General features: G+C 30.9%; 2 protein-coding genes and 2 long non-coding RNA genes across 4 annotated transcripts; 1 reads left to right on the top strand and 3 right to left on the bottom strand.

Annotated features, from left to right (window-relative positions):
- The first annotated feature begins 24387 nt into the window (after positions 1-24387).
- LOC145955823 (uncharacterized) lies at positions 24388-30959 on the top strand. The gene is made up of 3 exons (XR_014432545.1): positions 24388-25041; positions 25956-29712; positions 30627-30959. It is a non-coding gene; the product is annotated as an uncharacterized LOC145955823 (long non-coding RNA).
- A 1669-nt stretch (positions 30960-32628) lies between these two features.
- On the bottom strand, positions 32629-36543 carry LOC145956582 (uncharacterized). The gene is made up of 4 exons (XR_014432823.1): positions 36002-36543; positions 35524-35834; positions 34776-35443; positions 32629-33189 (listed from the first exon to the last, which is right to left on the bottom strand). It is a non-coding gene; the product is annotated as an uncharacterized LOC145956582 (long non-coding RNA).
- Positions 36544-36749: 206 nt separating this feature from the next.
- Positions 36750-38525, bottom strand: LOC114916771 (uncharacterized). Its single transcript, XM_029274193.2, has 3 exons — positions 37345-38525; positions 36951-37265; positions 36750-36858 (listed from the first exon to the last, which is right to left on the bottom strand). The coding sequence occupies exons 1-3, from the start codon at positions 38523-38525 to the stop codon at positions 36750-36752; spliced, it is 1605 nt and encodes a 534-aa protein (XP_029130026.2).
- A 95-nt stretch (positions 38526-38620) lies between these two features.
- LOC145956376 (uncharacterized) lies at positions 38621-39628 on the bottom strand. Its single transcript, XM_083071964.1, has one exon. It carries the CDS (start codon positions 39626-39628, stop codon positions 38621-38623), a length of 1008 nt encoding a protein of 335 aa, XP_082928090.1.
- Positions 39629-72089: the final 32461 nt, after the last annotated feature.

Below are 72089 nucleotides of genomic sequence, written 5' to 3'. Positions count from 1 at the left end.
ATGTATTTATCCATGTTTTATTTTTTAATTATCAACCATTAATAAAATACTAACTTAAAATCTTATCTAATTATATCATAATATTTTCATATCAAATTTAAAACCAGTTCTTACATTTTCGACAAATATAAATTTGTCTGAAATATTCTATCAATAATATAACTTTTCTTACAAAAATTTTCTCATCAAAAATATAAATTTTTTGACAGATTTAATTTTGTTTTATAAAAAATCATCTTCGATTAATATAACATTTTGTAATATGATTTAAGAGTAAAAGATTTTCAATTTAACGGTTGAATTTACAAAATTCACATTTAATATAAAGTTATTGAGCGGTATAACACTTAGTAAAATTTATACCATTGTAATTATAGCTCCCCTCATGTATATATATATATATATATATATATATATATGTGTGTGTGTGTGTGTGTGTGTGTGTGTGTGTGTCTATATATATATATATGATTTAAGAGTACAAAATTTTCAATTTAACGGTTGAATTTACAAAATTCACATTTAATATAAAGTTATTGAGCGGTGTAACACTTAGTAAAATTTATACCATTGTAATTATAACCCCCCTCATATATATATATATATATATATATATATATATATATATATATATATATATATATATATATATATATATATATATATATATATATATTAAATGCGACTTTTACAATGTATTACACCGCTCAATAACTTTATATTAAATGTGAATTTGGTAAATCCAACTGTTAGATTGAAAGTTCATATCTCTTATAATAAAATATAGTATAACCTAATTTATTTTCATCTTTAATACTAATCGTAGATATAAAAAACTTGTAATAAATAATTATAATATATATTTATACCTTTAAAAGATATATAAAATTTTTAATACTACAAATATATATAAGAAATTAAAAATAATAAATTAAAAATAAGAAATTAAAAAAAGAAATTAAAAATATAAATTAAAAATAAGATTTCTGACGGAAAATTCCGTCGGAAATTTCCGACAGAAAATTCTGTCGAAAATTTCCAACAGAATAATTTCGTCAGAAATTTTCCGTTTGAAATTTACATTTTTCTTGTAGTTCACTAAGTAAACTTTGAATCCAGAACGGGCCGTTCCGATTTGGGAACGGGCCGTTCCAAATGTGAATTTTGGACATGAAGTATGAGTCCAGAACGGGCCGTTCCAGATTTGAAACGGGCCGTTTTGGTGACTACTGATGCCTATAAATAGAACGCTCTGTCACTTCAAAAGCACATTTTTCACTTTTCACCTCTTTTTCTTTTACACTCTATGAAGACCAAGGAGAAACCCAGAGGAGGAGACCAACAAGATCTAGCTTTAGTTTCAGCTCCTGCTTATCGAGGTAAGGGGGAGTGAGAAACCTCACTTTAGGTGTGAGAATATCTGTTGGGTAGTGAAATTGGCCCCCAATCCTGTGTTTGTTGTATTTTTTTTGTATGCTCATGTATGAAAGGTTTTCCCCAATTGTACCTGTTTCGCCTATTGTTTTCTTATATGTAATTAATTGTATGATCTGAAATCTCTATGGGTTCCTATAGGCAAAATATGAATTTTTCTGTTTTGCTTTCTGATTGTTCTGATGTATTCCTTATTGAATGAGATGTATACATATGTGTTTATTTTTGAAAATAGACAAGTTTTGATATGATTTTGAGTGCTCTGTAGAGGCTATGTGAATATGATGAGATGATGTGAAAAGTGATAATGAGACATGATGATGTGATATGATAATGAGACATGACAATGTTATATGAGAATGCATAGAGTCTTGATTGACATGCATCATTTGCATAAATTTTTTTAAGGGTACGATATGGAATACACCACCAGGGAAGGTCCCCTAGTGTAAAAGCTTTGGAGACTAGTCCTTGGGGATAGCTCGGTTTGTAAGTCCTAGTCTCGCCCATTGTGTGCATGGGATGTATCTTGCGTGGCTTAACTATCCCGATGAGACCCTGGTAGTATGTCCTTCTAGTGAGAGTGCACAGAGGGTGTGATCTGGCATGTACTCCTAGACTACTCTTCGTGTATTGCTAGCGGCAATATGCCATGTGATATGTTACTGGCGCCACATGCATGATAAAATATAGTCCGTGTCCATACATATGCATTTTAATGTTATATGATAAATTAATATTTTTATGTCTTGGATAAGTGAGATATAACATTAATTGTTGTTAATATATCTATGTTATATCTGTCTTGTTTGTATTTGACCAGGGACGAATACACATGTATCCTAGTGCCCCCACTAACATTTTTTTTAATATTTTATTAATTTAAATATATATATAGATATATATTATATTATATTAAGATTTAAATATATTTTTATTTCCTCAATTGTAAAATTATTATTTTTAGTTTTTATAATTTTTTAAAAATTTTATTTTAGTCTCTCAAGTCATCAATAACATATATAAAAATGACATATTAAGATAGTAATGTAGTTTCAATTGAATTTGATGTGATGTTTTTACGGATAAAGATATTAATAGATAGATTTTAGACAACAATATTTGATAGATTTCCCGACAAAATTTGAGTATAAAAATTGAAACAAGATTTTCTAAAAATTACAAGGATTAAAAAGACCAATTTATAACTTGAGGGACTAAAAACAAATTTACCTTAAATTTGGGATATTAAAAACATATTTAAGTATATTATAAATTTATAATAATGTACTCACACTTGTCATGTTAAAAACTAAGTACTCCCACTCTTTTCTATATTTTTATTTTGTTAAAAAATTCAAAGTTAATATATTAAGTTTTTGAAAAAAAAAATTAAATCTTAAAATAAGTGTCATGTTAATTTTTCAATATAATATTAATTATCTTTTTTTTTCATTTATACCCTTCATAATATTTTTTAGAAAGTGAATATTGTATTGTATTATTTATATAGTAAAGAAAATTATTTATAAGCTTTTTATTTATAGTTTGTATGAAACAATCTAAAACGATACTTATTATAAGATAAATGGAGTACTAGTTATAGTTAAATCAAGCTAATAAAGGGATTAAGGAGTGATAATTGATCTAAATTCATATTTAAAATGAAAAAAGGTCAAAATTTTGATACGAGATATAGAAAGAGATATTTTTGAAAGTGTTAAAAATGAGAAAATCATTCAATGTTTTCTTAATATGAAATCTCATAGTGAACAATTTAATGTATATTTATATTTCAAAAAAATATAAAATTATATTTAATACTATAAATTTATGTATTAATAATGCCCCCACTACTTCAAATTTCTAGATCCGTCACTGTGTTTGACTATCTGGTGTATATTTCTACACTGTGAGTTAGAGTGAGATGTTTCTCACTCCCTTTTTTCTTGTGTTGTTTTCTTTAACTCTCATACAGGTGGTTATCCGCATGAGACTGAGGATGTTGATGATGAAGTTTATGCTTTTATTTTGGGATTTTCTCTGATAGGACATATGACATCGCCACATCGGGGCATAGATAGGATTAAATTAGGATGTTGTTTCTGTTAAATTATTTTGAAAACCTTAACCTTATTTCTTTTATAATTACCACTGATTATGTTATTTGTTTAAGTTATAAATGTGGTGCTCTCTATCTGACCATGTTTGGTATTTTAAAAATGAAAGACTGTGGTATTCCAAATTTTATTATTTGTATTATGATATGCGGGGTAGAGGGTGTCACAGGGGGAATCATTATTGTGGAGTGTTCCTACATTATTCGATAGGATGATTTTGTTCCATTACTTTGAGACTATTTTGTACACTCGATGATGATGAGGAGATTGGTGCCACATGCATATAGAGTTAGAAACATATATCTCGTAAGTCTTAATGAATGTGTTATGTTTGTGATCGATGGAATGATGATGATAAATGGAATGTAACATATTAAACTGTTGTTAATATTGTACATGAGAATAAGAGAACCCACAAACCTAAAACACTTCTCTCTCTAACTTATCTCTCAAAGATTTTGAAGAACTAAACTTATGAGACTTAATTCTTAAAAGAATCTTATATATTTCCCCCTTTAGAGTCAAACTGAACCTTTATCCAGAGAAACTCTCTAAAACACTTAAAGATTCCTCAGGAATTCCTTAACTCTCAGAGTCACTTAATCAGACCTCAAAACACCATACAAAACATAATTATTGATGAAACACAATAATTTAAAAAATATACAGTGTTACAACTATATTTCAAATAAAATTACCTACTAAAAAGAATACTTGTAGAACATAAAAACAAAAATTGTTACAAAAACTAATTTTGAGATAAAAGTAATTTTAAAAAATTATTTTATTTTTTATTCAACTTTTTTCAACGGATTTACCGGTAGTTATTGGTCGTTACCACTTATATTTATGTTATGTTGTACAAAAGAAAAATCTAGAGCAAATATATTAAGTAATTTTTTTGAATTAAATATGATTTATATAGAGTGACTAAGTTTAAAATACACTACATTTTATTTTTCTGCTTTATCTTAATTGTTAGATTCATTTGGCATTTTATATTTTAAAATACTTATTTTACTCTTTTATCTTTTAAATTTGGACTAATTTGGTTCTTTTAAAACAATGACTACTTTCAATTTGGAAATATAATTTTAGATCATTTTTTGACCGCTTCAAGCCTTGAAATTCGTCTTATTAGATTCATGTATATGAAATATGTTGAACACAACTAAAGTTCAAATAAAAAATATTATAGACATGGTAAAAATTGCATAAAAATAAGTCTAAAAAGTAATTAAAAATTTAAAAATTATAATTTTACATTATTTTCTAGTTGTTTAAAAAATATATTTTTCACATAATTTTTATTATGTTTATAACCCTTATGGATTCAAATTCAATTGAATGTTATAATTTTATATTGATGTCTCGAATTAATCAAAAATTAATTTAAAATTATGTCACAAATTAAAATTTATTATTATTTAAAAATAAATTCAAATACAAAAGATAAAGAAAATCAAAATGAATATTTTAACATATAAAAGACTAAGATAAATTTAAAAATCAAAATAAAAGACAAAAATATAATTTGATATTTAAAATAAATTTAAACCAAATTATATTTAAGTTAAAACATTAAAAATAAGTTGAATTTAATGAACAATTTACCTTCAAAGTATCCTTTAAGATTAATCTAGTGATCAATGAGGATGGATTGAGATAGTTTGAAACATGTGAATATTCTAAATTTAATCCTCATTGTTATTATTATTGTAATCTTTCTTATCTTTTTTTTTTTTAAAAAAATTCTTCAAGGGTATCATTTCAGCTTGAAAATAGACAGTGACGTGTATTTGTATTGTTTAAAGCAGTTGCATGTCAAGCATTCATCACTTACAAGGCTGTTTGGCGTGTATATTGAAGCACGAGTATTCCAAACAGCAACTACACATATTTCACGTGCTACATGTTGCGTACGAATTTATGATACGGAATTAACTGGGTAGCCTGAAAAATCTATAATATACATGGGTGGTTTAAAAATTTGTATCTATATATTTTATTTAATAAACTAATCGACATTATACTTGATTTTTAAAATTTAATAATTAAAGTCTTATATTTATAAGAGTAAGTAATTTTTAATAAAATTTTTTATTTATAATTTAAAAATAAAATTATTTAAAAAATCATGTTATAAGGAGGGATCATTTTACTCCAGGGGTAAGTCTACCTAAACTTACTCCGTTCAATAACTCATGTTCTACATCAAATTTCAACGATCTAACCGTTTAATTTAAAGTTTTTAATGCATAGATCAAATCTATAAATTTTTAGAAAATTTGAAAATTATCTGATACTTCGTTTCATTAATTCGAATCAATGTATAAAATGATTTTATGATTATCCGTCAATTTGAATTAATGAAATGAAGTATCAAATGATTTTTAAATTTTTAGATTTGATCTATGCATTAATAACTTTAAATTGAACGATTGGATCGTTGAAATTTGATGTAGAACATGAGTTATTAAACGGAGTAAGTCTAGGTAGACTTACTCTTGGAGTAAAATGATCCCTCCTCTCTCTCTCTCTCTCTCTCTCTCTCTATATATATATATATATATATATATATATATATATATATATATATATATATATACACACACACACACATATAAAGGGATACTCTTTTCAGTAATTATATTAGTCTCCATATTTTATTGACCATTATATCTTTCTATTTTAAAAAAATTAGAAAAAAAATAATATTTTTAATCAAATTCAAGAACTTGAAATTAATGGACTAATTATAATACCAGTTAAACAAACATACTTTTATTACTTAATTTTTATTTTTATTTTATTTTTACTAAAGGCACAAAGTGCAACGAATCCACTAGTCTATTATAAAAAAGATATTGAGAGTATGTAATGACTTTTGGTCTCCACTTTTAAGTGGTTTATTATACCCTTCAGATAAAAAAAATTCTTATATTATCTCTTAATAACTACATGCAATCTTCTAACATTGTGTATCGACCCTCTAATAATATATAAAAGGGATATTCTATTGTGGTTTCCACTTTTCATTAGACATTTTTATCCCTCAATTTAAATTTGGATATAAAAAAAACAATTACTTTATACAATTTTGGTTTATAGTTCTTTTTACTACATATATCCACACATCTTCTAAATATTTTTTAAAATCTTCTCAATATTATTTAACATTATCTACATTTTCTCCTTCCCACAAACCAAGACAAGAAAACTTCCACCTGTTCTTTTTTCTTTCCCTTCTGATCTCAACCCTCTCATTCTCTCTCTTTAGGAACAACTTATGAGTTCTCAAATAGACTATATTGTTCTACAAATTTTTTTGTCGCATGTGTACTTGTCTAAGGGCACACTCGTAATCTTTTGGTTGTTTGAAAGTCAAACGAGAGCTCTGATCGAATATTTCGGTGGTGGAGGTACCTACAAAAGGCACTATGATGCTCAAGTCAAGACAAACACGAATATCGATAGTAATAAATGAACAGTGACTTTACCTCGAGATGTGGACTATTTATACTAACGTAAATGGGCCTTGCGTGTGGTGAGCCTCTTCTGTGTTTTGCCAAATTAGGTAATACAGTGCTTAATGACTGATCACCTCCTTAATCTCGTGTTTGTCCTTGTTGATCATGATTATTGTTCCAAGTATGGTATTGGCTCTTTTGGCCCTTGGTCGAGCCGAGAGGTGTGAGTCATCCGATGAACCTAGGCAAGTGTATCGAACAAGATCATACTTTCGAGCCTCGACCATTAGTCGGGCCAATACATTCTCATCAATAGGGATTAGTGAGACCTTTTAGCTCTCGGCTTGATTCACTCTCATCAATTAGAATCAGTTTGTTTCAGTTGTTTCGGTTGTCGCCATAGTCGAGGCCGAGGATCTTGGATGCACGAGTCTTGTAGTTTTTGGTCGTATCGGCGATCGCTATATCCAATCGTGGCCAATTACCATACATTGTCTCGACCGTTTCAAGTACCAAAATGATCAACACGTGGTGGCCACGTGTCGTGCCATGTGGTTATTCTCAATCCTCCCAATACAACATGTAACATGGACAAATGAAAATGGCTATTATTTTGTTTACCAACATTTAAATAAAGGCTAGTGTATCCAGTGTCGCTAATACTATTACTGACATTTATATACAATGCTGGTCAAGATGTAATAAATTGTCGAAAAAAATTATTTTTTTTAGTGGCAATTCTAGTAGCCATTTTAAAGGCTATTAAAAGTTATTTTTTTCAATTGTCTCCTTTACTTTAAATAATTTATTCCTATAATTTTCTTTTCTAAATTCATAACTTATATACTTTTTTTTATCTCTACTCGATGTGAGATTTGTAAGATGAGGGTTGTCTTTTATTTATATATTTTTTAATTTATTTTTTTTAATTGTCTTGTCTCTTAAGAAATGTAAGATTTATACGGTGAAAGTTTCTCTCTAATTGTTTTATAACATTATTGAATTTGGTAATAATGAGTGATTTGATACCAATTTAGAATAGTGAATTAGGAGTCAACCCTATAAAATGAACTTGTAAGGTGATAGTTATTACTCACTTATATACTATTTAATTATCTTATCTTTAATCGATATGGGACTTAAGTTTTTTCTAATAAATAATTGTCACTAATAGTAAACTTTAGTGTAATATAAATATATTTTTAGTGACTATTATATATTAGTCATTAATATTTTTATAGGCGGCAATTAAATTATTGCCATTAAATAATTTTCGTTAATAACAAATTTTGTTGTAGGGAGAGATAAGCGAACGTTTTGGAGTTATATGAAATTGTTGAGTTATATAAAATTGTTTTGGGTAATTGTATATTTGCCTATATTTGCTTCCTACTATACTTCATTATTTATGTATTATGTGCGCATGATAAATGACTCAACACTATTTCATTATATTTTCGTAATTAATATTTAACTTATTGTCTCAAATGTCTATATAATGAGTACTTACATGCTTGTTTTCATGACATACCATTGGGAATCCATGAGACCCTTTAAAGTTTATATTTGTTGTGTGGTATATATACATATCAAGTGAGAAGGAATTTATTATGAGAGATAAGAGGGTTAAGATATAACCCTTAGATATACCATTGGGAATCCATGAGACCCTTTAAAGTTTATATTTGTTGTGTGGTATATATACATATCAAGTGAGAAGGAATTTATTATGAGAGATAAGAGGGTTAAAATATAACCCTTAGATTAATTTCTTCTCACTTGATTAAAACCCAAATTTTCTCTCACTTGATTAATCTAAGGGTTATATTTTAACTCTCTCATCTCTCATAATAAATTCCCTCTCACTTGATATGCTATATATATATATATATATATATATATATATATATATATATATATATATATATATATATATATATAGAGAGAGAGAGAGAGAGAGAGAGAGAGAGAGAGAGAGCAAGAGATAGAGGAAGGTTATCATAATACCGGTATAACTTTTACTAAGTATTACATCGCTCAATAATTTAAAATTAAATATGATGAATTTTGTAAATCTAATCGTTAGATTATGTTACTCTTTGAATTACATTGGTATTATTATAACCCTCCTCAATTTGTTACTCTTTGAATACTATTTTTGTATTTTCTAGGCTTTGGATTATATTTTTCAAGTATCAAAAAGATCACACCTAGATGCAACGAAAAATATATGCAGTCAATAACAACAAATAACAGTCATAGTTCGATAGATAAACAGAAAAAAAATAGTAATTGATTGTCTTTTTCCAACAAAACTTTATAGCAGACCCAATTTATTATTTTTTTATATTGTAATTTAGTTCCAAACATCATAAGAAAATGTATTGTTTTCATTAGTCGCACATAAATTGTCTCAAAATTATTAACAACTTTATATATAGTGACAATTTAAAGAGGATGCAGTATGTTCATGCATATTTCTTTTATCAAAGTCGGAATATATTTGGATAAAATTGTATATTTATAATTATGTACGTTGGTCAAAGTTAACATCTAAATTGTTTTATCTGTTATTATATTTAATTATATGTTTGAGTTAATTCTTATCTATACAGTATTGATAGCTTATAAGTAATCTATGTGAAATTTGAATTCATTATTGAAGATAAAAGAGATTTGATGAAATTTTGCATAAAGTTGAAGTAACTGGTAAAACTATAAAGTCATGTTTTTGTGCAAAATAGCAAAAAGTAAAATAAAAATTAAATAAGGAGTTGCAAAACCTATAATTATAATCCACTAATTGAACAATGTTCTTTTTACTCGATTCATTTGTTGTTGGTGAGACTAATAACAAACCACCTCTCTTATCTTAAATATCTTATTTCTCTCTTTCTTTACATTTTTATGCTATTCAAATAAAATACATGAAAGTACATATCAATTCCATGTTTACATAAAATACATTTTAGTAATTCCTCTTTTTATTTCCATTTTTTATTAAACAGTTTTATTCTTAAATAAGATATTTTAAAAATTATTCGTTCTATAATAATAAAAAAATTAGTTATTCACTCTAATTAGTAACTACCTAGCTACTCTTGTAAAATAGAATTTCTTTTTCTGAATGAGGTGTTTTTTTTGTTTATACGAAGTGCATCAACTTCGCTAATATATATAAAAGAAATATTTTTTATTGTAATTGTTTGTCTTCACTTTATATTAAACTATTTTACTCCTTAATTAATATGAGTAAAAAAGAAAAAACTAAAAAAATCATGATTTTTTTAATCTTTTACATCACAAAGCCCTCACCTTTTATGAATCAATTATCTCTTTTTTTATTTACTTTAATTTTCAAAAAATAGAGACTCTAAATGTCACTTTTTCATTAATCTAATGTCCATAATTCATTTAACAGATAAAAGGAATATAATTGTTTAATTTTCATTTTTTTAATGATATATTTACTCTTTAATAATTGTAACTTTCTTTCATGGTTCAATACCCATACTAATCATTCCTACACTCTCATTTAATAATCAAAACTCTCATTTAAATAAAATCATTATTCATGTGTAAAAACAACAATTTAAACCAAGTCAACTCTCTTTACATTATAATTACTATAATTTAAGTATTAAATTAAGTCTCTTTTATTATTTTTTACATTTTATTTTTATGTAAATAAAATACAGAGAGACAGAAAAATATTTCGACTCTAATGGTCAAATTAATTTAATATATTATTATGTTTATTAATTGTTCCTAATATTTTTCCTGAATTTAGTTACACCTACCCAGATTCCTAGCAGCATTGGTATCGCTACGTTCCTTATGTAAACTAGTTTAGTGTTTGTATAAACTATTTTTCATAAGCACTTATAAAAAAAACAAGAAATATAAAATGAAATCAACTTCATTATAAGTTTAAATTAATTTATATATAACTTAATAAATAATTGTTTTTAAAGAAAAAAGAGCTTCTAAAATCTATTTATGCAATTTTTTTTTATGAATATGAAGTTCATACTGTAATATCCTAAATTTTAATACAATATTCTCAACTTTGTTATTATTATACAATTCTTAAAATAGTAGTATAAAATTTTAGTTATTATATTTTAAAAATAAATATAGAATAAATACAATATTTTATATAATTACAATACATTAAAAAAAATTAAACTAAAATAGAATTATATAATATTTATTTTTAGTTATCATATAAATAAATATAGATGTTTTAATTTGATACATTATGATTTTTATACTTTTAGCAAATTAAAATAGAAATATTTAATAATTAATTATTATAATTCTTTTAGTTATGATTTTTATACTTTTAGAAATATTTAATAATTCTTTTAGAAGAATATTTTAATTATTAGTATTAAAATTTTAAATGTTTAATGTAAGTCATTATAATAAATTATATATATATATATATAGATAAATAATACGAATGAGTTATGTACCTGTCTGAGGGCACACTCATAATCTTCTAGTAGGGGAAGGGCCGAACGAGAGCTTCAGATGTATACTCCAAAGGGGGGAAGTACCTACAAAAGACTCCGACGCTCAAGTCAGGACAAGCACAATTCTCGAGAGTAATAAATGAACAGTGACATACCTCGTTTCCATTGACCTATTTATACTACTTGTCATGGGTCCTGAGTGTGGTGAGCCTCTTCTGACATTTACCAAATTAGGTAATACGATGCTAATCGGCTGATTATGCCTTAATCATGTGTTTCCCCTTATTAATCATGATCACTGTCCTAACTGTTCTGACCCTATCGGCTCATGGCCAGGCCGATAGGGAATGGCCGAGATAACCTCTTCGTTCTCGGCCTTTAGCCGAGCCGACAAGAAATGGGTTGGGTTCTCAGCCCTTCGCCGAGCCGAAGTCATGTCTGGGCTGCGTCAGTATCTGATGGATCACGACGTCTCGGTCCACGTGGCCTATATGTTCATTGTGCCGATGTCCGATAAGACGTCACATGTCGGTTCACGTGGCCGATAGGACGCTTCCGGTACAAGTTATTAAAAAAATGAAGTGATAATTACTACGGATAAAATCTGTACATACCCTATCCTTCTCAAGATAAGGTTTATCACTTACTAGATATACTAAGATATAGTTTACTGGTAACTAAATACACAATATATAATTAAGTTAATGAAAATGTAATCATTACAAATGTTAGTATAAATAGCCGTAAGTGAGGGTCACATGAAACTCGAAAAAATTTTGCGAGAAAAGAAATGGTCTACGTGGAGAAAGAGTAGTAAGTGGGAAGAGACAAAAGATAAAAAAAAGAAAAAGGGGAAGAAATATACAACTTTGGAATATCTCAAAGTCATATCATTTTCCTTAAGGTAAGGGGAGGAGAACCTTAATTTTTTAAAATTTTATATGTTACTATATTTGTTTATTTATGTTATATTTTATGTGTATTTACTTAGTGAGGTGTCCCTAACCTCATGTATTTGCTTAACCTATGGTTATTTTTATCCATTATAAGGTGTTCATATTTTATATTGTTTAATTATTTTATAATGATTTTCTTTTTTTATTTATATCATTGGTACTCTTAATATATTCTTTTTACGTAAATATATTTATTGTAAATATATTTTATAATCATCTATAATATAGTTGTGATATCTTAGACTTGTCTTGTTATTATTTCTTCATGTATTTATGGAGATAAATATTGTTCTATGGCCATAGAGGATAAAGTTTGAATTATTTATAGTTGGAGGTTCGATCTTGGGGATTTAAATGAGTAATGACTTATGGTGAAATATCTTGTTTGATATTTGGTTGATATTATGATAATGCTCATTTATCCTGACTAGTCACTATTAAAATAATTCAAATTTTATTATAACAATAAAAATTTAATTTTTATGTTTACTATAGACAATCTTATTCTTTATTTAATTAATTATATTTATTTGATAAGTGTTCTCACTCCTTATTTTTTTTGTGTAAAATTAAATATATCATAAAATAGATGGATCTACCAGCCATTCCAGGTCCTTTTACAGTAGTTATCACTATCATTTTTCTTGGGAGTAATTGGAGTGTAGACGCTGTCTCCAACTCAGTCACGTTCCAAGGCATAGGACTGTCTTCGTTCGTTTTCTTTCCCAATCAAGAAAATCCCACTATTATAGATGGACCCATTATAGTGACTTTCTTTTTACCACCAGCAAATCATGCAAATCCTATTGTAAACTTATTTCCACCACCAATGTAAATACTATAGTAGTAGTAGTAGAAAAAAAATAATATGTAAGGCAAGTACTCTAAATAATAGTAGAATAATATGTAATATAAATATTGGAAATAATAATGTAAGATATGAGTAGTTTATAATTACGCATATTATTGCAAATATTTTAAGGTCATTATAAGTTAATTATATGTATGTGAGTTTGAAACTTTTCTTTTATTACTTATTTGTGTTCTCAATCTATAAATATATATAAATTATCTACAAATATATATACGTATAAAATTGGGGTTAATATTTATATTATTAGATGTTACACATACTGTGTTTAAAAGCTGAAAATTAATGACTAATTTATATTCGCGAAATATGTGATTTATTGGTCAAATATCATTTTAACATAGATGAAATTTGAATTTAGAACCATCATGTCTATCCATGTGTCTAGGGACAAGTCATACATAATTTTAGTTTACGAGCATGTTAATTTCACTTTTTTCTTCTTATTATATGTAATGTGTAAAATTAACTATGATCATTGCACTATGAATTTCTTACAATGAAAGGTTGAGCTACCATGAATAGTAGCAGATACAGAGAAAGAAATACAGAATCAGTCTTTCCATGCCCTCTCTCTTGTAATTAATTGGCTATATACTATCATACTCTCACACGTAATACCTCCAATGTGAATTTGATATTCTATTTCTCTTACTTTTCTGCACGTCCACACCTTCCATGAATTAGTTGCCACATGTCCCCTAGATGATGTGTCAGCTTCACTCTCCTTGTCCTTTCCCTTATAATTACCCTTCTCTCATTTGTAGATGTGACATTTTATTTTTTAATAATTACTTTTATATGTCCTTGGTATTCTGTAATCAGCACAGATTTTTTTTTTTTTGGAAACAATGTTTGCCACAATTAATTTTAAAAGAAAAACTGTTTGAAAATTCTATAGATATTTTTAGTTTTCAAAATTAAATATTGAAACATCCCCAAACCGTTCTATTTCTTTAAGTTTAGTTTTCATTATTAACTATTGCGTTGCCTTGTCTCTTTCCCTTCTCTTTACTCTCTACAAATTTAATTTGTGTAGCATCATTACTTCATCTGTTCTCTGATCCTGGACACAATAAGTACGACAAGCTAATAACAGACCTTCTATTCAATCAGTGGGGTTATGCCTGTGGCTGTGACAGATTTAATTGGTACAATCTTAATTTAAATAGAAACCTCACATGCACTCATCACTCTTTCTCTATCGTTCTGAAATTTGTTTCCCCACTAGAAACCTTCATCATATAGACACTTGTTTCAGTTTCGTGCATGTCTGAATTTGAATATTAAACGTTCCTGCTTGCCTGGTTATAGTTATCAAACTGGGGTTCTCGGTGGGAGATGTCATGTCATGAACCAATAATTTTCATATATTTAATTGGTCCCATGCATGAGGCTTATATGGTTATGAGTAGTTATTAGGAAATTATTATATTAGTTGGTTAGAATTACTTGCACGCATTATTTAGCAAAAGACTTTAAATTATGACTGTCCCCTAATTTAAAGTTCTATATATTTCTATGCATGCACTTAAGATGACATTTATTTTGTAGGGATAATGAAGAGACTATACGATCTCTATATATATATGAAGAATAGCCTAATTTGGTTTAGATTGTAATTATTGAGCTAAAAGCGTGTTACCCATCAAGTTGCATTGTTTAATTTGCACAACATTTTATCCTAAAACTCTAGAAATGTCATAGTGAACAGACTATACAATCTCTCTCTATATATATGAAGAATAACCTAATTAATTTGGCTTAGATTATTATTATTGAGCTAAGAGCGTGTTACCCATGAAGTTGCATTGGTTTAATTTACACAACATTTTATCCTAAAACTCTAGAAATGCCAACTATAAGAAGAGTAATAAGGGGTTGGTGAGTAGAATAAACAACAAAGGGACCAACAAACAGAAATGTCGCGTTCATGTTGGCTATTTGGCCTGCAAATGCATTAGCTTTCCTGAATCTTTCCCAGAGTACTATAATCCAGTCTGAGAAGTGTAGCTTCCTAATGTCTTTAATTTTTTTGTTACTATAAAGATATATTTTCAGAAGTATGTGATGAGTGCATTATAATTAACATTTAAGAAAATAAGATAATCAATATTAAAGATAATGATAGATCTAGAAAATTTATTTAGTGGAGAAAATAAAATATTTTATAATATTTTTTTATTATAAAGGTATAATAATTTTTTTAGAAAAAGTGTATTTTTGTGATAAAAAATTTAATATGTCTATCTTTTTCATAAATTAAAATTTTCTAATAAATAGTGACAATTTCTCCTTTTTTTTCCTGATATTATATTTAAGTGTGACTTTGTAATTTTTAGTGACTTGTTTAATATAAGAGGAATAAAATGGTATAAATTATTAAGATAAATATAATATAAATACTATTTATTTTCTTTTGTATCTGTAACATCCCGAATCTTCTACATAGTTAATTATTATTATTTTATAATTATGGAGCTTATTTAATGAAATTTTATAGAACATTTTAGAGATTTAAAAAAATTAATTTTTATATGAAATTCTATTTTTTTTAGGCCAGAACGGGCTGTTCCAAAAAGTGGAACGGGCCGTTCCAAACGATTAAAGTAAACTATTTTTGAAAGACCAGAACGAGTCGTTCCAAATTAATAAAGAGGCAAATTTGGGTTATTCCAGAACGGGTCGTTCCCAAAGTAGAACAGGCCGTTCCAAGATTCTAAAAATGCCTAAAAACCTTAGTTGGAAACGGGTCGTTCCAATTATGGTCAATGTGTGTTAAAATGAACCCCAGAACGGGCCGTTCTAATTTTGAGAATGAGTCATTTTGATTTTTGAAAACGGGCCGTTCTGATTTTAGAACGAGTCGTTCCAGTTGTAAATTTTGCATATAACGAATGGCTCTAGAACGGGTCGTTCCGGATTCAGAACGGACCATTCCGGATTCAGAACGGGTCGTTCTGGGTACCCCTGAATGCCTATAAATAGGAGGGAGGGGCTGTGAAAAATTATAACTAACCAAGTGTGAAAACTTAGAGAGAGAAAGAGAAAGAGAGAGAGAGAAAGAAAGAGAGAGAGAGAGAAAGAAAGAAAGAGAAAGAAAGAAAGAGAAAGAAAGAAAGAGAAAGAAAGAGAGAATCCAGAGAAGGAGATTAGCAAGGTTCTGCTCTATTTCAGCTCCTGCTTATCATGGTAAGGGGGGGAGTGAGAAACCTCACTTGGGAGTGTGGGAATAATTGTTGGGTAGTCGGATTGGCCCCCAATCCCTTGCCTCATGTATGCTTCTAGAAACATGAATGTGTTCTGTTTTACTTTCTGTTTGCTATACCATGTTCCTTGTTGGAAGTAATGAATGAATATGTAATTAATTTTAAAAATAAACAAGTTTTAATATGAATAAGAGTGCTCTCTGTGAATTTCTGTGCGGACCTTATGAGGAACAATTATGACATGACTATGTGAAATATGCACAAATGACATAAGACATAAGAATGGACTATTGAGATAAACTATGATTATGAGAATATGAAAAATGATGACATGATGTACTAAATGAAATTCTGTAATAAGTCAAATGTTGAGTCAATGAAATAATGAATGTATGACATGCATCATATACATATATAACTCTAGGTGTGCCGCTGAGGCCGCATACTAGTGATGTAACCAGGTGTACCTTAGGGTCACCAGTGATGTAACTAGGTGTACCTTAAGGTCACCAGTGATGTAACAAGCTAACAAGGTGTGTACCTTAGGGTCACCAGTGATGTAACAAGCTAACAAGGTATACCTTAAGGTCACCAGTGATGTAACAAGCTATGAGAAATGTGAAACTTCCGTATGGCGCCACATGCATGCATTTATGAGTCGAGTCCAAGACATAATTGCATGATAAATGAGTGTATATGTGATATTGATTATGTATGTGTATTGTTTACATGTGACTTATATTTGTTATGTGTGTGTGTGCTATCTAACTTTATTTCTGCACCTGGAACCGAGTGAGATATTTCTCACTCCCTTGTTATTCTTGTACATGTTTAAATTGTGTTGCAGGTGATCATCATCATGGGGATGTTGGTGATGAGGCTTAAGATTTCAGATGGGCATGCTCTGATAGGATATGTGACATCAGGGTATAACTAGGCTTAGTTCAGGATGTTATTGTTTTGAAAGCCTTAGTTTTCTTTTCTTTTGTAATTTTGAACGTTCTTGATAAAAGATCAAAATGTGCATCTTTATCATATTATTTTTATTACATAATTTGGAAATTATAAATTAATTCCTAAATAGGAGGCACTGCCACCTTTACTGGAATTAATCTATATTTCTTTTATTATTTTTTTTTGATTTCTTGAGTTTTGATACTTACATGTTGACTTTTTATAATTTATGAGTTACGAATGTGAATCTTCTACCTTATGATATTTGAGACATTTGTTTTATACATGAAAGATGTTATCAAAGTATGAAAGATTTTATTTACTAAAAGAAAAAAAAAATTATTGTTTACATTTATTGTGTATTAATGTTGGGGTAGAGGATGTCACAGTATCCCTTCTAAATTTTTACGATCATTTAAAGCAAAAATATTTTATGAGAACAATGCCTAATTTTTTTATAAGAGTAAATTTATTTATTTATATTAAATTTATTTAAATAATAAAAAAAAAAACTTTATGTGGCAATTACTCTTATTCCTTTTAATTTGGACCCTCTCCTACCAACACACAATGTACATATATAGAAGTAACAAAATCTTTCTGTCAAAAATAAAATATATTATAACAATAAAAATATTAAGACAATTTTGTCATAGCGTGAAAGAAATTACACAATAGAATAAAATATAAAAAAAAATATTAATTTATTTTAACATATTAGATATAAACAATAATCATTACAAGAAATGTTAGATATAGTTACATATAAAAAGTGTTACTGTAATTTATATTTATATTTTTTAACAATATATCAACATATTGTATCTATAATATATGTAAAAATAATTTTTAGTGCAAATAACATGTTTAATTCTATAAAATGTGTGTTATTACTTCAATTTTTTTGTAATTAATTAAAATATAATTAATATATATATAATAATAATATATATAAAAATGAGAAAGAGTAAAATTTTAGTGGAGCCAACTGCCCCCACTCCCAACACCATGGATCTATCCCTAATTAAAGGCATGTTTAATTTCATCGTTTTCTATTTTTATTTTTAAAGAAAATAGAAAATAAATACAAAAATGTATTTACTCTTAATTCTAGAAAATATTTATTTGAAAATATTTTCAAAAGAAACTCAAAATTAAAAATGAAAAAAAAATGTCATTTTCTATTTTCTATACTTTTGAAAACACAATGATATGTGATGATAATTATTAAAAAAATTTACAAACTTTCTTCTAAGCTTGCAACCTTGTACACATATTCAATAAACTTAATTTTTTATAATGTAATTCAATCGATTAGTCTTATATTTTCTTTTGTGTACAGAGAAATTTTGTTTGATGTTTTCATATGTATTATATATATTAATATTATAAGATTTATTAGATATAATTATTGTATAGAATTTTAACTACACATGTTGTTTATATTATTTAATTATTTTTATTAAATATGATTAATATTTATTGTGATTAAATTTTAGTTGTTATGTTTTAAGATAAATAGTATCAATTATATATATATATATATATATATATATATATATATATATATATATATTTATTGTTTATAAAGATAAAAAAAATTATTTTAATATACAATTATTTCTTGTTAAATAATAACTTGTTTATTTGGTACAAAAAAATTTAAGAGATATTTTACATGAGAGTAAAATTCACCTATTATGAAAGAAGAGTATTCAAATGAGAATAAATATAAGATAGAGTGAAAAGAATGAAATATTTATAAAATAAAATATATTTTTAATTTATATATAGAGAGTAATTTTGATTATAAATTTCATACCAAAAATATTTTATAAACTTTTATTGAAAATATTCAAACCAAAAATATTTTCTAAATTTTAAAATAAAAAAATATTTTTTTTTAAAAATGAAAATAGAAAATATTTTCCGATGTTTAGTTGTTCTTTTGCAGCTGATTATACAGACCTCTGCGCTTTTGAACTATTACAAGTTAATGAAAGGAAAAGGATATCGGACAAGTAGAAATGAAAAATTACGAACAAAAAATTAAATTGCTAAGAGAAAATGAGAATTATAATTTATTTGTTTTTTCTTATTATTTATTGATCGATAATATTTTGATTAACATTATGCATTTTGAATTTACACCGAAAACAGTTTATCATAATAGGTAGGATCGAGGACCCTGGTGAAAGAAGAGTTCGAAAAAGATGTTTATAGAGGAGAAATTTTCTTAGGTGAGAACCTCGTGGATATGTTTGCATTGAAGCAAGGCAATTCTCGGAATTCATGGTGGTTTTAGTTATAGAGAAATAAATGAGAAAGGATAAATTATTTTTTATTTCTCTATGACTAAAAATTTCATGATTGTGAATGTGATCACTTATAAGAGTTGAACTTCAAGGTGACAAATTGATTCTTTTTAATAAGACGTGTTGATACAAGAGTTTGTAATGATTGCAAGATGATTTTAAGAGAGGTCTTACTACACAACATAGGGTTTAATTTGCAAAATAATTAGAGAGCAAGGTAAAATTATTCGAGAAAGGTAATTGGAATGAAAAGATAATTCCAAACTCATTTGGAATGATCTAAAAATTGGAAGGATAATCACTTTTGTATGTTACACGTTTAATCTAGGTTAAAATGGATATTGTACGTTGATTTTCAACTTTCATGAGATATAATGTCTAAATATTTTATGGTAGGTAAATATTTGATATAAAATGTGTATTTTTTATAATTAGTGTTGACATTCATCATAGTATGAACATTAAATGAAGTGATTTAATACATTGACACTCATTTTATATGAGGGTTAAGATCACATTTATCATAAAATATGTTTTTTTTTCTCAACTTGTAAACAGAAAACAACATATTTAAGTAATTCAATATATATAGTATAAAGTTGTCCAGTTCAATATAGTCCTATGTAATACATTATATTTCTCAAATTGTATCTACAACTTATGACAAACTAAAGTAACACCCAAATAATAACAATATATGTGATAAAATATCCATCTACTAACATTATGTTAAAGTAGGCAATGTTAATAAACTAGAACCAATGTCATCAACAATTTAAACTTCATACATATAATATAAATTAAATATAGATATAAAAAGCAAGTTCACAATTAAATATAAAAAAATGTTAATTGTTCGTGTAAAATCTAAAAGGCAAGTTGTCCATCTAATGCAAATATTTTTAAACTCTTCATTAGTGAATATAGTTAAATTTTTTAATATTTACATATTGAAAATGGAGATAAATAAACATTAGTCAATGAATAAACAATGAAATGTCAATTAAAGTAAGTAAATTGATTTAGATATGTCTACCTCTCTTTATGAGTCCATAATGTTCTTGAAGATAATGGTGAACATGTATTTCATCACATAATAATCACACTCATGATTCCCCAATTGATATGAGTAATTCAAATTAAATATATACAATTATAATATATTTCAATTTGTAATTGAATCTTAGTTTGACATTTGACTTACTTTTAAGACAATATATCGAAACTTCTTTTGAGAATGTTGAGGAAGCTCTGCAAAATGTTAACATATATGTTTGCTCACAGAAAAAACGGGACAAGATACAAAACAATTATATACAAGTATATATTAGTGTCACAACAAGGAAAATAACTTAAATTTATGGATATTTTATTTTTATGGTCTCGCATACATGATGGTTGTAAATGTGTGTAAAATTTAAAATTACTTCTACTTATAAATACTTAATTTAAATAAAACTCAAATACTTATATATTTAAAATTGTTTATTATATGTAAAATCTAAAAGGTTGTTGTTATACTACTAAGATAATCGAGGGATAAATTTTTTGAGTGAATTGTTTATAAATTTTTAAATTTAAGTGATAATTTTATTTATTATTGCAAGTCAAGTTTTATGGTACTATGTAACACCAATTGAGATAAAAGGATTGAAAACAAAAACAAAAAATTGGTTAAGGTAGTTTACATACGTATTAAAAATATAACTCAAGGCACACGTGTATAGGTGTAAGTGGGTTGCTTGGGTCGAGTTTGGATGAACCAATTATCCTACTCAATTAAAATTTAATGGTTAGATTGAATTTGTGTATTTTTTTATAAAAAAAATTAATTCAACCCAACCCAATAATAAATAAGTTGGGTTGTGTTGGGTTAATATAATTAAATTTATTTATTTTTTGTAAAATTTAAATATTTCAAAAGAGATATAAATCATTTGATACATTGTTACAAATATAGTGTTACCAATCTATAAAACAAACAATGGTACAAATTAAATTCAAAAATTAATTTATTAATTTGTTACATTATTATCAACTCAAAAAATCAACATTAATTAATACAAAATAAAATTTAAAATAAATATATTATATTGTTACAATATTATCAACCAAAAACATAAAACTCGTTACTAAATAAGAGTAATAGTGAGTATTATCCCGAGTAAATGATCATTCAAATATTATTATTATTATTATTATTATTATTATTATTATTATTATTATTATTATTATTATTATATATGACCAGGTGGGATCAGATAACAAGTTGAAAACAAAAAATCTATTATCCGATTTATGTAATGTCAAATTTTGATCGGGTAGGATCACTACAAGAAAAACGCAAATTTTCGATGGACATAATTCGTTGGTAAAAAGGAATATCCGTCAGAAATAGAGAATTTCAAACGGATTTTCAACGGATGCAAATCCATAAAAAAAAAAAGGTGTCTGAAAAAAAAAATTTGTCAGAAACAATTTAATCTGTTAAAAGTTTTTGACAGCTATATTTATCAGAAATTGTTTGGAAATTTTTATGTGATTCTTATCAATAAATCCGTCGGAAAAAGTTTGTGTAATTTTAATAAATTTATTAATGTAACACTCTATCCTTACTTGCCCAATTTTTGAGAAACTTCCCAGAAAGTCACCAATCCCAATATTACTCCAAACTAAATACGTTTAACTGTAGAGTTCTGATGAGGTAAGCTATTGAAATGTAGATGTTTGTTAGTATAGGTAGTACAAATTAATTTATATAAATCATCCTCAACTATCCAATTTCATACTTGTACTATTTTTAGATCTCTCTCATTCCGGTATGTCCGAACTCTTATAAAAATATAATAATATATAATAATTATATTATCAATAATAATTATTATATTATATTTAATTAATCTTTATTTATATATATACTTACTTTTATAATTAATAATCTACTTATTTCTATTTAAAATTAATATTATGATACAATTTAAATTATTTATTATAAATTTAAAGGTTTAAATAATAATTTATATATTTTAAAATATTGTTTTTATAATTTATAATAATAATAAAATTTATAAAATTATAAATATTTATTTATTATGTAACGTAGTTAGTAGACTGGAACGAGGCGTTCCTAGATTGGAATGAGCCATTTCAAACTACTAAAACAATGGTGATTTAGTAGCCTAGAACGGGCCGTTCCAAACTATTAAATAGGCCTATGAATCTTGGACTAGAACGGGCCGTTCCAAAATGCTCATTGTGAGTTAAATTCAACTCCAGAAATTGGTTGTTCTGGTTTTAGAATGGACCGTTCAAGTTTTAGAACTGGCTGTTCTGCATGTGAATTTTACACATGATGAAGGAGCCCAGAACGAGCCGTTCCAGATTTAAAACGGGCTGCTCTGGCCACTTCAGACTTCTATAAATAGAGGTTGTACAGTTGAGGAGAAGGAAAGGTTTTTAGAGAGAAGTTTTAGAGAGAAGGACTCTGGACTAGGAAGCTTGCTTTGGGTGGATTGAAGTCCCAGGTTGAGCTTCGGAAAGAAAATTCCACTTCTTCTCAATTCTTGGCTATTTTGAGCCAATCTTCAGGTAAAGGAAGCTAGATTGTATATTGTTTGGTCATATGTGAGTTTAGGAACTCATATGGAGTAAGAATGTTGAGAATCATTGATTGATTCGAAGACTTTCTCATTTTTTGGGATTTTGGGAAACATGGAGTTTTTGATGATTTTGATGCATAGTTGATTTCATGTTGAATTTGAGGTAATTTTTTAGTTGTATGGAATTGTAAAATTACATTGAAGTGCATGATGATAATATTGTGAGTTGTGAGAAGCATGATGTGAAATGTGTAGATGTGTGTGATTTATATAGATGTTATTAATAGATTGTGTTGTTAAGTTGCTAGAGAAGAGTTGTATGTTGCTATAAAGTTTTATGTTGTGTCATGCGTTGAAAGATATTATTTTATGATGGTTGAGTTGTAAATTATGAGTTGAGCTAATAAGATGTTGAGTTGATTGTGTTGTTTAAAGTTGAAATGAGATGTTGTGTTGTTAAAATGTGTTGTTAAACAACGTTAATTAGTTGATGTGCTGATATACCATGTTGTTTAAGTTGAAAGTTGATTGAGATGATGAGTTGAAAGTTAGGTGTTTTTAAGTTGAAAGTTGATTGAGATGATGAGTTGAAAGTTGTGTGTTGTTTAAGATGTTAAGCTGAGCTGTGCTGTTGAGTTGTAAGTTGATTCAGTTGTGATGATAAGTTGTTGATCACTAGGACTAGAGGAGATGTTTTCGAAGTTACTCATCCCATTGTGCAGATTGAGATAGTTGTGGTGCTTTGAGAGCCCAATTTGTTGAAAACCCTCCTTGGGAAGTTGTCTCTTGGAGTGGACGTTGTGTTGTTCTCCTCTAGGACTTAGTTTGTCCCGTGTGTGGGCAAGGTCGAGACACACGTGTACAAAGAGACCACGGTATAGGGGCATGGTCGAGCTATACCGATTATAAAGCGACCACGGTATAGGGGGAAGGTCGAGCTATACCGATTACAAAGAGATCACAGTATAGGGGCAAGGTCGAGCTGTAACATCCCAAATTTTATTCAATGAAAAAGGGTTATTTTTATGTATTTTAAATATTTATGAAATTATTAAAGGGTTTAAAAATGTAATATCCCAAATTTTAATAAATAAAACAAGTTATTTTGATTTTAAATATTTATTGAGATTATTAGAAGGTTTGTCATATTTTTATTTAAGTATTTTACTATTTACGTATTTTACTATTCATGTATTTTACTATTCACGTATACGTTTTTCACTATTCATAAATACGTATTTACGTATTTGTAAATAGTATTTTACTGTGCATGTGCACAGTAACTGGCGGCTACAGAGGGGCTGCGGATCTGAAGTTTATAAATTTTAATAAATTTTATTATTTTAATGAATAGTGCATAGTGCATAGTAATTTATAATATTATTTTAATGAATAGTGCATAGTAATTTATAATATTATTTTAATGAATAGTGCATAGTGCATAGTATTTTCAAAATTTCTATAAATAGGGGCCTAAGGTTTTGAAAATTTAGAATTCTAGAGAGAAGGAAATTCTGGAGAAATAGAGAGAGAAAGTAAGAGAGAGAGAAGGAGAAAGAAAAGGAGGTTCTGCTCTAGTGCCTTGTTTAAGAAGAAAGAAGAGAGGAGATTCTGCCCAAATTTCTGTAAACCCAGGTAAGGGGGGAGTGGGAAACCTCGCTTGGGGGTGTGGGAATAATTGTTAAATAGTTTGTTTGTTGGATTGGCTCCCGATCCCTTGCCTGTTGTTTATTTCTTTGAATATGTATTATTGATGTGTTTTGTTTTATATCTTATTTATTTACATATTAGAATCTGTTATTTGAATGGAAGGCTAAGCCTCCTAAGTATTTATAAATTTGTCATCTATTATTTAAATGGAAGGCTGAGCCTCCTTATTATCTTATATTACCTTTTAAGCTTCCTACTTTACTTAAAAGATCTTAATATATTATTATTGAAAAATATGATACCTAAGCAACCTCTGGACTGTTGGATTGTTGGACTGTTGGACTATTGGACTGTTTGGACTGTTGGACTGTTTGGACTGTTGGACTATTGGACTATTAAATTGGATTATTGAAATAATTCTTAATTATGAAATATGAATATGATATGTGTAACATGCTAAAGGTTGAGTCTGTGAATGTATGACATGCATCATATGCACATATTACTCCAGGTGTGCCGCTGAGGCCGCATACCCACGACTAACAAGGTGTACCTTTGAGTCACCCACGATATGCTAACGAGGTGTATGAACACCAGTGATAGGTGTGCCTTCGGGACACCAGTGATGTAACATGCTAACGAGGTGTATGAACACCAGTGATAGGTGTACCTTTGGGTCACCAGTGATAAATTCTGAAACTTCTGTATGGCGCCACATGCATACATTAGTGAGTCAAGTCAAGAAAATCATTATACATAAGCATATATGTGAGATTGATTATATATGTGAATTATATTGCGTGTGTGTGTGCTATTTAACTTTTATTTCTATATCTGCAACTGAGTGAGAAGTTTCTCACTCCCTTGTCATTTTTGTGTATATTTAAATTATGATGCAGATAATTAGCATGAGGCTGAGGATGTTGGTGGTGAAGCTTAGGCTTCTGTTTGGGTTTCGCTCTGATAGGATGTGACATCGGGATTAGCTAGACTTATTGTTAAATTATTATTATTTTTCTTTTGTAATTTTTATGTTATTTATGTTGAAAGTGTGTATTTTTGTCATATTATAATTTTACTAAAAGATTATAAGTTAATTCCTAACTAGGAGGCTCTGCCACCTTTACTGGGATTAATTTATAATCTTTGTTTTATAATAACTTCTTGAGTGTAATATTTATGTGTATGTATTATGAATGTGCATCTTCTACCTTATGATACTTATTGTTTTATATCATTCTATGAATATCTATTGTAATGATATTGGGGTAGAGGGTGTCACATTTAGTGGTATCAGAGCAGGTCGATTTAATCGAACGTGTGTGTTATGTGCTTATCATGACTCTGTTGTGTACTCTGACTATGTTTTATTTGTTGTGTATTATGATGATGATGTTTGTTTTGTGTTGATATTGTTGATTTTGATATTGCTATGTAATTAGAGGAAAGATAGTCATGATAGTGTTAGCCAACTAGAGCTATTAGAACCTTGGATGTGAGTGATACATTGAGTGTACTAAGAGTTTATGATTGGTGGAGTTTTTGACATCTATAGTTGTAGCAGGTTCAATCTAAGGGTGGTTGTCTCCTTGGTGAGAGATCGAAATGATGATAATTCCCTTAAGTGTTATTATTGACAAGTTAATTATTTATGGTTTAGGTAGCATGTGAGTTATTGCGGTTGAGGATAGTATTGAGAAGCTTGAACGAGAAATTGAGGAGTGAATTTGGAAAGAGTTGAGGTACTTTGTGACATTAGATATATTGATACACTAATGTTGTTTGGTGTAGAAAATATTTTCGCTACAGTTTTGACAGTTTGAGTATCATATTGACAGAATTAGATTTTTTTTTTTTTTTTTTTTTTTTTTTTGCGGTCTTTATGAAGATTATGGCTTTGGATATTATTTTCCCAATGGAATTGGAAAAAGATAAAACAGAGGTTTGAAACTTTAGTTATGACTGCTTCGATGATCAGAAGTTTAGTTGTAAGCGCTGAATATACTTGAAGTGATTTTTGAATCTTTAGCTAAGGAGATGATCTTTTTGGAATCTTATGTCTTTCTAAGAGTTGTAGTTTAATCAATTAGTTTTCTTTGATGATAGGATAAGATCAAATGGAAGAATTGAACTCTCTATGTGTTGTTTTCTTTGATAGTTATTTAAAAAAAAAGAAATTAGGCTGTATAATAATATTTTTGGGTTAGTAGGCAATGCAATGATAAGAATTGACTTTGTTAAGATATTTGGGATGTTATCATGTGGATTAAGAGGTTGTTTAAGGTTGTATGATGCTATGTGGTAAAGGTTGTTCATGTACATACTTATGAATGGTATATAAACAGGTTTAAAGTAGGTATTCTAATATGATTTAATATGCATGCATGTTGATTTGTGGATAGATGACCTTAGGGATCAATTGGTGAATGTCGTGTAGTTAGTGAAAGTGATTTCAGGGTGTGATATGATCATATTATAGTTGAAGATGAAGATATATCTAAGATGGGTATATGTTAAATTGTCTAAGTATTACTATTATATTTATTTTATTTTATTATATGAGGTAAGTTTTCTAGTTCCTGTAAATTCCAGTTGAGGTAAATATGGATCTGTTTAGGTAGAAGTTGTGTTTAAAATGAGGAAATATCTAAGCCAGTTAGGAAGGATAAGAGTTTTATTAGGTTAGCCTATTATTATTAAAGAATTATTAAAGGAATTTCTAGGATAGTATTGCCCTTAACTACATTCACTAGGAGGAAGTATTATCTTTATGTGGAATAGTAGGTTTGAGAGTAGTTTCAACTCTTATGGAAACATTGACTAGTGATAACGTTACCGGACTTTAGTGAGTTTTATGTGGTATAGAGTGATGTTTTGAAGACAAGTTTGATGGATTATTTCCATGACCTTGAGTTAGGGGTTGTAATGTTTACACTTGAGATTTTGGAGACATTACTGGTATAATACTAAGCTTGAGGTATTTAACGATCATAAGAGCCTTAAATATCTTTTGACCGAAAGAGATAGTTGAAAATCTTTAAGGAATAAGATTTTAATTTTGAAAGTTATTGAGCCAAAGTTATTGTGGTAACCGATGTTTTGTGTAGGAAACCTTTATATTTTCCCTTATGGATCTTTGGACTCAAATTAGAAATTTAAGTCTGCCTTGTGAGATTACTCCTAGTAATGTAAAACTAGGTATGACTCGAGTAACAAGTGGATCATTGAAAGAAATTTGAGAAAATATAATTAGTTGATTCATTTTGGTGACAAGATACGAGGCTATAAGATAAGGTGATGGATAAAAATTTGAATTGGTTGTAGATGGAGTAGTAAAATTAGTGATATGATATATGTAACATATGCTTAGGAGCTTGATCTTTATAGATAATCGTAGAAGTAAAAACAATATTCTGGCAGATATTTTGATTACGATGATCACTAATTTATTATTTTGATGATTTAAGGAGTGAATTTGATTGCAGAATTTAGAAACTTATGCTTGATGTGTAAGATTATCTCTAGTAGCATTGACTTATTAATGGGTGAGATTAGAGGAACCAGGAGTTAGATCCTTTATTAGTGACCCAAGTAAGCAAGATATTAGAAAGGACACATTTGGATGCTTAGTAAACTTGAAAGGACATAAGAGTACTCTTAATATTTATTTAGGAGTTGCTAAAATGTATCAGAGTGGCGCAGCAGAAGCGTGATGGTCTAAGATGAAAGAGAAGTAGAGAAATTGAATCAAGGTATGGAGAGTGAGTTTAAATTTGGAGTGGATGAAGTTTTGAGATTTAAGGATAAGTTGTGCATTTCTAGTATGTCAGAGCTTAAAGCAATCCTAGAAGGAGGTCATAAGAGTATCCTTAGATATCTTTTGAGTTGTACATCAATAAGGTAGTAAGGTTGCATAGGATTTAAAAAGCAAGATACGTGAAGTTTATTCATTCATATTTTCAAGCAAATTTCGGGGACGAAATTTCTAAAAGGAGGGGAGTAAATGTAACATCCCAAATTTTATTCAATGAAAAAGGGTTATTTTTATGTATTTTAAATATTTATGAAATTATTAAAGGGTTTAAAAATGTAATATCCCAAATTTTAATAAATAAAACAAGTTATTTTGATTTTAAATATTTATTGAGATTATTAGAAGGTTTGTCATATTTTTATTTAAGTATTTTACTATTTACGTATTTTACTATTCATGTATTTTACTATTCACGTATACGTTTTTCACTATTCATAAATACGTATTTACGTATTTGTAAATAGTATTTTACTGTGCATGTGCACAGTAACTGGCGGCTACAGAGGGGCTGCGGATCTGAAGTTTATAAATTTTAATAAATTTTATTATTTTAATGAATAGTGCATAGTGCATAGTAATTTATAATATTATTTTAATGAATAGTGCATAGTAATTTATAATATTATTTTAATGAATAGTGCATAGTGCATAGTATTTTCAAAATTTCTATAAATAGGGGCCTAAGGTTTTGAAAATTTAGAATTCTAGAGAGAAGGAAATTCTGGAGAAATAGAGAGAGAAAGTAAGAGAGAGAGAAGGAGAAAGAAAAGGAGGTTCTGCTCTAGTGCCTTGTTTAAGAAGAAAGAAGAGAGGAGATTCTGCCCAAATTTCTGTAAACCCAGGTAAGGGGGGAGTGGGAAACCTCGCTTGGGGGTGTGGGAATAATTGTTAAATAGTTTGTTTGTTGGATTGGCTCCCGATCCCTTGCCTGTTGTTTATTTCTTTGAATATGTATTATTGATGTGTTTTGTTTTATATCTTATTTATTTACATATTAGAATCTGTTATTTGAATGGAAGGCTAAGCCTCCTAAGTATTTATAAATTTGTCATCTATTATTTAAATGGAAGGCTGAGCCTCCTTATTATCTTATATTACCTTTTAAGCTTCCTACTTTACTTAAAAGATCTTAATATATTATTATTGAAAAATATGATACCTAAGCAACCTCTGGACTGTTGGATTGTTGGACTGTTGGACTATTGGACTGTTTGGACTGTTGGACTGTTTGGACTGTTGGACTATTGGACTATTAAATTGGATTATTGAAATAATTCTTAATTATGAAATATGAATATGATATGTGTAACATGCTAAAGGTTGAGTCTGTGAATGTATGACATGCATCATATGCACATATTACTCCAGGTGTGCCGCTGAGGCCGCATACCCACGACTAACAAGGTGTACCTTTGAGTCACCCACGATATGCTAACGAGGTGTATGAACACCAGTGATAGGTGTGCCTTCGGGACACCAGTGATGTAACATGCTAACGAGGTGTATGAACACCAGTGATAGGTGTACCTTTGGGTCACCAGTGATAAATTCTGAAACTTCTGTATGACGCCACATGCATACATTAGTGAGTCAAGTCAAGAAAATCATTATACATAAGCATATATGTGAGATTGATTATATATGTGAATTATATTGCGTGTGTGTGTGCTATTTAACTTTTATTTCTATATCTGCAACTGAGTGAGAAGTTTCTCACTCCCTTGTCATTTTTGTGTATATTTAAATTATGATGCAGATAATTAGCATGAGGCTGAGGATGTTGGTGGTGAAGCTTAGGCTTCTGTTTGGGTTTCGCTCTGATAGGATGTGACATCGGGATTAGCTAGACTTATTGTTAAATTATTATTATTTTTCTTTTGTAATTTTTATGTTATTTATGTTGAAAGTGTGTATTTTTGTCATATTATAATTTTACTAAAAGATTATAAGTTAATTCCTAACTAGGAGGCTCTGCCACCTTTACTGGGATTAATTTATAATCTTTGTTTTATAATAACTTCTTGAGTGTAATATTTATGTGTATGTATTATGAATGTGCATCTTCTACCTTATGATACTTATTGTTTTATATCATTCTATGAATATCTATTGTAATGATATTGGGGTAGAGGGTGTCACACGAGCTATACAGATTAAAAAGCGACCACGGTATAGGCACAATGTTGAGCTATACCAATTACAAAGCGACCAATTTGAGTATAGTACGAAGTCGGGAACTTAGTTCCTAACCGAGTACTATACTTCCTTGTTTAAGTGGCAAAGTTTGAGAAATCGTTATCGTGTTATGCATTTCTATCCAAATTTGCAGTTTACCTAGCAAACCCAAAAAGGTTCTGTGTTGTTAGTTCGGTAGGACCTAGCCACTTAGACTACTTACCACGTTGTAGGAGATCTCCGAGTTGAAATGCGTGACGACTCATAAGTTGTTGATGAGTTGATTTTTTGTTGATAAGAGTTGTATCTATGTTGTTGTGTTGTTAAGCTGTGATTGTGTTGTATGTTGATCCTGTTGAGGATGATGATAGTGTTGTTATGTTGTAAGTTGCTTAATTGTATACAAGTTGATGATGATGCTAGTGTCGCTAGATTACTTGTGTTGTAAGTTATTTTAAACATGTGTTGTTGAGAGGTGTGTAACACATGTGTTGGTTGTTGCTATGATGAATATGATAACTATTCCAATGGTTTGTACAGTAGTTGCGTTGAAGTGTTGATACGGCGTTGATATGTGGAATCAAGTTGAAATGATGTTAAGATGTATAATATATGTGTTGTTTATCTTTTGTGTCGGATGTGAAGATGATTATATAGTTGTGTTTCATATTTGATATTTATGAGTTGTTTATTGTGTCTAGCTTACCCTTGCATGTTTCAATGTGGTTTGGACTGCGATGATCATACGTTGTATGGGAGCAGGGTAGGGATAGGTTGGGAAATAGCTGTTAGAGGCCACAAGAGGTGCTTGGAGATGGATATTTTTTTGTAGGCTATGGTTTGGCATTGGCTATATAAGAGAGAGGGCACTACAAAAAAATCAAGTTTTAGCGACCACCAAAATCGGTTGCTATTTAGGTAAAATCAGTCGCTATTTCATTCAGCGACCGAAATAGCGACCGAAAAAATCCGTCGCTAAAACCCTGGTTGCTATTTCAAATAGCGACCGAAATTTTTCCGTCGCAATTTAGCGACCGAAAAATCAGTCGCTAGCCAATAAAAATCCATCGCTAAAATTTTGGTCTCCTAACTTCTGGAGACCAATTTTGCGACCGAATTTTTTGGTAGCAATTTCCGTCGCTAATTTTTGTATTTATTTAATAAAAACATTTTATAAATCAGTCGCTAAATCGGTCGCTAAAAACTTAAATAGGTACGGATAAAATCGGTCGCTATTTCGGTCGCTAAAAAAACTAAAATAGGTACGATAAAATCAGTCGCTATTTCGGTCGCTAAAAACCTGAAATAGATACGGATAAAATCGGTCGCTATTTCGGTCGCTAAAAATTTGAAATAGCTACAAATAGTTTCGGTCGCTATTTCGGTCGCTAAAATATACCAGTATTTTTAAATTCTTTTTTAATTATAAATTTATACCTGTTAATGAATATGAAATTAACAATATATTTATTACAATTTATAATAATAAACTAGAACATACTAAAAGACAAAATCTTATCGAAGAAGATTTATATTATAGTGAAAACTTAATAAAATATAAGTATGTCAATATAGTATGCTAAAAACACAATAATAACATAAAATGTTTAAACTTGAACAAAGTAATAGTCAAGTATAATAAAATATCCTGAAACAAGTAAAATAAAGAAGCTTAATTAAGGGTCTTCTACTATGTCATCAAGAGCATCATCAACAGCATGGTCAGGATCATCTGGGGTAGTACTCGGTGCAGGAGGGGTTGGCCTTAAAGGGTCAATGTTGAGATGGCGTAGTATATACTGCATCTGCTCATCATGCTGTCGTATATGCTCTTCCAATGCTTTTTCCTTTGCTTCCTTTGCTTCCTTTGCAGCAAGCTCAGCATTTAATTTAGTTATCCTATTTTGCATTTCTTCAATCACCCCTGCAGTGACTGGTGATGGCTGTGACTTAGAAGATTGTGGAAGTGTTGAGCAAATGAAATCATCAGTCAATCCAGCAAGCCCATACAAGTTTCCCTTCGGATTCTTTTTAACCACCTGCAAATAAACTTCATTATCACTAATACAAGTAGAAGCAGAGCCCTCTATGTCATCCTGTGTAGCTTGTTGCTTGACTTCAATTAGACGCTCCTTATATTTCTCCTAAAAAAATAAAAAATATTATTTCAACAAAAATTTCAAGGAAATAATATTTTAAATAATTCCTACTTCTACAACAGTAACCACCTAGCTATTCTAACTAACTGTTAGCTACTCTCTGACGCTGTGAAAAGCATAAAGTTACCAGTAATTGGCAAATGTTCAAATCCATATATATATCCATGATTCCAAGGAGCAGCATGCATTAACAAGAGAGTTACAATTTTAAGTTGAAGGGGCTACACCATAAAAACGTAAAAAATCATTACTTCATTTATTAAAAATGGTAATGGTAGAACAATTAATCACAATTTGATTCCATTGAAATAAACTAATAAGGTTTTGTTATTGAACCCCACCACATGCTCTAACAAATAACCAGGGGCTTCCTCTAAGACAATCAATATAGTTTATGGCAGTTTTAGTGTAAACATGTCTATCACATGTCACTTTTGGTATAAAAAAAAAGAATTGCAAAAAGTATAAAATGGTTATGTGATAACAGTACAAGAGCCGAATCAAATGTTCTCAAAACAGATAAACATATTTAAAACAAAAGGGCAACAATCAAGACAAAATTCAACATAATTACACCAGGCCTACAAAATACAGCACTCTTTTTTTATGTGTTGTGCTTTATCAACAGAAATAAATAAACCAATATATTGAATTTAAAATCACCAAAAATTGGATTTATATACTTGATTGTAAAATCAACATGCTATAAATCTGACCAAAATTCTTCCCACCCAAGGAAAATAAAACTCAAAATACAGACACAAAAGGGAAAGCCAGTGAGAATCAAGAGTTCAATTTAGCCCTGAAATAGAAAGATTGTAAGTTAGGACAATCACCAGAAAAAGCCTTCAAAGACTATATTTTATATTACATTCTGTTCATTAATCAAACTGTTGTAGACATCTAGCAAGAGAGGCAAATCTTTCTTAAAATTGTCGACAAATTTCTCCAAAAAATCTTCATCAGTTATGCAAATAATGCCACTAAAGTGCACATTATTCTCAAGCAGACCTTTTGATTTCAAGATTTTGATTACCAAGAATCTAGGGATAATCCTCTTCTCCAAGTTGTACGCTACAACTAGAGGATATTCAACAATATCTTCTGATGGCCAACCCATATCCTTCCCAAGGAAACTCATTTTTTGGTAAAATTCTCCTCTAACAACTTCATAAAATTGGGAAACTTTCGAAATGCTCTAAGAACCATTTCACAGTTCCAGCCCCACCTCTCATAAATCTCAAACCTTGATTCCACCACTACTTTGCTCTTAATTAGCATTTCTTCTCTTTTTTTTTAAATAATGGATTCAAGTGAACTTGTATTAAAATGTGTAATTGTTAGAAAATAATTTTAAAAGAAGACTATAAAAAACTAATCAGATTTTTAATTATTATTGCTAGGGTGATAACTATAAAGTAAAATAAACACTACATGGCCAGTGGCATGCCTAATGTGTAACTATACAACAGTCACACACATCAACAACATCACAAGACAAAATTGATCACAAACAAAAAGGAAAGTCAACAAAAATTACAGAATAAACCAGAACATGGAGAGGAACTTACAGCAATGTTGCGGGCTTTATCACTGACCCATTCTCCAGTCTTAAGTTTTTTTGTCTTTTCCACTAATTCCCAAGCAGTAGGGGGACGATTTAGCTCCTTCGCCTATATAAATTTAAATATTACAATTCAACCAATCAATTATATGAAATTGAACTAAATATAAATAAAAAAAATGAAATAAACTTACCAATTTTTCAAAGTGGGCTTCTGCAGATATGGAGCCACCAGTGTAAGCTGTTGCTCCATTCTCTACAGCCCGATTCCCTTTAGCAGTATTACTTTTGTTTTGGAATTTTTCAGAAGCCCAATGTTGATCCAAAATAGCTCGAGCATTTTCAGGGATCCAATTTCCCTTATCGACACCTAGTCTAACCTTATGCATAGCATTTTTCAGAAGAGTTGATCCTTTATGCTCAAAAGTCTTTCTTATGGCCCGATCATGTTGTGGATCCCACTTATACTCTTTCTGCATTAAAAATGAATTAGGAAACATACTAAAAAGTACATGCAACACATTTTAAATTAAACAAAATTTAATTACCTGAAACTCACCGAACCACATGTCCCGAACTGATTCATCCACAGCCTTCTAAGTGGGCCACGCTCCCTCAAATTTTTGTTTAAAGATCCCTGAAATGACATCAGCAGGGCCTTTTGCAGGAACAAATCTATTAAAAAAGATATTGTCAAAATCACATTTAAACAATGTTATATTAGAAAAATCATCTTTAAATTAAAATGTACGTACTCTTTGCCTTTCAAGGATAGCCAAAACCTTTGGTCAGATGAATCCCCAGACTCAGGAATGGGAGGAGGTGGGTATTGTGGAGTCAATGAACATTCTTCTATTAAAGGTGTGTCCTGTCTAGAATGAGTATTAGGAATTGATTCGCCTACGAAGGTGGGAATTGGTTCTTCATGAACTATAGGGAGTGGGTCTCTTTGTGTGGGTAACAATGACTCGGAGCTCGAAATTTGAAGGCCAACACCACCATGACCTCGACCACGAGGTGCTTTACGACCACCACCTCTACTTCTACCTCTACCTCTATCTGCCATCTGAATGTAGAAATTATTACATATATCACATTTAAGAGCAAATGTTATGTTTTCATCCAATAGACTTGTAATAAACAACAAAATAGATGTTCTACACATAAAATTATATTTAAGTCATTCTACACATCAAAAGAATTATACAAATAATTATTTAATGTATAAATTACCTAAGGTTCATCTGTATCATTGAAATCACTCTCATTCTCATCATCATTATCATCCTCACTTGATATGTATTTATCTTCAATAAATTCATCCACCATGTCTGGTTGATCAAATGATTGCATATCTACTTCTTCTCCACCAACATCATTATCAACTAGAGAATCATCAATGACATCTGAGTCAATATGTAACATGACTTGAAGCCCTACAACCTCATCATCCTGGTATGGAACCTCTTGCTCAGTTTGAATTAATATATTATCATTTATTCTACTACGAGCCTTTGTCTTGATTATGGCCAGCCAATCATTATGTCCCTCAGGATATGGTGTGAAGTAAACTTGCTCAGCTTGTTGTGCAAGTATGAATGGGTCATAAGCCTTATTATACCTCCTTGATTGCCTTACCTCAACAACCCCATACTTATCATTTACTCTTGTTCCGATATTAGGAGTATTATCAAACCAATCACACTTGAAAAGAATTAGTTTCATTATTGGTAAGCCAGTATACTCCAATTGAATAATATCAGTCAATTTTCCATAAAAGTCAGATTCTAATTGACCAGTGTGGAATTTATATCCATTTATAGTGTAAATAGGCCATGATTCAACCTTTAGCTTGGGCCCCCATGCTAAATTACGCAACAGTGGATCTTGAACATTATTTTCAGAATTTAGAACCTAAAAAATGTAACAATTAATGTTATATATTAAGGGAAAATAAAATTTTATGTAGGAAAATTTGATGTTAACCTACATATTCTTTGAACCATGTAGGAAAATTTGATGAAATTTCCTGACCAACTTGAGCGTCTGAAGCAGTGGGGTTGAGTTGCCTTAAATATTTGACATAAATACTAGAATGGTAAAAAACAAATCAATCAAACTACACAATATGACAACATTAACATTTATGTGGATGTTATGTAAGGACTGAACATTGTCTTACTCTAAATATGGCTCAACCTCTTCACAATTTTGAAGAACATACAAATGAGTAGCTTTGAGGTCTAGTTGGTCCAAGAAATATTTTGTAGATTTTCCACTCGCTTTACCTGGGTAGTTAAAAACTGAAAAACAAGGAGTAGACATAGAACCTTCATCTACATCAACATTACGAGGCATTCTGGTCCTTCTTGTATCAATTTCAGAAGGATAGTAGTAGGAAGCAAAGGTTGATGTTTCCTCAACTAAGTAAGCTTCACAGATCGAAGCCTCTACCCTTGCCTTATTTTTGACTTTGTTTTTTAGGGAATGTAAAAACCTAGAAAGGTATATGGATGCATTAGTTAAAAATTTGAAAAAATAATAGGAAAACATATAATTGATTATCAATTTTATACCTCTCAAAAGGATACATCCAACGATATTGGACTGGACCACCAACCCTAGCCTCATAGGGAAGATGAATAGGAAGATGTTCCATTGAATCAAAGAAGCTTGGTGGGAATATTCGTTCCAACTTACACAACAACACAGGTATGTCATTTTCCATAACTCTTAATTGCTCAACATTTAGTGTAGTAGAAGTCAATTCCCTAAAAAAATGGCTAAGTTCAACAAGAACCTTCCAAATAGGTTTCGGTAACGAGTCGAATGCAATTGGAAGCAATCGTTGCATGAAAACATGACAATCATGACTCTTCATTCCATGTAACTTTCCCTCCTTAATAACAACACATCTACCCAAGTTAGAAGCATATCCATCAGGTAACTTTAGTTCTTTGACCCATTGACAAATAGCTACTCTTTGGGATTTAGTCAATGCGTATGTTGTCTTAGGCTTGATAAGTTTACCACGACCAACATCTTTCAACTCAAGTTCCCTTCGATTGCATATTTCTGCTAAATCCAATCGAGCATTGTTAGTATCCTTTGTCCTCCCATTAATGTCCATCACAGTGTTAAACACATTCATAAACACATTTCTCTCTGTGTGCATGACATCAATGTTATGGCGTAGAAGGTGTGTTTTCCAATATGGTAAGGTCCAAAATATACTTTGCTTTGTCCAATTATGTTTGTGTCCATAATGTGGAGGGTTTTCATCTCCTCTATCTTGGGCAAGCGGTAAATGAGCAACTTGCTTCCATATATTAGGACTAGACAAACGTGGAGGAGGGTTTGAGGTCTCAATAACCCTCTTCTTAAATGAATTTTTATTCTTCCTATATGGATGATTGTGTGGAAGAAATTGACGATGGCAATCAAAATAAGAAACCTTGCGACTATTCTTAAGGGAAAATGCCTTTGATTTATCCATGCAAATAGGACAACCAAGTCTCCCAGCAGTCAACCAACCAGACAACATTCCATAAGCTGGAAAGTCATTAATTGTCCACATCAAAGCAGCCTTCATCATGAAATTCTGCCTCAATGACACATCATAAGTTAGTGTGCCATCATTCCATAAGGTGCACAACTCATCTATAAGTGGCTGCAAGTACACATCAATCTTGTATTTTGGATTTGATGGACCTGGAATTAATATGGTCAAGAACATAAATTCTCTCTTCATGCACATCCCAGGTGGAAGATTATATGGAGTTAAGATAATTGGCCAACAAGAGTAAGTTTTTCCATATTGACCAAAAGGATTAAACCCATCTGCACATAAGCCTAATCTGACATTCCTAGGCTCTTGACTAAACTCCGAATGCACCCTATCAAAATGTTTCCGCATGCTTCTCCATCAGATGGATGACACATGATATTTGAGTCCCTTTCATTCTCACTATGCCATCTCATATGAGATGCAGTGACCATTGAGGAATATAATCTTTTTAGTCTTGGAATGAGTGGAAAGTACCACATTTTTTTAGAAGGGATCTTCTTTTCAACACCCCTCTTATTGGTTGTCTTGTATCGATCTTCCCCACAAATCTTGCAATTTGTTATATTTGAATTTTCTTTGTAATACAACATGCAACCTTTTGGGCAACAATCAATTTTCAAACAACCCAAACCCAATTTTCGCACCGATTTTTTAGCTTGATAAAAATTATTGACCATTTCATTGTCTTTTGGCATCGTTTGACCCATAAGTTCGACCATTCGATTAAAACACCCTTCTGACATATTATAATCAGATTTTAAGCTTAAAACTGCCAAAGAAGCTGATAATTTTGAATGATTCTCACATCCTTCCCATAATGGTGCTTGTGCAGTTGCAAGCATATCGAAGAATTCTTGAGCTTCAGGATTTGGATTCTCCTCCATGTAGTCTGGCCCATGTTCTATGTGTTGGCCGATTGAAGGTCCAGCATGATCCATGACCAGTTGCTCATAAGGATTCAACTCTTCCCTTTGCTCACCACTCCCATAGTAAGAACCTTCAACCACCACTTGAGGAATTTTTGGTTCCAACTCACCGTGATTTGTCCACCAATAATAATTAGGCATGAATCCTTTGTCATTAACATGCCACAAAACTTCTTTCACAGTCCTGAAATTTTTACATTTGCATTTGACACAAGGACATCTCGTGACATTGCCTTGGTTATGAAATTTCTCCTGACTAGTAACAAACTCTAGGAACTCAGCTACTCCGTTTACAAACTCAACCTTCAAACGTTTAGTAGCATCCAATCTATTATACATCCACCTTCGATTCTCGAGAATTTCCATTGATGCAAACTACCTACAACTTATCATAGGTTGAAGCTTAATAACAAAGTCAAAATAATGAGTTTAGACCCTATGTACTTGAAATTCAAGTATGCAAAGTGAATACAATCTCCACTGACTACTAAAATTGGCTAAACTAATATATAAATATTTATAAAAGCTATTGTATAATTAAGATACAAAAATGCACAATCATCACCAATGTAGCTATTGTATAATATATACAAAAATAATTGTATATATATATGATAAAAATTATCTACACATAAGAAAACATGTGTGTGCATATAAGTTTTAACATAAATAAATCATGTTATAAGAAAAACTCAATATTTACATGACAAAACTAAAATATGGCCAAATCCAGATGGAGCATCGTTGATCTTTTCCTTTGTGAAGATTGTAAAAAATAATAATATTTATTTCTATCGACTCTTTTCTTAAATAGTGAACAAATTAATTAATTCTACTTATATTTAAATCTGAAAAGTATGTTTTAAATCAAATTAATAAAATTGTTTTTAGCAACAACAATTTGTCATCTTGATATACTATCATAACTAGATTATGTCTGCATACATCTTTGGAAGCTTTCCCAAATTTGAATCAAGTGAAATCTATGACTCATGTTTAATGGATATTTCCTCTAAACGAAATCGTCAAGGTTAATATAGAATAAGTTCAATCTAGTGAAAACCCAGATTCAAATTTTATGTTTTAATGTATTGCTTTACAATGATTCATTCAAGTGTAGAATAATTGGGTAGTATATCATTGAACTCGTTATTGTTTATTTTATTGTTTGGAGCAACATTTGAGTTCTATCCAAAAAAAAAAATTATATACAGGTTAATTATGTTTTTCATTTCTTTTTAAGTGTTACAGTTATATAATTTTAATTCTTAAAAGTTTTAATAAAAAAAATTTAGTCTTTCAAGAATTATGTACGATTTTGATTTTTTAATTTTTAATTGAGTAATTTTAATCTTTTAAATTATACAATTATAATACTTAATGAATAAAATTATCAAATTAAAATTTGATATTAAAATTGTATAATTATGATATTTGAGAAATAAAAATATAAATACATTAAGTCTTATATATATATATATATATATATATATATAATCAATTTAAAATGACTTTAATTATGTATATAATCTCAAATTATTAGTCCTTGAATTTTTAATCCAAATAAGCTCTAGTTGATGAGATTTTGACAAAAGAATTGCCGAGGTATATATCTCTAAAGAGAATAAGATTAAGTTGTTTTATTTCTCAAGTTATCTGAAAGCGACTTATGAATATGTCATTTTTTTTATGAGCTATACTAAACATTTGTATAAATATTTGTCTGAAAATTATATGCTAATATTTTTATGATGGCTTCGTTAACAGAGGACCCTGATTAAACAACAGCACTTGTTTTTGTTGTGGTCTAAGTCCAACAATGGTTTCCATTACATGTAATGAGTCACTGTTACGGATAGATCTCTCCAGGTGACTCCTTAACAAACCTATAAGACAAGGCAACGCTCCAGCTTCTATAATTATTCTATACTGTATGAAAGGTATTTTGGTTGTCTGTCATAAAATATAAAAAATTGTTACCGATTTTAGATATATATTTTAAAGTTTTTATTTTATTAAATTAATTAAAAATTATTTATGTTTTATATTTTTTAATAAAATGAGTGAATGATAATGAATTAACTAAAATTTTATAATAAATTTTAATTCAAAATAATTTTTTGATCAATACGGTGGCAAAAAGTATTATAATAAATAATTAAATTAAAAAAAAATAAATCTTATTATTGTTTAATGATGAAAAATTAAATATTATAATTATTTTACAATAAATTAAAATGAAAAGACTTTTTATAATCAAAATACACTTTTTGTAAATAATTACTTTCTCAAAGTTTAACTCATGAGCTTTGTTATTATATCTATATATATAGATTAGATTCAATATTATGCTAAAGAATCAGTTTGGCATGGTGGTAGCATCGTTAGCCCACAACCTAGACGTCCAAGAATCGAGACCTGATGTTAACATTTTAATAAAAAGTACCACATCAATTGAATTTGCAATTAAAAAAAAAAATTTATGGGAAAATTTACTTTGTATATTTTAGCTACCGAAATCTAATTAGCGATTGATTTTTTCGCTACCAACCTATTCCGTCGCTAATTCGGTCGCAAAATAGCGACTGAAAAATTTCGGTCGCAAAATAGCTTATAGTAGCATACTTTGTTATATATAACTGATTGTTGTTGATTGCTTGATTAACAACTTGTGTTGTAAATATTTTATTATACTATTATAGTATATATATTCCAGTAGTGTGTAGTGTTGTTTCATAGTGTGATGGCCACGACGGGTCGTTATATATTACATACTTATAAATTAAATTTTAACATTTAAAATAAATTATTAATTAATATAATATATTTATTTATCTTAAATCTAAGATATAAAATTCAAAAAATGTATTTATTCTTGTTTTATTTTCTAATTATCAACCATTAATAAAATACTAATTTAAATTCTTATTTAATTATATCATAATATTTTCATATCAAATTTAAAACCAGATATTAGTTATACAAAAATATCAAGATCATATAGTAAATTGTCAATAAGATTCTAGTTAAATAATTTAAAATAATTAATTTTTCAACTATATTGTTGGCAAATAATTTATTCCAAAGCTAATTAATTTTTTCTATATTAATTATTAGTAAAATTTAATAACTTTTAATTTAACAATTGGATCAATGAAATTTAACATACACAATGAGTTATTGAACGGAGTAACTTTACCAATAGTTACTTTGTGAGTCATTTGATTCCTCTCTCTCTCTCTCTCTCTCTATATATATATATATATATATATATATATAAAATAGAATATATATATATATATATATATATATATTTAGATATTTTCAATTTTCGTAAACAATTCTTATATTTTCAACAAATATAAATTTTTCGAAAATATTCCATCAGTAATATAACTTTTCCTATGAATTTTTTTTCATCGAAAATATAAATTTTTCGACAGATTTGTATCCATAAAAAATTACTGACGGATATATCTGTCAAAAATATAAATTTTTCAACATATTTGTATCCGTCGAAAATTATCCATTAGTAATGTAACTTTTCCTATGATTTTTTTTTCCATCAAAAATATAAATTTTCTGAAAGATTTATCCATCGAAAATTATCTATCAGTAATTTACATTTTTCTTGTAGTTGATTGAGTCTGACCCAAATACTAAAAAATTCGATCCAAACTAATTGAGTTAATTTAGATTAGTTCTAATTCGTGAGTTATCCGTACCCACTTACACTCCTACACAATAAGGGTATATATTACATATTGTTAGTCATGTGTGAAAAGGGAGAGAGAACAAGGAAAAACGTTGAAAAAATTTGGATATTTCATAATATCTAACATTTTGAAGATTTCACCTTCAACATATCCAAATGATGATCACATATCGATCACACATAGTAGGATAAGGTTTTCATTATTATCGAATTAGAAAAGGGAGAGAGAACAAGGAAAAACGTTGAAAAAATTTGGATATTTCATAATATCTAACATTTTGAAGATTTCACCTTCAACATATCCAAATGATGATCACATATCGATCACACATAGTAGGATAAGGTTTTCATTATTATCGAATTAGTTTATCATAAAAATTGGTTAACTGTTTGAAATTTAAATGCATAAACAAGTAATTAAGTGGTAAACAAACAGTTTAAAAATTAATAATATATTTCTAACATGAACTTAATTAGAATATACCTGCATTTTTTTACCACCATTCAATCCTAAATTACTATATATAATTGATTTTTGATAATTATTTTAAAAATTATATCTACGATAATTTTTAATTAATAATATAAAAACTTTACTCTTCCAATATATATGAAAATTATACTCTAAGTGAGAAATGATTTGATAGAAAATAGAGTGAAAATTATTGGTATTTAGTTAGATGAAATTAGATAACAAATAGAGAAAAAAATTTAATATTAAACTATATTTTATAAAATAAATTATTTAGAAAATTATCTTTTTACCTTAGAACTTTATGATGTATAACCATTTACTTTTCATATTTTAAAATTTTGTAATTATTATGTATATAATATAATAAATTAAATATAATATATTTAATTTAAATATATATAATATTATTTTTCTTAATATAATATTCAAATTTTAAATTATATGTTGTCAATAAGAGAGTAGGGTACTTGTCCCGCTATTTTTTTAATCATTTATAAATTTATAAATAAAATATTTTAAATCAAAAATTATAAAAAATTTGAAATGTTGTTTAGAATAATTTTTACCTTGTGCAACACTACATAATTTTCTTCGTAAAGAATGTCATTCTGATGAACTTCTAGTTGGAGTGGTGGACATACCTTCATCTTCAACATTACTAGTTAATGTAAATCAAAATTTTGAGCCTATTATTAAAAGTCAAGAGCAAGAGCGAAAAGATGCTAATGCTTGAAGGACTAGTATAGCTATGGATATGTGGGTGAATGCTATTTAGAAAGACATGATATTACGCAAAATTATTATTATTATTATTATTTATCCAAATATTATTGTTGTTTTCACTTTTTTCTTTGACTATTGTTAAATTCGAATGTATGAAAAAAAATTTTAAACTCTTATCATATGTCAAAAATCTACGAAATTTCGCAAAGTTCACAAAGTCCTGCAGAATCCATTAAAATCCTAACTTAAAAGTCTTGTAGAATTCATTAAAATCCTGATTAAAAGTCTTGAGGAATCCTACAAAATCTTAAAAGTCATGAAAATCCTGCAAAATCTTTTAAAATTCATAGAACTTTTTTCAACTAAAAAGTCTTTTAAAATCCTAATCCATTACACCCCCTTAGTATATTATCAAATTTTATTTAAAAAAAAACTTAATAATATATATATATATATATATATATATATATATATATATATCTATATTGTTGTGAATATAATGAATTTGTTGAACAAAAATAAAACATAGTCAAGAATAAAGAAGACTAGAAATAGAATAATAATGAAAGTAGTAAAGAAAGGAAAGAAAAATACACGGAGAAGTTTACGTGGTTCACCCAAGTGCAATGGGCTACATCCATAGGTGGAAACAGATCGCTTTTGCTTTATTCGAAATTCAGAGTTGTGTAATTGTTTTTGCCCTCTAAGGATCACGCGCGCACACACACACACATACACGCATATATATATATATATATATATATATATATATATATATATATATATATATATATATATATATATATATATATATATAATCAAAAGAGGACCCAACGACCCAAACAAAGTTACAGCTAGGATAGGTACAAAAGCATAACTAACAATCCTCCACCTTGCATTTGGACCTCCTTTGTAGAGAAAACATCAAATTTTATATTAGAAAAATTTCTGTTGCCGCCTATCTTAGAGGGCTGTTTCCAACAATCAACATTGAGCAAGTCCAAACAATGAAAGAACTTGCTCTTAGGGACAATTTTTGTGAACATGTCAGCTAGGTTGTGAAGAGTGTTAATCTTCTGAATCTTGATTCTTCTTTTTGACATGATGAAGTGGTACCTTACATCTATGTATTTGGTCCTTTCATGATGTACTTTATCTTAAGCAAGACAGATAGCACTTAAGTTGTGACAAAAAATCAATGCATGCTCCTATTTAACACCTAAATCAGATATCAAACCTTTTAGCCATATCCCTTCTTTTATAGCTATAGTTAAGGCCATATATTTAGCTTCGATCGTAGATAGTGCAACTGGAGGTTGAAGAGTTTTTTTCCATCTTACTAGACAGCTTCAAAGTGTGAAAGAATATCTAGTGATAGATTTTCTACCATCTAAATCAGTTGCATATTCTGCATTAAAGTATCCTACTAGGCAACAATTTGTGTTTGGTCCATACATTTGACCTATATCAGATGTCCCTCCTAGATACCTGAATATCCTTTTGACTGCTTACCAATGCTCCTTTTGAGGTTGATTCAAGTATCTACTTACAACACTAACTGCATAAGCAAGATCAGGCCTAGTACATACCATAGTATACATTAGGCTTCCAACAACACTGACATAGGGAACTTGTAACGCATTGTTCTGTTCAGTTTAGCTTAGAGACTAAGCAATATTTTTCAATTTTTCTTTGGCTGACATAAGTGCACTCAATGACTTTGCATTATGTATCCCAAACCTATGCAAGATCTTTTGAATATAATCTTTCTAACAAAGAAAGAGTTTCTTCTAAGATCTGTCTCTATAGATTTCCATTCCTAAGATCTTTTTGGTAGAACCTAAATTCTTCATGTCAAATTCTCCACTCAAGAGAACCTTTAGATTTTGAATTGCAGATTTGTTCATAGTAGTTATGAGTATATCATCTACATATAATAGAAGATAAATCATAGAGCCATCCTCCACCTTCTTGTGGTAAACACATAAGTCATAGGGACTTCTTTTGAACCCTTGATTGATCATGAAATTGTCAAATCTCTTGTACCATTTCCTTGGTGATTGTTTCAGTCCATAAAGTGACTTTTGTAGTTGGCACACATAGTCTTCTTTTCCTAATTTCACAAAACCTTCTAGTTGCTTGATTAAGATATCATTTTCTAGTCTTCCATGTAAGAAGGTTGTCTTTACATCCAATTGATCAAGTTCTAAGTCTTGACAAGCTGCAAGGGCTAGTCGACCCCTTTATAGAAGTGTGTCCCACAACCGGTGAGAAGATTTCATTAAAATCCACACCTTCCTTCTAACTAAACCCCTTTGCAACTAAACATGCTTTGTATCTTAAGGGTTCAACTCCAGGGATTCCAAGTTTCCTCTTGAAGATCCATTTGCATCCTACTACATGTCTTGCTTTTGGAAATTTTACTAACTTCCAAGATCGATTTTTCTAAAGTGATTCCATTTCTTCCTTTATGGCAAGGATCCATTTATCTGCTTCTGCATGATTCATGGCTTCCTTGTATGTGGTTGGTTCAGATGTATCAACTTCTTCTACTACATATAATGCATAAGTACTAATCATGTTTTCAAAACCATACTTGACAGAAGGCTTAGATATTCTTTTAGGCTTTTGATTGGCTTTTGTATAAAGTTGATGTTGGGATGCAAGCAAAGTCCCACATTGTTCAAACAAGAGGATGCACATGGGTTTATATACACACCATTGTCTCCATTGGTTGAGAGGCCTTTTGGGTGATGTCCAAAAGAAAAACTGTGAGGGCTTGGCCTAAAGCGGACAATATCTCACCAATGTGGAGACATGTGTATGTGTGTGGTAACCCCGATGCACTATAAGTGGTATCAGAGTCAATGATCTGATCAGGTGACCGGCTCGACGAGTATGATGGCTGGCAGGTGGATCCAAGTTTGGGATCCCTTGTGTCAAAAGTCTTCCTAAACGGTGGAGGGTTAGGAGACATGTCCCGCTGTCATGAAGGAGGTCATAATGGAGCAGCGGTGCAAGCACTCAGAGCGTGAGTGAGCTTTGTGGGCCACCGCTACAACGGACGGGGTAAAAACCGTGGTCCTTTGTTTGAGGGGAGGATTGTTGGGATTCAAGCAAAGTCCCACATCGTTCAAACAAGAGGATGGTCATGGGTTTATATACACACAATTGTCTCCATTGGTTGAGAGGCCTTTTGGGTGATGTCTAAAAGCAAAACCGTGAGGGCTTGGGCCTAAAGAGGACAATATCTCACCAATGTAGAGATATGTGTATATGTGTGGTAACCCCCTCTGTGCTCAACAAGTGGTATCAGAGCCGATGGTCTGATCAAGGTGACTGGGTCGACGAGTATGATGGCTGGCAGGTGGATCCAAGTTTGGGATCCCTTGTGTCGAAAGTCTTCCTAACGGTGGGTCCATGTGGAAGAGAGGCTTCCCAGTAACATGGAGGGTTAAGAGGCATGTCTCGCTGTCTTAAGGGAGGTCATGATGGAGCGACGATGTAAGCACTCTGAGCATGAGTGAGCTCTGTGGGGCCACGTGGTCCATTGTTTGAGGGGAGGATTGTTGGGATGCAATTAAAGTCCCACATCGTTCAAACAAAAGGATGCACATGGGTTTATATACACACAATTGTCTCCATTGGTTGAGAGGCCTTTTGGGTGATGTCCAAAAGAAAAACCGTGAGGGTTTGGCCTAAAGCAGACAATATCTCACCAATGTGGATACATGTGTATGTGTGTGGTAAACCCCGATGCACTACAGTTGAGTTTGAGGGCTTGATCCTTGAAGATTAGGAGGATCACTATTATCACCTTCAAATTGTTTTTATTGTGACTCTTCATTATGATCTTCTGTTTGGTCCTTATCTTGAGTGGTTCCTGAAGCGTCATCAACCTCCACCTGTTTAAGAACTTTCTGATTTTTACTTGGAACAATAAACTCCAATCTCGTGTGAAACATGTGGGATTCATCAAATATAACATCCCTACTCAGAATAACCTTCCTTTTAGAAGGTGACCAGATTTTATACCCTTTAGCTCCATCACCATATCCCATAAACAGACCCTTCTTAGATCTAGGTTTTCACTTATCCTTATTAACATGATAGTATGCATCACAACCAAAGACTCTAAGTAAGGAATAGTTTGCAGGTTTATTTGACCATACCTCAATAGGTGTTTTACAATCTATAGTAGTGGATGGTTATCTATTTATCAAGTAACAAGTTGTGTTTACTACTTCAGCCCTAAAGCTTCTACTTAATCCAGCATTTGATAGAAGACATCTAGCTCTCTCCAACAAGGTTCTATTCATTCTCTCGACAAATCCATTTTTTGTTGTGAAGTGTTTCTCACAGTGTATTGTCTAGCAATACCTTCAACTTTGTAGAAGTCATTGAACTCTTTTGAGCAGAATTCTGGACCATTATCAGTTCTTAGCCTCTTGACCTTCTTACTTGTTTGTTTCTCCACAAAATATTTCATTCCTTAAAGAATTTGAATGCTTGATTCTTGTGCTTCATAATGAATATCCAAGTCATCCTTAAGTAGTCATCATTCCCCTTTCACTCATGTGACCAAGTCTGAGTGTAATCCAAAGAAGATTTGGTTGAGTGTTGAGCTTCTGGAAACTTGTTTTTGTGTTGTTTACAAAAATACAATGCTCATAGAATTTGAGTTTTTTGACAGTATGATTTCCAAGCAACTGTTGCTTGCTTAGAATCATCATTCCCCTTTCACTCATGTGACCAAGTCTCATGTGCCACAGGTAGGTGAGATCAGGTATGTTCTTTTCAGCAGCAGAAATAGATTATGATATAAAACTAGTTGATCCTTGAAGCATATAGAGATTTCCCTTCTTAAAACCTCTCATCACAACTATAAACCCCATCTTTATCTCCATTACTTCATTTTAACATTGCACTTAAAGCCTTTAGAATCTAGAACTCCAATAGAGATAAGATTCTTTTTCAGATCTGGCACATGTCTCACTACTAGAAAAATTAAAATTAGAGAGGGAACAAATCCGTCACTAATCCTTATAAAATCCGTCAAAAATAAATTAGTGACGAAATTTGTGACGGAAATGATTCCGTCACAAAAATTGGCGTCACAAAATATTTAGTGACGGATAATTTCGTCCGTCACAATTAGTGACGGAATTCAGGCATCACAAACAATATATTTTCCGTCACTAATTTGTAACAATAAATGTTTATAAATTAATAAAAATCCGTCGCAATTTGTGAGGTATGTGTGTCCGTCACAAACTGTGATGACTAGTATCCGTCACAAACTGTGATGACTAGTATCCGTCACAATTTGAGACGCCAAAAATCCATCACAAACTGTGATGACTAGTGTGATGACCAGAATTGACTAGAATCCGTCACAATTTGAGACGCCAAAAATCCGTCACAAACTATGATGACTAGTATCCGTCACAATTTGCGATGGGTAAAATCCGTCACTAACTGTGATGACCCAAATCCGTCACAAACTGGGATGAATAAATCCGTCACAAACTGGGCATCTTTGATGACTAGAATCTCTCACAATTTGTGATGAATAATTGCGAAATCTGTCACAAACTATTGTGCTGAATGAAATCCATCGAAGATAAATAAAATCTGTCACAAATTGCAAATTATTTTTTCGTAAATTTGTAAAGAATATATTTTTCTCCTGTAATTGTGATATAATAATTTAATTATGAATATAACAAATAATTTATTAATTAATCAAAAAAGTTGAATTTATTGTCTATTTATTTAAAAAATTAACAAAATAAATAATTAAGAAAAATTTCTCAATTCTATAAAAGCATGTAACTAAACACGAATATAAGAAAGTCAAGCATACCATAGATACAAATAACACCAAATATAACAAAGTTTATGACTTTAGTTGATCCCTAATGTATGATAAGTACTATAGTAAAACTTAAACATAACAAATTATAAGTTTAAAGCATAGTAAACATAATAGTAAAAGATAATGCATCCCTAAACATGTATATCATGATCATCATCTAACTCATTATCATCAGATTGTACAGTGTTAGCATCATGTGTAGGAGGAGGTTGGGGAGGACGAGAAGATTGAGAAAACATTTCCATAAATTGTTTCAGCTGCTCACGAACCAACTGAGACTCTTCCTGTGAAGCACGAATCAAATCTGCATGGCTTTGCAATTGTTCTTTCAATGATTTGTTTTCTTCAGACAAATTTGAAACAAGATTTTTCATTTGTTCATACTCAGGAGTTGAGATACCATCTAAGAATGTAGAAGAAGAAGGTTTATACTTCCCAGCCTCTGAACCTAAACCAAATATTCTTCCTTTATCGTTCACACCACCAACAACATCATAGAAAATACTATTTTCAGATTGCACTCTAGAGGCAGCATGATCTCCCGATAATTGTTGTGACTCTCTTTCAGATAACCGTCTTTGATACTCATTCTATATAAAAAGAAAAGTAAGAAACAAAAGTATATAAACATTAATGAAAATAGAAGATCTCATGAATGTCATGAATGATGCAAAGAATCATGCAAGAAGAACACACAAAAATACTTAGTAAAAAGTCTAAGATGTAACTTATGAGCAACACATCACTAGATAAGTATGAATTCCAATGAAATTAGTAACTTGTAAACCTAGATGCAACACCACATACACATGAATCTCATTGAATTTAGCAATTAATAAACTAAGATGTAGAGATGGTAGCACTTCACATTACATGAAACTAAAATTGAGCACAACCAATAAGGTGAAATGATTCTATGTTTACATAATTCAGTAAAAAATTCAAATCATATAAAAAATTACATACTATAAATCGTATGGCTTGCAATTCTGATCACTCTATCATGCATTATGAGTTGGATTGTACCTATACCAATTATTTTTTGCAAGGCATACCATTTCCCATGAAAACTCTTCTTCCTAATCTCTCTTCATATGTGAGAAACTAGCTTTTATTAGAACACATGATAAAAGCAACTTGAATGAAGTACCCATTGGTCAATTGAATGTTGGTGATTGTCAACAATCGAGAGTACAAGCTCATTATATGATGAGGTAGTAGATTTTTGGACCGTTGCAACAATTGGTTTTTTATTTTTCTTACTTGGACAGTCATTCTTCTAATGACCAGGTTCTTTATAGTAATTGCATATATCTTTTGGGTTTATGTGATTACCCTTTGACTTCTTCTTGCCTTTGTCTTTCTTTTTCTTGCCATTCTTTGAAGAGTTAGTAACAACAAGTTCTATGCCATTTGGTTCCTTAGTACTTGCAAAAGCTTTGTGTTGTAGGTCCCTCAAGTGTAAACTTGATTTCACTTCCTCTAAAGTGATGAAATCCTTTCCAACACTTAGAGAGTTCACAAAACTCTCATATGAAGGTGGTAGCAAAGCTAGAAGGATCATTGTAGAATCTTCATCTTCAATCTTGACATCAATATCTCTAAGTTCCATCAAAATTGAATTGAATTCATCTAAATGTTCCTTTAGTGGAGTACTTTCCTTCATGTGCAAGCCAAACAAGCGACGCTTCAATAGTAGCTTGTTACAGGTGGATTTTGTCATGTAGAGCTTTTTTAGCTTTAACCATAGGCCACAAGCTATTTCTTGATCTACAACTTCATAGAGCACTTCATTTGATAAAGAAAGTAGAATCAAGGAATGAGCTTTCTCTTCTTGTTATGCAAGATTCTCCTTCTTTATGGAGGTTGACTTGTCAAATGATTCAATTTTGCTCTCTTTCTTCACGGAGGTGGTAGCTAAAGGACCCCAAACTCTCTGTTCTTTTAGCAACGCACGCATCTTGATACAACAGAGATTAAAATTGTTCTTTCCATTAATATTTTCGATCCTGATTGTGTTCGAAATGGTTCTTGATCATTTTCTTTTTCACAGCAGCAATGAAAGCCAGAAAGTAATAGATCAGAGTTACATTTGAAAACGAGATTTATTCCCTTCTTGATCACAATCTGTGCTCTAGTGCCAATTTGTTGTGACTATGATGAATTTGTTGAACAAAAATAAAACACAATCAAGAAAAAGAAGAGCAAAATAGAGTAATGAAAACAATAAAGAAAGGAAAGAAAAACACACAGAAAATTTTACGTGGTTCACCCAAGTGCAATGGACTATGTTCACGGGTGGCAACAAATCCCTTTTGCTTTATTCGAAATTCGAAGTTGTATAATTATTTTTGCCCTCTAAAAATCACACATACACACACATATATATATAATTACATAATTGTATATAATAGAGATTGCATAATGGATTATGTTATAACATAGTCTATAAACATAATTGATTGTGTAATCTATGTGTATATAATATATAATATATGTAAAAGGTATTGCATTTAAAAAAAAGGATATTGTAGCTCCTTTAGTTTGAAATTATTAGAAATTATGTTTCTTGGTTATATTGAGTGGCATAATCGATTATGATTATTAATCAACGATACTATAATCAATTATGATTTTGTGCTAATAAAATTAATTATAAGAATGAATTGAAATTCAATTATAGTTTTCCAGATTGAAAATTATTATCAATTATGTTTTTCGATTATATTAAGTAGCCGTTTACGGTGGAATTAGATTTACAGATTCTTTTTATTCGAACTAGAACACGAAAAGTGTTTCAATTTAGGTATTTAATGTTTTTATGAATTTATGAAATGTAATGCAAGAAGAGACAGAGTAGAAAGCTTTAATGATTGCTTGTCTCTAAATATTCATTAATTATTATCAAGTAATAATGTTCATGTATGTAAATACTCAAATGCACAGAATGAACAACACTTATATTAGCAATACAAATCATGGTTCATTTCGCATGGTGATCAAATTACATTACACGTTGAAGCATATTGATCAGAGTATACCATTCCACTACATGATTAAAAGAAGAAAAAGAAACTACACTAATTCTACTCCTATAAAGAGAAAAGAAAAATGGCCGAGAAGTAATCATACCCAAAATCAATTCCTTACACGAAGGCCATATGCGCAGGCGGAGAGTGCTTGAGAGTTTAGTTCTAGTATGAGTTTTTCCGACCCCTTGAAAGTGCATATTTCTTTGTATTTATAGAGCCAAATGAAGGTAGTTAATTTTGGTGCCTGTGCGTCATGGGATGGTAACCGCCATCCATTATGCTCAATAGGCGGTTTTAGAATGCAACTTCTCGTAACCGCTCGTTCCACTCTTCCTTCTTTTCTCTTCGATTCATTTTTCGTTAACCGCTCTAAGAGAACTACTCACACTAATTGGAAACCTTCAGTAATCTCGAGCACTTCTCGCTTTGATCTGACTAATTTATTTGACTATGTTTCGAGTACGAATAACTTGAGTCTTCTGAAACTCATGACTGTGCTTTTCGAGTTACTTAGTCTTCGAGTGATCCTAACAAATGCCCCCCTAGGAATTTAATCTTGATGTGCATACTGACTAGAGAGATTTGAATTCCTATAAGAGAGTTATTTTCGAGTTCGCATCGAATGGCATCAAATAACGACCTTACGTTTCTTCGATGAAAACCTACTTCTGATCCCATATTTAATGCAGATGACCGTTTGATGGGACATTGATTTCCTTGACGGCGTGTGTTCACACTATTCCATAACTTTGTCTTTTAAAAAAAACGTTTTTGGCGGCTGTTATGAAATTAAAATTTGAATTAATTTGAAGAAACCCATTTTACCTCAGGCCCATTCACGCACTTAAAACATCTTTTTTACCCTAACGTGAAACCACTTTTACCACTCTCTTCCTTTTCGCACAAGCTTTCGTTTCTTGATCCTCTTCTCCGGCGATCTTGCTCATCTTTTTTCCATTCCTTCGTACGTTCTTTGCTTTTGTCTATCAATGGCTTCATCTGCTGCTTCAACTTCTGCTGCTGTAGCGTCAGTGATTTCTCCCGTCGTGGCCTCTACGTAATCTCCTACTATGGCCTCCACATCGTCTCCAACTATGGCCACTGCCACTTCTACTCAGACTGCTCCTCTGTTGATGGCTAATGCTCAAGTATGCACCGTCAAAGATGGGGATGATACTTTTGTCCCCATTCCAGGCATGGAAGAGGCGAGCCTCAAAATTTTTTAGTCTCAGGTACTTCTCCCCTTCTCTCTTGAGAATGGTAGTGTTCATGATTTCTTAGGGCCATTTGCGGGTCAAAATAAGAAAAAATTCTGCAACACCTTGTTGCTTGAGGATTCTTCCACTTTTCCTTTCATACACTCTGCTGAAATTGATTTATCAATGTTTGGTGACACAACCAAGATTTTTAGGGCTTTTCCCCCCACCAAAGATAGACATTTAGCCTGGTTAAATCGTGTGGAAAGTTCAATGCATTTGGTGTGGGTGGAAACTGGTATATCTGAGTTTATCCAATTAGCTAAGTTTGATTTGCATTACTTCGACCCTCAAATGCTTCTCTCTGCCATATTTTTCTGGAATAGAGAGACTCGAGCTTTCGAGTTCCCTTGTGGTTTTGTCTGTCCTACTCTACTCGACATCGCCGCCATCACTGGTTTAGCACCTATTGGAGATAGGTTTTACCCTGATTTGTTCGAAGAAGAGATTTCGATCAAGGAAACCTCGATATCATGGAATAAGAAGACTTACTTGGCTTTCATCAATGCTCACATGGGAAAACCTGGCACCCCTGTTTCGACCTCGGAGCATATTTCCTTCTTGATGTATTGGCTTTCTGCCTGTGTTTTCTGTACCCCCTCTCTTCAAGTTCCTAAGTATTATTACATCTTGGCTCAAGCCCTTCATCTAAAAAAGAAAATTTGTTTGAGTAAACTTTTGTTGGCTTCCTTGTATAGTTGTCTCGATGAAGCTTCAAATAGCCTTTTCCACGAGTCTGGTCCTCGAAATCTCTCTGGGCCACTATGGTTGCTTCAATTATGGCTCAACGCGATTTTCGAGAGGAAGCTTTCTCTGACTTCGCCATTCACCCCAGCATGCGAACTCGAGGGTGCACGTTTGACCACTCTTACTCCTCGCAAACGTTTAGTTGACAATTTTGCTAAGTATATTGATGCTATTCTTAGTTTTACTGATTTCAGTGAAGACTTAGCCCCCTTTATTCGTACAACTTTGACTGGTCCCTCTTGGCTTCGACAAAATAACCAAGTTGGAAGCATCACTTCGGAGTCACTCAAGATGTGGTTCGGTTTTCTATCTTGGGATATAATAATCTCAGGAATGAGGCAAAAAGATGTTAGGATCTACCCTTATCAACTGCAACTTTTCTCTCGACAATTTAGTTTGTGTCAAATGAAGCCCCTCCCTCTTCGACGAAAAAAAAGTATTGACTCTGATATTTGTGTCGAGACTAGGAATTACGAGGAAGTTTTGGAGTTTGTTTTACGCCCTGAGAAACAACTTAAACTCACACCTTGCACTTTTTTCCCCTCTTTCTTAGTTTCTAAATGTTTTCTTCGTTGGTGGTGTGAGTATTATGTCGACAAAATTGTCGACTTTGATGGTTTTTTGAAGAAGCTGATTAATTCTCCATTTTGTTCGCAGGGCCTGAAACAATCAGGTACTTTCAAGAATTAAACTATTATTTATCAACTCGAGCAATTTTTTAAAGTTTGTTATCGGTCCGACAACATTGGTCGAACCATCTTCGATGCGTCTAACTCTTTATCGAAAATGGTACAAAGGAACATCCGCTCGAAAAAGGTGATTAATCCTAAGCACATACCTCCTCTTCCAAATGCTCTTTTTGGTCTAGTTAAACATTTGTCTCGCCCTTCTTGGGTGAAGACTCTCGACCCACTTTACTTTGAGCGTAAAGAGGTCCCTGTAAAGAATCGAGTTACCTATGCGAGATGTTCCCTGTACGATTTTTCTCGAAGAAGATGGTGGCCATTGTGTTGGGTCGATAATACAAATCCTCCCCCCGGTAAATGACTCTTAACTAAGAACTTTCTCGAATTCCACTTTGTACTTATCTCATCCTTTTTCTATGTTATACGTTATACAGCTGCTATTCCTCAACGTGTTCCACAACATGTTGAACAAACTCCCAACTGGAAGAGTGACGACGATGATGATGCTAAAGGGTCATCATTGAAAGGTCGAAAAAGAAAGACCGCTTCTGACAAGGTTTCATTACGCTCCAAGGTACAATTCTTTTCGAGCTAACCCTTCAGTCAAATTTTTGGATTTGTTTAGTTCTTCACCTTTTCGGGTTCTTGTATTTTTAGAGTGTTGAGACCTCGAAAAAACAAAAAGTGGACTCAGGCAGCACCAAGACAGTGAGTAAACCTGTTGCCTTAATATTTTCTTGTCTATTTTAAGTCTTGCCTATTTCGAGTCTTAACCACAAAGATTGTTCTTTTACTTGCAGGTTTCGACCACAAAAAAACAGGATAAAGGAAAGGCAAAGTTAGTAATTCCTCTTTCCAAGAAACCTCAGAAGCCCCCTGTCGAAAAACTGCTCAAAGACGCAATGAAATTTGTCCCAAAGGTATTTTAGCTTTTGATTTCGATTAAATCTCCTCATTTCTTCGACTTTTCTAAGGTCTTTGCTCGTCACAGGATGTCAAAGTCATCCAGATTGACTCTTCTCGAGAAATGTCGAGAGACATTCCTCCTGTTACTGGGATATCTCAACAGGTTTGTCTTTTTTCATTTTTCATTTTAGTTTTCCTTAGTCTTTTCTTCTAATCCCATCATTTGTTTGCAGTTAGCCACTCCTCACCTCAATGTTGCTGAGATGGCTTCTATCGTAGCTTCGATAGAGATTCCTCCTCATGCTGAGGAGGGAAAGGTTCCTCAATCGGAACCTTTGGTGAATGTAGAAGCTCATCAATCTTCACAAGGTGACGCTCCTTCTTTCGAGCTCAAACCTCTCTTGAGTCCAAACAAGGGTATATCTTTTTTTTTTGACTTTGCACTCTTATCATGACTCTTAACGAAACTATCTTACGTATTTGTCTCTCTTTTCTCTTCACAGATTCGACTGAGTCCCCGAAACCTTTCACTGCTTCTCCTTCGACCCAAGGCGGTGTCAAACCTTCTGTACAAGCGTTTTCCTCAATTCCTTCAACTGATTTGGACTTGATGAGCTTTTTCAATGAAGAGGATGAGGATATCAACAGTATCTTCGATGTTCTCGACAATTGGACGAGTGGTCCTTCTGTCTCAGAAAAAGAAAAATAAAAAATCATTAAACAAGCCTCTGAGCCATCTTTCCAGCCTTTGCTCGAATCTTTCAGGTTGAAGGCTTATGTAGATGACCTGGATCAGGCCCTCCTCGACCCAGCATTCAAGGTCGAGGTTGGACAGATGGTCGAAGATTTGCTTGCCTACTCTGACCTTCCTGCTGCAATCCATGTTGAACTACAAGAAGTAGCTCAGATCGAAGTTGAGAGCGAGGGCGATCGCGCTAAACTCGAGAAGCTCCGTGAAGAGTTAATCTCCATTCGGAAAGCTACTGAGGAGATGATCCCCGCCTTGAAGAAGTTACAACAAGAGGAAGCAAATTGCACAACATCCATCGAAGCCTTGCAGCATGAGTTGAATATCCTTCACTCGAAACAGGCTACCTTGAAGACTCAAAGTCAAGAAGTTGTGCAACGCCAGAAGAACTTAAAAGATGAAGGCAAAGTGATCTCTTCGAGACTTGCCAAGGCTCTGGAGCACAAGAAGCATTTGGAGAGTCAGTGCGTTGCTCGAAGACAAAGCTTGGATGAGGCCTATAATGCTTTCAAAGATTTTAAGTCCAAGTTTTGTAATAATTAGATTTTCAACATTGATTTTTTTTTTCGATATCTCTTCGGCTTGTATTGAACAACTATTTTAATATTTCGTTCTCTTATGAAAGTATTTCAAATATTTTCCATTTATCACTTTGTTCATGTTTGAATCAATTTCTTTAATCACGTATGCGTTTTTCGAATATACTTGCTCGATTGTAAAGGGACCTTCCCAATTATAAGACCACTTTCCTAAATGTCGAGATCTCTGATCCATGGGAAGGATCACTTTTAACACTAAGTCCCCAACTCGAAAACAACGTGCCTTGAATTTCTTGTTATATGTTTTTTCGATTCTTTCCTTTTGTTGAACCATATTTTGTAATGCCAACAACCTTTCTTCTTCCAAGGATATTAACTCGTCATACATTAAATTCCAATAATCCTCGATAGGCAAATCATTCTGTTTCTGTATACGAATTAATTGTAAATAAATATCTATGGGAAGAATAGCTTCATGCCCATACACCAGTTTATATGGGGTAGTCTTTGTGGCATCTCTAGGTGAATTTCTATAAGCCCATAACACTTGAACAAGAGTTTCATGCCAATTTCGAGGCTTGTTCGAGATATGTTTCTTAATTAAACTGATCACTACTTTATTAGCAGCTTCTACTTGACCATTTGCTTGTGCAAAATATGGTGTCGAAGTTATCAACTTAATTCCTCTCGATTAAGCATATTGAGCAACTTTTCGACCTGTGAACACTGTGCCTTGATCTGTGGTAATTGTTTGAGGAATCCCAAACCTTGTTATAATGTGATCTTCGAGAAAATCAATTATTTCTTTTTGCTCAACCTCTTTTAAAGGAATAGTTTCAACCCATTTTGTGAAATAATCTATGGCCACTAGAATATATTTAAGATTTTTTGAGGAGGGTGGATGTTTTTGCCCTATTATGTCAATTGCCTAGCCTCGAAATGGCCAAGGCTTAATGATCGAATGCAATTCACTTGCGGGCACCCTTTGTATTGGCCCATGTTTTTGACATTCCTCATAACTTTTTGCAAATTCGATACAGTCTTTAATCATAGTTGGCCAATAGAAGCCCTTCCTTGACAAGGTCCACTTCATCTTCTCACCTGCCTGATGTGCTCCAAAAATACCTTCGTGTACTTCTGCCATAGCTATATAACCTTCATGACTCCCAAGGCATTTGAACAAAACTCCATCGAAACCTCTCTTGTATAATTCATTATTTAATAAAACATAATTGAGGGCTTGGAGTTTAATTTTCCTTTCAACTTTTATATTTGGATTTTGCAAGTACTCTATCAATTTCCTTTTCCAATCTTGTTGATTCGAGGAGCTAACACTCAGCGTTTCTAGCTGGCATACTAATTCATTTTGCATATGAATCAAAGATTCGAAACACTTTTTACTTACTTTATACCCCGATGCCATTTGAGCCAATTCATTTGCGATGGTATTCGCATGTCAAGAAACATGTTGTAACTCGACTTCATCGAATGTGTTTAGTAACTGTACAGCTCGAGTTTTGAATTCAACTAGTTTTTCATTTAAACACTTATATTCCTGGGTTAGTTGTTTAATAACGAGTTGTGAATCTCCTCGAATTACCACATTCTTAGCACCTAACTCTTTGAGAATCTTGAGTCCAGTTATGAGTGCCTGATATTCAGTTTCATTATTCCAGTATCCCTTGTCTGTTTTTAATGATATTCTAGTCGGAATCCCTTCGGGGGAAATGATTAGCAAACCTATCCCAGTGCCTAACTCATGTTTCGAGCCATCGAAGAATAACTCCCAAGCTTTTGTGGTTAAGTAATTGATTTCTTTAGTTTCTTTCGAGTGATCCGCAAGAAAATCTGCAATTACTTGTCCCTTAATGGCCTTTAATGGCTCGAAAGTTAATGAATATTCAGTTAACGCAAGTGCCCATTTGCCGATTCGAGAATGTAAGACAAGTTTACACAACATATACTTAATAACATTACTTCGACAAAATATTACAACATCACAGGGTCTAAGATAATACTTCAACTTTGTACAAGCAACATAAAGACTTAAACATAATTTCTCTAAAGGAGTATAACTAATCTCCGCTCCTACTAACATTCGACTTAAATAATAAATGATTCTCTCGATGCCATTATCATCATCTTGCGCCAGCATGCCCGCAATAGTCGAATCGTTAGCTGAAATGTACAACTTCAATTGCTTTCCTTTAGAGAGTGGTGCAAGCACTGGAGGATGAACCAAGTAAGCTTTGATTTCATCGAACACCTTCTGGTGCTCTTCATTCCATCAGAATTCTTGCTCCTTTTTTAGATGTAAAAGAGGATAAAACACTTTAATTTTGCCAGAAAAGTTCGATATAAATCTTCTCAGAAAGTTTACTTTACCTAGGAGAGATTGAAGTTCTTTCTTGTTCGATGGAGGTTTAGTCTCCATGATAGCTTTAGTCTTGTTTCTATCCACTTCGATCCCTTTCTGGTGTATGACAAATCCCAGAAACTCTCTTGCTGTAACACCAAAAGCACATTTTAGTGGATTCATTTTTAAACCATGCTTTCTCATTCTCTCGAAAGATAATTTTAAATGGCGTAAATGATCCTCCTTTTGTTTCGACCCAACAATTATATCGTCAATATACACTTGTACAAACTTACCAATTAAATCATGGAATATTAAATTCATTGCCCTCTGATAAGTAGCACCTGCATTTTTCAATCCAAATGGCATCATCACCCATTCATAGACGCCTAAAGCACCTGGACATCAAAAAGTAGTTTTCGATACATCATTAGCTGCAATATAAATTTGGTTATATCCAGAATAACCATCAAGTAAACTCATAATTTCATTACCTGTAGCGGCATCTATCATAGTTTCAGCAATGGGCATTAGATACTCATCCTTGGGGGTTGCTGTGTTGAGATCTCGAAAATCAATGCATACCCTGAGTTTTCCATTCTTCTTGATAACAGGCACGATATTCGATATCCACTCAGCATATCTTGAAGTTCTGATGAACTTTGCTTTCAGTAATCTCTCGATTTCTTCCTTGATCTTTTTTATTACTTCAGGAGCGAACCTTCGAGGACTTTGCTTGACAGGTTTCTTTCCAGGAATCATGGGTAGCCTATGCTCTACCAAACCTCGATCTAATCCCGACATTTCATCATAATCCCATGCAAAGTAGTCTTTATATTCATGCAAAACTCGAATTAATTCCTCCTTCGGTTCTCCTTACAAGAACTTGCTAACATAAGTAACTTTCCTATTTCCGACAGTTCCCAAATTAACTTCTTTGAGTGGGTCTTGAGATTCTAGCTTATGTTCTTCATTGGTTGCTCTTTCGAATCCTAATGGTGAATCGTTGAAACTACAATCTAATTTGAACTCTGACTCTTGCTTTTCATCTTCTTTCGAAGTTTCAACCTCTTGGTCGATTCTATCCTCTGTTTTTCGATTTTCTTTTTCTTTTGTGACCCTTTGGTCCTTTCGAGCTTTCTTTGTTTTTTTTCTTTTTCTTCGTTCTTTTCGACCTTGAAGTCCACTTGCTCTTTTTTTGTTTTTTGTTTTTCTCCGGCCAAAGTGGTCGTGCTATTTTCATCAACCTCCACTTCATTCGACATTACTTCCTTCTCTCGACCTTCCTCGGCCATGTTGGCCGTTCGATCGGCCATGTAGGCCGATATTCGAGCTAAAAAGCTTGAATAAGGATCTTCCTCCTTCATTCTTCAATTGGAGCCGAATCTTTCTCGGCTCGAATCACAAAACCTTGTCTCACATCCCATCAGAAAATTTTCTTAACCCCCTCTTCTTCATCCATAACTCCAGCATTGTAGGCATAAAAAGGCTTGGTCTTTGCAAATGCAGTTAATTGTTGATCTGCAAAGTACATACCTACCTCATATTCCTTTTGGTCTGCATCGAGCACTTCCAAACCTTTTCATCATTCCAAAAGAAAATCTTTTGGTGAACAGTTGAAGGGACAACTTCTACCCCATGAATCCATTCACGTCCTAACAAGACATTAAAATTTGCCTTCGATGGAGTTACTATAAACATAGTAGTTCTTTTTACGCTTCCGATCTGAACATCAAGCAAAATCATGCCTTCAGGATATGATGACTTTCCAGCATAGTCTAAAATCAATATGTTGTGGGGCCTCAAGTCAGCCGTGGACTTCCCAAACCTCTTCAGCATTGTCCTTGGCAATATATTCACAGCTGCTCCTCCATCAACCAAAACCTTATTCACCTCGTGCCCTTCGATCATCAAAGTTAGCAATAAAGGCTTAAGGTGACCTTTCATCTCTTTAGTGGGGGAATCGAACACAGCTGAATTAAACTTGGGAATAACCCTCGAAATTTGATTGACCCAGACAATTTTAGACTCATAATTGGGATCATCGAAAAAATCTTCTCGATGGATATCCTCCTGTTCAATCACAGATTTCATAGCTCCAGCATATTCAGAAGGCAGAATTGATACTATCCCACAAATATCTTCCAAAGAGTTGTCGAAACCACTCTCAAAATAGTCAGTGATCAAATCCTCATCGTCTTCCATGAATTTTCGAGATGATTCACCCTTTTGTGGTACTTGGATCGAAAATTGGTTACCTCTAAAACCCTCGAAAGTAGCTTTCCTCATTTTTTGTTGCCTCCTCCACTGGGTTTTACTCAGATTATTAAAGGGCTGTCGAATGCCACGCCCATACCCTCTAGTTGGAAATTTAGCAGTTGCTATAGATACGTTTGAGGATTTTCTGGGAATTCCTTGGAATGGATGCCCAATAGCATAATTCATCACTTGTTTTCCTCGACCCATTGGTCTTGGAGGAGCATTCCATTTTCCTACTGGAACGTTAGCATTCGGTACAAAGCTATTGCCGAATTTCGACGAGTTGTACATCTCCATCTTACCCATAGGAGCATTATATTGAGGCATATGTACCTGCCTCATAGTTAACCCAGCATTCGACCCAACATTAGGCTTAGACTTCTCTCGAAGTTTCTCAGCTTTGTAGCTCTTCATGATTTCTGACTCCTCGAAAGTCTTAGCAGCAGCTTTGTTGAAAATAGCACTGCATCGAGGACACAGCATAACCTCCCTATCAGCCTCTTTTTTCTTTGACAGAAACTCAACTAAACTATCTCCTTCCTTCGGATAGATAGGTTCTTCCTCCTTAGCGAAGTCATCCATCAGTTCTTCGAGTTTCTCATTAGAAATAGGCTCGATATTTTCATCATCCTCGATATTAACTTCAACCATATTGATTCCCATCGAGATTGGTTCCACATATCCAGCGTGAGCAGCAAATGGATCTGTGTCCACTTTCATTTCCTTTCCCTCGAAAGGAAGGCGACCATCAGTGATCGCTTTCTCGATCATATCCCTGAAACGCACACAGTTATTAGTCCAATGACCGTATATATTATGATATTTACAAAATTTCTTCCCTTTTCTTTGCTCGAATGGTGAAATTTTATGGTTTTCTGGGAGTACAATTTATTTATCTTTTAATAAGATATCGAATATCTTATCTGCCTTAGTGACATCGAAACTGTATCTTTTGGTCGAGTTCCTTTCTATATTGTCCCTTGGTTTTAAAATCTGACATTGATAAGTAGGACCAGGACGCAATTCTGCTAAGTTGACCTCAAAATCCTCACTCGAAATTTCATAGTTAGCATCCTCACTTATCTCTGCATTTTCTAAATAGGCTACCTTTTCTTTTCGAACAAACCTATCAAATTTCCTTAATCTTTCCTTTTCTAACTTAATTTGTTCGATCCTTCTTACCTTTTCTGCTAACTAAGCCATATCTCTCAACTGTTCATTTACCAATTTTTTACGTATTGAGAAATCTAACCCTGTTGCTACAATCTTAACTAATTCATGCTCAGGTATATTAGTATAACATCGAGATTTTAATTGCCTGAACCTATTTAAGTAATCATCTAACGTTTCATGGCTTTGTCTCTTAACGTTCAATAGATTGACTATACTAACTTTTGTTTCTTCTCTAAAGAAATGTTCATGAAAACTACCTTCCAATTGAACCCAAGTATTTATCGAATTAGGGGGCAAGGTTGTGAACCATGTGAAAGCGTGCTTAGTTAGCGAACTTGGAAAATACTTCATTTTTAAATACTCATTGTTCGCTAAATCCCCACATTCGACCAGATACCTAGCTATATGTTCGACCGTAGACTCATTTAATTCTCATGCGAATTTCAAAAATTTTGGGACTTTTGTCCCCCTAGGCAATTCTACTTGAGTTACGTGATCTAGGAAGGCTGACACAAAATAAGGACGCTCATTTCGACCTATCTCGAAACCATACCTGTTTAGTATCCTTTCTACCATTTGATCTAAATTATCATTAGGATTCCTATTAGGTCGAATTACGTTTTGATGAAAAATCCCATTCCCCCTTAGATTTTCCATCTCGTTCAGATTTGCACTCATAGCTCTCGAAGGTGGTCCATCACCCAATCTATCTCCTATTTTGTTTATTAATTCATACAAAGGAGTCATTATATTATGCATTTGGGTTGACAACAAATTGACCATGTCATGATTACTATGGTCCATCTGTTGTCGAAGAGCCATCATGGCTTGATTACTAATACCAGTAGGTACATAACTACCCTGTCGAATTAGGGAACCTTCCTGACTTGTCCCTACATGTTGATATGGGTCTTGCATAACAAAACCCAAACCATTTGGTCCAGGATTATATCCCTGTGGGGATACATGCATTTGTGGATTTGGTCCTAAGAAAGGTACTGACATTTCAACATGTACGGGTTGGGTACTTCGCCAATTTGGTGGCATACCCCATGGATATTCCCTAGTGACATTTGCTAATTCCTGAGTCACATTAGTTTGTCTAGCCACATTTTCGAGCACAACAGGGGAAGATGTTGCCCCCCTTGTCACACTAGTCACATTATTAGGATTAGGATTTCCTTGTTGTTCTACATCTACTTGATTATCATTGTTCGTTTCTCTCCTACTATTAGACGTAGACATGATTCTCTCACTCCTAAGTCTCATACAACATGCATACCTAAAACTAGTCCAATTATGTTTACAATTTAAACGGGTCCCATTGGGCGTGCCAATTTGTTCACGGTGGAATTAGATTTATGGATTCTTTTTATTCGAACTAGCACACGAAAAGTGTTTCAATTTAGGTATTTAATGTTTTTATGAATTTATGAAATGTAATGCAAGAAGAGACAGAGTAGAAAGCTTTAATGATTGCTTGTCTCTAAATATTCATTAATTATTATCAAGCAATAATGTTCATGTATGTAAATACTCAAATGCACAGAATGAACAACACGTATATTAGCAATACAAATCATGGTTCATTTCGCATGGTGATCAAATTACATTACACGTTGAAGCATATTGATCAGAGTATACAATTCCACTACGTGATTAAAAGAAGAACAAGAAACTACACTAATTCTACTCCTATAAAGAGAAAAGAAAAATGGTCGAGAAGTAATCATACCCAAAAACAATTCCTTGCACGAAAGCCATTTGCGCAGACGGAGAGTGCTTGAGAGTTTAGTTCTAGTATGAGTTTTTCCGACCTCTTGAAAGTGCATATTTCTTTGTATTTATAGAGCCAAATGAAGGTAGTTAATTTTGGTGCATGTGCGTCATGGGAAGGTAACCGCCATCCATTATGCTCAATAGGCGGTTTTAGAATGCAACTTCTCATAACCGCTCGTTCCACTCTTCCTTCTTTTCTCTTCGATTCATTTTTCGTTAACCGCTCTGAGAGAACTACTCACACTAATTGGAAAACCTTTAGTAATCTCGAGCACTTCTCGCTTTGATCTGACTAATTTATTCGACTATGTTTCGAGTACGAATAACTTGAGTCTCTGAAACTCATGACTGTGCTTTTCGAGTTACTTAGTCTTTGAGCGATCCTAACAATAGCATAATTGATTATGATTATGAATCAAAGCAATCATAATTAATTATGATTTTGTGCTAATACAATTAACCACAAGAATGAGTTGCAGTGATAATTTTTTTTATATCAATTTTTATTTCTTAATTTCTTTTTTTTTTTTTTTGCAAATTCTATCATGTTACGAGCTAAGAAATTTAGCGTGAGTTCCCCGTTGATTTTCACAATAATTATTGAACTTCCTCTCTTCCAAACAGATTCCATTTTTTTTAATTCTCATCGCTTCCTACCCATCTAGAATATTTTGTGATAATTCGTATAGTCCCTAAACACAAACTTAATCATTACAACAAAATTTAAATTTAAAACTTTTAATATATTATTCTAATTTCTAATCATCTTATCGGTTAAAAACTTCTTTTCCTTTTGTGAAATTAATAGAGAGAACATATGATTCTTTTTCCTTTTCCTTTTATCAAATTATACTACAATAAAATAGATTTTTAGTGGCATTTAATATAGTTTTTAGTGGTAATAAAAATTGCTACCAAATCTTTTAGCGGCATTCGTACAATAACCATTGTATGCAGTGTTGCTAAAACATTTAGCGACAATTATTCTGAATGCTAGTAAAAATTCTTATAATAATCAGAAAAAATATATAACTTTTTGTGACATTTTTTACTAAGATGAGGATTTTCTTTTACTTATATATATTCTTTAATTATCTTATCTCCTAATTAATTATTCTATCAACATAAAATAGTAAGTTATAGGTGTAACTTAACCCTACAAAACAAACTTGTAAGGTGAGAGTTATCATCCATTTATATACTCTTTAATTATCTTATTTCTAGTCGATGTGGGACTTAAGTTTTTCCAAATAAATAATTGTCACTAATAGTAAATTTTGATGTAATATAAATACATTTTTAGTGGTCATTATATATTAGTCATTAATATTTTTATTAAATAATAAAATAAAAATAATTAATTTATTGTCACTAAATAATTGTCGATAATAATTAATTTTGTTGTAGTGTTAATTGATAGAACATATACTGTTCTTGCTGAGAAGTAGGAATAGTAAATCTTCGATGTGATCTTTTTTGGCCTTCTGGTATTCAACTTATATGTGGTTGACTTGGTGGTGATCATGTTTGTATTCGCACATTCCGATGTCAAAGTTAACAAGTATTTAGAATTATAGCATAAAAATATGTATACATATATTTCTACGAAAATCTTATGCAAACATATATTTATAGATAAAAGAAAAGTTATCATTGATATTTTACACACTTAAATATATTCAAGTTTTTATGATTTTATAACGGTTGAACGTTACTTTTTTGCTACATTTATAAGGTCAAATTGTAAGTGGTTCGCATGAGCCTTTGGATAGGATATTAGATACATGTAACGTTTTCATTCAATTATGTACATATAAGGAATGATATATATGAAATTATAAATTTGTGAATCGTATCACTATGGGTGGATATTAAATTTGAAGTTACGTCATTATAACTTGGTAGACGAATATTATATACTTGTCTAGGTGCATTTGTTGTTGGTCCATGGGTATAAAAATAAAGCATCGACCAAGGGCAGATATACGCTTTGATTAATCAAAACAAACACATGTATAATGTTGGTCCTACTGGTACAAAACTGTACAGAAGGATGTGCAAGAACATGTACAATGAGCTTCTCAATTGTCGAACAATCAAATCAACCATTTATTATTGTGGGGTTGTAAGTCCTCAAGCTCGTTTCAGTAACTTTATTTTCTTTCTCATTTTTATTTACTACTCTGTCTCTTCGGTACATGATATATGGTATATACTAAGCTACGGTTCCCTTAACAACTAACGAATGAGAAAATATGGAAAAGGGAACATAATTAACAAAAACGACAAGGTTTTGTATATATACACACACGCACACGCACACACACGCACACGCACACACGCACACACACACGCACGCACGCGCACACACACAGACACACAAAATAAATTGTATGAAAAATGACATATTGAAATAATAATATAATTTTAACTAGATTTAATGTGATATTTTTACTGATAAAAATATCAACAAATAGATTTTAGGTAGCAATATTTGATAAATTTTATAACAAAATTTGAGTATAAAAACTAAAATATTTTTTTTTGAAAATACAGGGATTCAAGAGACCAATTTTCAATTTGAGGGACTAAAAATAAATTTACCTCAAATTTGAAAGATTAAAAACATATTTAAGTCTATTATAAATTTATAATAATGTACTCACACTTGCGATGTTAAAAACTAAGTACTCCTATTCTTTTCTATATTTTTATTTTGTTGAAAAAGTCAAAGTTAATATATTAAGTTTTTGAAGTATTTATTCACAATACATACAATACTCTTTGTCTCGTAATAAGAGTCGTGCTTGAAAAAAAATCTTAAAATAAGTCTCATATTAGCTTTTCAATATAGTATTAATTATCTTTTTTTTTATTTATACTCTTCATAATATTTTTTAGAAAGTGCATATTGTATTGCATTATTTATAGTAAAGAAGATTAATCACAAGATTTCTTATTTCTAGCCTATGTAAAACAACCTAGAACGATATTTATTATGAGATAAAGAGAGTACTAATTATAATTAAGTCAAGTCTGTAAAGGGATTGAGAATAATGAGGAGTGATGATTTACCTAAACTCATATTATACTATTTTTCAAATGAAAAAATATCAAAATTTTGATACAGAGATATAGAAAGAGATATTTTTAAAAGTATTGAAAATGAAAAAATTATTCAATATTTTTAAAATATGAAATCTCATAGAATAATTTGATGTATATTTATACGTTTAATACTACTTAAAATTTTTAGATCCGTCAATATATATATATATATATATATATATATATATAATATTTTTAATCTTTCAAATTTAAGGTAAATTTATTTTTATTCCCTCAAATTTAAAATTGGCCTTTTTGGTCCCTATAATAGTATTATTAAAGATTCTGTTGAATATTGTCACATAAAATATACTTATTATTCTATTGGTATTTCTATTAGTGAAAATATTTCATTAAATCTTATTGATACTGCATAACTATTTCAATCTGTCACTTTCATATATGTTATTAGTTACCTGAAAAACTAAAATAATATTTTTAAAAATTACAAAAATTAAAAGCAACAGTTTTAAATTTGAGTGATTATAAATAATTTTTTCATAAATTTGAATTATATATATTTATCAGTTTTTGTTTCTAGTTTATATTTCTTTTTACTACTATAATATTTTTTTTTGTCAAATTTTTTGCCCCTACCGTGCAAATATAGTAAATTTTGTTTTATATCCCGCAAAATATAGTAGATTCTGTAAATATACCAATTTTGGTCTTATTAGTCTTTGTTTTAACTTTCCTGCAACAAAATACACAGGTTCTTGTTTTTAGATAGATAGATAAATTAAAAATTAGAAAAGTTGCTATATTTATATGATATTGCTATATTTATATGATATAAAATTTATGTAAGCCTATTAGAAATTTTTTTATTAATTTTTATTGATTAAATAAAATTAATGATAATATTTTATGAATATGTCTAAAATATTATCTTCACAATAATAGTCGATATTTAATTGATCATCCTCTTGCGAGATTGTTTCGAGGAGATTGTTTTTGTCGAAAAATATTATTGATGATTTTTAAAACATATTTTAAACAAATTCATACTAACTTTAATTAAAATCTAAGATTGAAGTGAATATTTCTAAGAAAAGAAATGAAGTAACACACTCTATTTGATATATATATATATATATATATATATATATATATATATATATATATATATATATATATATATATATATATAACTCTATCCAGTATATTATTTCTTATCGAGCGGAGTTCATGTGAATTTTATCACAAATATATGGATCTTATTTCTTATTTGGTGGATTTCATTATCAAACTAGTGCAAATTATATGAATTTTAACCAATAAAAAATATGTTAGAAAATAATTTGTTTAAATATATAAACAGAAAAATAAATAAAGAATCAGAAGGGAGATAAGATAAAAATAAATATCTTAACTATTTATTAAAAAATAAAAACCCAAATAAAAAATTTATTAATGGTCCGATGTATTAAAAAAAATCCCTCCAAAAGTATAGTAAAATAAGAGAAATGTGAGTTGCATTTTGTTTTTACTTTTAGAAATTAATATTTTTCGTAACAAAAATAATAAATAATTTTATATTATGAAAATTGAGACCGTAAAAGTTTAAAATTTAGTTAAATTATTTTTTTTACATATAGAATTTTTTTTTTTTACTTTTTATTCTCTTTTTTATTTATTCATAAAAGTAACATTGAGTGTGATACCCTTCTACCCTAAATTATTCATTATAATATTATTAAAAATATATTTCTTTTGAAAATATTAAGTAAAATATATAAAATATGAGAGAAATTAAATTCAATCTTAAATCCTAATTTCTAAGAATAAAGAAATTTATCATCCCTGTCTATAAAACTCTAAATTTACAAGTATGAAAATTGTAGTTTTAGCAACAAGAAAAATTGGGATTTCAATTAATAATAATAACTACAACAAAAAATAATAGTTGGTTTTGGCGGATAATTCTCGACAAAGAAGCAAATTATGACTCATAATTTAAAAGATGCGCTAACATTTACTATTTGTATTTAGTCATGACTTAAGCAATTGGTTCTTAAAGAGATTACTTATGACAAAATAAGACAAATAGATAATATTTTAAAAATATGAGACATTAAAGTTAAGTGTGTGTATTCATATTAAACAAAATAAATTAAAAGAAGTTCTGCTCTTAAGAATGCAATCTCAAATTTAGTATATATTAGTTGGTATTTAAAATAGTAATTTTAACATAAGCCAAGACGGTCGTCAATCACATATTCACATTCAAGAAACCCTCTCTAATAGTAATCTCAAATTTGGTCTTATATACAGGACTTTTTAGTCACGTCATAAATGTTAAGTCTAAGATAATTCAACTTTTTGTTTTAATAATAATAATATAATAATAATAAAATAGTAAATAATATAAGTTTTGTTATGCTAATGAAATGATTAAAGTGTAGAACTAAAAGCTAATTTGTGCCTATTAACGGAAAGCTCACATCATTGTCTTATGTAATATTTGGTAGTAAGAGAAGGGGAAAATTTTTTAAAATAAATAAATAAGTTTTAAGAGAAGAACAAAATTTTTCTTTGTCTAATTTTTGCTGCCCTTAATATTGAAAGGATTTGGGGGCAAGACAATGAATTTTAAAATATTTTTAATATTATATTTAAATTATTTTTATTTATGTTATTAAATTTAAAATTATAATAATATAAAAATAATTTGATTTTTAAATTTTTTTTCTTATTTTGTAAATCAAACAAGAAAAGAGTCAAATCCATTTTCTAATCAAACAAAATTTCTAACTCCTCTCTCCTCCCTTCTCCTCCCCTCTATTAAAATCTCTTTCCTCCCTTTCTTTCAATCAAATAATATCCTTAAAGTGCTTGCAAATAAAGAAGTAAATCACTATATACAAAAGATTGCCTTGCTACTTTTTAAAACTTTCAAACCTAAAACTTTAAAAAGGAAAACAAGGAAAAGAAAGCAGGGATTTTTATATTAATTCATTTACTAACTTAATCTTACAACACAAATATTCTCTAGGTTACTTTTAAAAATTGCAACAATAATCTTACTCAAAGATTAAAGCATGCAAGTATTTGTTTCCATCAAACCTTTATGAGTTTTCACAACCAATCAAAAGTAATTAGTTACAAAGAATTAACTCACAATGGTGGGGATTTGTGAGTTTAAACACAATACATATAACTTTGCTAAGCAACTGACAAGATTTGTTTAAGCTTTTACAAGATTGTTGTCCAATGAATGAATATGAACAAGTTCTTAAGAAATGATGTTAAGTTTTAGCACTTTTGTTTGTTCTCTACATCACTTTGTTATTCTCGACTTGTAGAAGTATCTATTGAGGTGCTTTGACATTATTCTTCCTATTTTGACTTATCATTTGATGCATGGAAGACTCTTTATGTTACATTAGTGAAGACTTTGCTTTTGCCTTGAGAAAGGGAGATAGCGACAAAATTTGCTCCATTGTC

The sequence above is a fragment of the Cajanus cajan genome, chromosome 3, assembly GCF_000230855.2.
Source record: "Cajanus cajan strain Asha chromosome 3, NIPB_CcT2T_4, whole genome shotgun sequence".
NCBI lineage: Eukaryota > Viridiplantae > Streptophyta > Magnoliopsida > Fabales > Fabaceae > Cajanus > Cajanus cajan.
Note: the sequence above shows the minus strand (reverse complement) of the source record. Positions and strands in the feature narration are given on the sequence as shown.

Coding starts and splice junctions, on each gene's coding strand:
- LOC114916771 (XM_029274193.2), bottom strand. CDS start 38,525: ATGTGCATGAAGAGAGAATTTATGTTCTTGACCATATTAATTCCAGGT. Junction 37,266..37,344: donor TGGATGTATCCTTTTGAGAG/GTATAAAATTGA, acceptor ATACCTTTCTAG/GTTTTTACATTCCCTAAAAA. Junction 36,859..36,950: donor GAGGTTGAGCCATATTTAGA/GTAAGACAATGT, acceptor TTACCATTCTAG/TATTTATGTCAAATATTTAA.
- LOC145956376 (XM_083071964.1), bottom strand. CDS start 39,628: ATGGAAATTCTCGAGAATCGAAGGTGGATGTATAATAGATTGGATGCT.